Below are 60948 nucleotides of genomic sequence, written 5' to 3' on the forward strand. Positions count from 1 at the left end.
GGTGGGGCCCACAAAAAATGAAGTATGACTTAAGAGTCGCATTTAAATGCCTAGTTGCAAGCGGTATAAAAGGCATGACCGCATTGGTCAGATCATGTCAAGAGGAAGGGCACTACTGCGTACTAATCAATACGATCACGCATTGCAAATCCAGTACGCGATGGCATTTTATAAGTGCAACTCTAAGTCATACTTAATCTTTGTGAAACACCCCCAAGCTGTTATTTCTATTGAGCTCAAATTCAGTGTTGGAGCTAGTCTCAATAGCACATATTACATTTTAAACACCTACACCATTATGTCAATACAAGGCAAACACCACACTTGAAACCAACAAAATGATTGAGGGAACCTATGGTTCCTACATTAAGTATAAAGCATACAAGCTTAGTATTAAATGGAGTAACGGTAATAAAAAGAAATAGAAAAATATTCCTACAGGAAAACTTAGGGAATGTAGTTGAACGTTGCAATATGTTGAGGAAAAAGAAATAAAATTAGTCTGAAATAAGTATGACACATCATGACTGAAACCCCATGGGCCAAATATGAAAGATAAATTGTAAATTCTAGCTATGAATTCCAATTGACAGCTCAGTAGGTGAAGCGGTGGTCTCCACCTGACCTATGTTTGAAACCCATGTCAGGTGTGTTGATGTCTTTTGGTCCCTCAGAGAGGATGTTAAGCCATCAGTCCTCCAGTTGATCACAGTAAGCATTAACCCTAAAATGACTGGGGGGGCTGATTCAGCCCCCCCTCAACATTTTTCGCAGTAAATCCGCTGCGCGAAACTTTTTGACCGCGTCGCTCACCGACTTTTTACTTTCAAGTCTCGCGCAACTTTTGAGACCATAATTGTGACCCCCGGGTACGCGGTTCCAAAATTACGCAACATTTCGTAAGTGCATGCAGACCCAAAATTACTCAAAAACGTAAATTTGTGAACAAATCCAATGCAAATAGTGTTCTTAGCCAAAATTCATAAATGTTTCATTATTTTTCCTTTTACTGCTTATAATCAATAAATTTTATCTTGTTTATGGTCAAAATAAAGTCCCTGACAATTTCCATTGAAAAAAAAAGTCGAAAAACAAAGAAATACATAAGAAATTTAGAAAACAATAGAATACATAAGAAAATAAATTTGATTTTTAAAAATTTTTTGCCTATCTAGAGTATGTGGAACAAATTTTAGCATTTCAGGGGCATTATTTTATTTATTATAGCAAACTTATGATTTTACGCATAAATTAGCATAATTAATGAGACATGAGATTTTTTGCCGAATTTGATGTTATAATTTTGTAGATAATGCCATGGGTAACGCGTGTGCCAATTTTTGTCGCGATCGCGCGATCAACGGCCGAGATCATAAAGGGGGGCTGAATCAGCCCCCCCCAGTCTTTTTAGGCGTCGAAATAGCCCAGTCTATTTAGGGTTAAAGCTTACTTATGTGAAACGATCACCCCTAATAAACCACATAGAAAAATGTATTAATGTGCTTGTGACTAGGCTATTTATAATGCACCTAAACACTGGCATTTGCGCATATAAAGCAAAGGAATCATCAGGATGATATAAGACAAAATGACTGAATTCTTCCACAAGTCACATACACTACACACAAATATAAATATATGGGACTATATCCATCTTGCCAGTCTTTGAATTTCAGCTTTCACTTGCTTGATTTTCAATGTGATGCATTTTACCATATTTTCAAGACATATCAATAAAAGAATTTGACAGCTCAAAGTAATTATTTCCATGTTTACCAAAACTTCCATTTACTGTCTTGCCACTAACATTTGAGAATTCACGAATCAACAAGATACATGTAAGTACAAAAAAGATAGGCAATGAGCAGAGTATTTCAGATAGTGATAATGCTCATAATATGGGGCGCCATCCATCCGTTGCAGCGAACAGGCCAAATTTCTTACATTGGGGTGGACATCAGGCACAGGCACAAGCAGCGCAAAGTGCTTCAAAAACGAAAACCATATGGCAAGAATTCACCAAAAACGGTCTAAATGTGTCAAAAAAATATGCAGGCAAATTTCTCTCCTCCCTCCTGGGCCTTAGTAAACAGCATATCTGGTCGAGCCGCGTCGGTCAGCGCTGAATAATTGCATGCAGGCATTCACTACAGTACTAGCATGCGCAATAGATGTTGACTTTTCCCATGATGCATTGCGAATTTCGGCCTTTCTGCTGCAACCAATGGACGGCGCACTGTATTGCGAATCCACCGAATAGTACATGTAAGAGAGGAAACAAAGAATCACCCCACATGTGAAATCCTATGGGGCAGTGGTCCCTTTACATTCCTGTATGCATGATGATGTTTTACACCATTCTTTAAAGGCATATATACATATAATTCAATATTACTGAAGTCAAGTAACTTAGAGGAAAATAAGAAACTACTTTACAGCATGTTACCTACTGAAACAAAGTGTTCTCTGTACAAAGAATGGGGAAAGTCCAGAATTCAGACAAAGAAAAAAAAGAGTTGGTTCTAAAATACATGTACATGTCGAATTTCTCCCACATATGCCATAGAATCACTTGATTTTTTTTAATAAAGTATATATTTTTCTTTCTGATTATGTGAAAATATTTGTGTGTTTTTTTTTCAACAGTATTGTCTTTACTTATTGATTCAAGCATAGAGAATCAGAAGGTCAAGTCCAAACAAATAATAATACACTAGAGGAAATTCAATCTGGCTCAACGCCAAACTTTCATCACAATTGGATGAAAAATGTGTAGAAAAACATATCCCTGGATAATTTTTCTTTATATTAAATTCCCATAAATTTTCATACACTATTGTCTTTTCTTATTGCTTCAAGCATAAATAATCACAAGGTCAAGTCCACCCAAATAATAATACAGTACTTAGGGAAAAATCAAATAGACTCAACACCAAACTTTCATCACAATGGGATAAAAAAAATGAGTAGAAAACTATATCCCTGGATAAATTTTCTTTATATTAAATTCCCATCAAATACATGTCTGGGTGGACTTTGATTAAAAGCTCTTGATTTTTCCCCCATGGGGGGGGGTTCTGATTTTTGAGTTATTAAAATCAAATGTGTTCTCTGATGTTTTGCAATGCTTGCAAGCTTCATTCAGTGCAATGCTTGATTTAGCTACATTCAAAAGTGATATCTTACATTATCTGCATTTTGGCATACATACATTTAATATTTATATAGCGCTTTTCCATGTAAACATGCTCAAAGCACTTTACAATATCATATTATAATTATGTTGAATATTCTGCGCTCCAAGTGCTAACAATATTAATCAAATGGATATTACAAAGAAAATAAATAGGTCTTTAGTTTGTTTTTGAATAATTGCAGTGAAGGACATGAGCGGATGTTGATAGGGAGATTATTCCAAATACTGGGACCTGTGAAACCTATGCATTGTTGACCTTTCTTGGAGTTCATTCTTGGGACTTGTAAAAGAAAAGGGTCTGTTCTAGAACGTAATGAATATTGACTTTGTTGAACTGGAGAAAACAGACATGATATGTATTGTGGTGTTAGGTTATTCATGGACATGTAAACAAGCAATGCAATCTTATATGTAATTCTCTTTCTTACCGGTAACCAATGAAGTTTTTTGAACAAAGGAGACACATGATCATATTTTCTAGCCATTGAAATAATACGAGCTGCACGATTCTGAATTCGTTGTAGTCTATCTAAGTATTATGGAAATAAATCAAATCAAATAAGCAATCAATCCTTGGTTGCATTTGCTGGAACTTTCATTTGCACTCGAGATTCATTTCTAAGATAAACATAATCAAAAAATGGTGATTTATCTTGGCATGGGTGAACATGCTGATCAGTGGGTAAGGCTGGAACTTACATTACAGTCATACCAATGAAACCGACTCCAAACCGATCGATGGTATGCCATTTAAAATAACACAATACCTAAGATCGCACTGGCATCAATTTCGTTGGTGAGACCTGCCCCATAAGATACATATATACTCAAGTGATAAGCTGATCTTGGTCAGTGTTCTGTGCCATCACGTAGTCGTACGAAGGCAGCTCTGGCTGGGCTGGGGCGGGGGCTCCCAACGGCTGGCTGTAGCTGGGTGGGGCTTGGGGGTGGGCCATGGTAGGGGGTGCGATCGCCACGCCTGCTGGTCCTGGTGGTAGTGGGGTCGGTCCCATGGGGTTGACAGGCATAGGTCCACCGGGAGGGGGCAGGGTTTGCCCGTATCCATAGGGAGCTACTGGCCGCTCCACGTGGCCGCTTTCATGCACTTGAGGTGGTGCGTCTGGGGAGAGTGATAATATGTTGTCACAGGGTTAGGATAGTACAATCAGTATGATTTAGAGGTAACATTGAAGCGATGCAAAATACCTGTCTTTGATCAGTAGACAGGACAGGCGTAATATAACATTAGAGATAGCGGCTGTCAAGGGTCAAAGATGTTGTGAGAAATTGGTGCAAAGGTCTAGTAGCTCACAGTTGGTAAACCAGTCTTCTAGTGACATTCTGAACACATTTATCATTATTATTAATAATAATAATAATATGGACATTTATAATGCACCAGTATCCCTCCAAAAAAGATGCTCATGGCGCAGTAAAGAAAAGACGAAGAAGACGAGAATAAAATGGAAACCTAATTAAAAAGGGGGAAGAATTATAATTACTCAAAAGCTTTTTTTTAAATATTGTGGATGTCTTTTGAAAGTTAAGTCCATAGAAATGGCCCTGAATATTGCAATGACTGCAATTGCTTTTTATCTGAGATATTACAAATATATAAGAGGTCAGGGAGACATGGGAGCTGTGTCCTTAAAGGTAAATGCTAGTTGTGGTAACGATGTCAAAATGAGTTCGTACGGAATCCAATGAAATGACCACCAAAGTGTTTTTTAGTATAAATAAAAAGCATGTGCCAAAGGATTCTGGAAGAAATTGTGTAATTGCTGAAAAATCAGCAAATAAGCACAGGATTCGGGTAGAGCGTCGTGCCCGACGCCCTAAGCAATAATTATACATTGTCCCACGTGCGCTTATCTGTTGGGGATTTTCGGTGTGAACATTTTTCAGCGTAGATTTCAAGATTTCACAAAGTTCATGTAACTGTACCAGATCTAGATCCTCGATGATATACTGACAATTAAGCCTTATTTTACAGACTTTTTCATGAAATCAGTGTTTACTGCAACTACTGGAATTTCTCTTTAACAGTCAAGTTGGGTTTACTCCCACTTAGCAACAAAACTAAAGACAATACCCCAAACATTATTCTGACCACAAATTCCTTACATAACTCAGCTTTCACAGACACGCTATACTCACATGGATGGAACATCTCTGCAGGATGCTGTTGGAACCCGCTCCCGGGAGGAGGTGGTGGCCCCGGCCTTGGGATTGCTGCCCCTCCCCTCCCGCCGGGTTGCCTGGTGACGTCTGCCACACCCAGATACGGTTGTTCCCTATTCTGCCTGCTACCTTGCTCCATCATCTGCTGCACCAGGTACTGACGGAACATGTCCAGGAGTTCGTCCTGCGCGGAACGTTGCTCTCGTTTAAAGGTCAGGTAGGAGACGTCGCCACGGACGTCAGTGTCGCGGTCAACGGTGGTAAGGCAACGGGCAATCTGATCATAAAACAGGAAAGGCAGTTTAAATGAGTCAGAATATTACTCAAAATATTTATGCAGTGGGCAACTGAAAAAAATGATACGACATCTTTAGTGCGCCAGACCTAGTCCATCACGCGAGAATCTGCACAAAATCAGACTTTGTAAGGGCATTCCTTCAATATAGGCCGATCATTGATTTTGGGGCAGCCGTAGATAAGGTTGACTCCTTCTTGGCTGTTTAGTGCTACTCTCTATGTTGTATACTTTATTCACTGTTTATATTGTATTGCATGTTTTTATGCTAAGAAAGATGAATTGAATATTGAAAATGAAATTTGCCCAAACAAGCCAATTAAATGTCAAGTCCAACCAAGAAAAATGTTGATCAAGATAAAGAGAAAAAATCAAACAAGCATATTAAAACACTGAAAATTTCATCAAAAAATCAGATCTAAAATGAGAAAGTTATTACATTTTTAAGTTTCACTTATTATTCAAAAAACAGTTATATAATTATGCACAACTCAGTGATATGCAAATGAGAGAGTTGATGATGTCCCTCACTCACTATTTCTTTTTTATTGTTTGAATTATACAATATTTCAATTTGTACAGATTTGACAATAAGGACCCTCTTCTTTGAACCACAAAATGTTAAAACAATGATAACTATGCATGTTCAGGGAGGGATAAAACTTTGTTTCACATGACAATGAGAAGAAAATTTGAATATTTCATATTCCATGTAATGAAAAACAACAGAAATAGTGAGTTGATGATTTCATCATCTGCGTACCGACCAGGATGTGAATGAAACTATTTAGTGAACTTGAGCTAAACTTTCAAATGTCATGACTCTATTTTACATCCGATTTTGATGAAATTTTTGGTGTCACGCTTGTTTGATTTTTCTCTTTTTATTGAAACCAACTTTTTTGTTGGGGTGGACTTGTCCTTTAATGATTGGTGAAATGCCTCAACAGTGAGTCTTTCTTTCCAGTTTCTCATCATCAGAAGACTTCATTACTCACCCTATATGCTGGACACATGAAGATACAGCAAGGCAGGCACATGAGGAACAAACAGACACCCTCGGGTGAACAAGAATACATGCTGTTAAATTCGGTCGAGTTGGTCACCACGAAGTCAGCGTAGGTACAGTCGTAGGTCGTGTCAAAGATTCCGTCTTGTCCCTGATGTACAGTACTGAACCAGGATTTGAGAATGCTGTTGAAGTTGAACTGTATATCGAGAGGACCACGAAAGGGTAAAATATAATGATAATAATAATATAGAGTATTTCTAAAGCACCAAATCCACATTGATTATGTGTTCAACGCATTGTAATATGCTTGGCATATTATTATTACCCCGCCTGTAGCTGAGCGGCCATATAGGCGCTAAAGCATTCAAGGAATAAATCCTACCGGGTACCCATTCACCTCACCTGGGTCCAGTGCAGCACAATGTGGATAAATTTCTTGCTGAAGGGAATTACTGTACCCAACGGCTGGGATTCGAACCCACGACCCTCTGTTTCAAAGTCCGAAGACTAATCCACTGGGCCACAACGCTCCACATATGCGCTTCTAATCTCAACATAATAATATAAAAATGATAATAATAATACCAACAATAACAACAATAATGATAATCCTGAAAATATTATTATTAATGATTAGACTTATATCCTAACCAAATCCACTCTGTAGAGTGCTCAATGTGCTTTTTAAGAAATTTAAAAGGAAATTAAACAAAGGATTTTGATTAGCAAACTAAACATGGAATAAAAGAAGCATGATTGTACTTTTGGGGGTACTCCAGGCTGATATAATGATAATATCTTAGTAATAATATGTAAAGTTAAATCAACAAGCAACACAATGAAAATGTCATCAAAGGTTAATGAAGATATTGAATTTTAAATTCATTCTATGGTAATATGTTGTGAAAAGAAAACAGTCCATATGCATACCTTCATTATCAATAACAGGAAATGAATGGACTGATAGTGTTATGACCCAGCATTCCCTTTTCTCATTTTATGACATACTGTAAAATAACATCAAATTCATATTCTCATACAAGAGTGTAAAAACATGCCATTATGCCTGCAACATGAAAGAGTCCCCTTTATTACCTCGAGAGCAAAGTTCCGTTCATTGACGATGTCTTCCCTTCCTCCGCTAAAGATTTGTTGCATTTGATTCTTAATGACAGGATGTGATGTGTTCACTGTCACGATAATATCACCTATCAAACAAAGAGATACATTGTCATGATTAGTCATGATTTTTTATAGCCTTACAATTAATTTGGCTTCATTTTCATAATTAATAGCTCATATATAGCATACATGTAAATGAGGCGCCAATTACCTTGTAGTTTTTTTTTATTCAATGGCAAACTGTATTACCCAAACTTTCGCTCTTGACAGCTGCTTGGTGAGTTTAAGGAATTAATCCTCCTTATTTACAGTACCTCACCTGGGTCGAGTGCAGCACAATGTGGATTGCTTTAGTTGTAATCATGTCTAGAATGAATGCATGGCAGGTCAATCACAAACATAACATACATGTACATTAACATTATCATAATCATGTTACACAAATACTGTATATAACACATTCAAATACAGTCAAAATGGGAATGTTGGAATAAAGTAAAATAGCAAGGTACAGTTATGCATATGGTTAACGGGAGGAAATAACACCATGTCTCGGGTTTGAACCCACACTCTATTTCATAGTCTGGACCAGGACTAATCCACATTGATTGATTGTCTCTGAATTTTCAGGGCAACAGTTTCATAATTTCACTGGTTCTCGTCATGTGAACATATGAATCATAAACATCATTAAATTTATTTTAACCCATCTCAACCTAACTATGTTAGGCCTAAATTTGAAAAAGGAGAAAGTGTCAATCAACTACAGAATGATATCAATGATAATGATCAATATCCAAGAAGCATGTGTGTTTGCATTTTTGGCGTAAAAGAAATACAAGTGGAATGCCTCTGGCCGTCTCACCTGCATCACGCGGTTCAATATAGCAGCAGTGCTGACTTTGAATACTACTCTAACTCGCACAAGATGTTCAGTGATACATGGTTACTCTTATGTCCACTTTTTATGAACTAGACCAATAAACTTACAGAGATATGATGGTTATTCAACAAAAAACCCCAACATGGCCAAAGTTCATTGACCTTACATGACCTTTGACCTTGATCATGTGACCTGAAACTCGAACAGGATGTTCAGTGATACTTGATTACTCTTATGTACAAGTTTCATGAATCAGATCCATAAACTTTCAAAGTTATGATGGTAATTCAACAGATACACCCAATTCGGCCAAAGTTCATTGACCTTTGACCTTGGTCATGTGACCTGAAACGCGCACAGGATGTTCAGTGATACTTGATTACTCTAATGTCCAAGTTTAATGAACTAGACCAATAAACTTTCAAAGTTATGATGGTAATTCAACAGATACCCCCGATTCGGCCAAAGTTCATTGACCCTAAATGACCTTTGACATTCATCATGAGACCTGAAACTTGCACAAAATGTTCAGTGATGCTTGATTACTATCATGTCCAAGTTTCATGAATCAGATCCATAAACTTTCAAAGTTATGATGGGAATTCAACAGATATCCCCAATTCGGCCAAAGTTCATTGACCCTAAATGACCTTTGACCTTGGTCATGTGACGTGAAACTCATGCAAATGTTCAGTGATACTTGATTAACCTTATGTCCAAGTTTCATGAACTAGGTCCATATATTTTCTAAGTTATGATGACATTTCAAAAACTTAACCTCAGGTTAAGATTTCAATGTTGATTCCTCCAACATGGTCTAAGTTCATTGACCCTAAATGACCTTTGACCTTGGTCATGTGACATGAAACTCTACTAGGATGTTCAGTAATACTTGATTAACCTTATGGCCCAGTTTTATTAACTAGGTCCATATACTTTCTAAGTTATGACGTCATTTCAAAAACTTAACCTCAGGTTAAGATTTGATGTTGACGCCGTCGCCGCCGTCGGAAAAGCGGCGCCTATAGTCTCACTCTGCTTCGCAGGTGAGACAAAAATGAAAATATGGATGACATGTGACCTGCCACACCAAAACCTATAATAAGTCTACCAAAATTAATATTGAGATTTTTATTGAGCTTGAAAATTCATTTCCTAAGCTTTAAAATGATACTTTTGCTGGAGCTTCTTGAGATATATTGCATACATGTGTAAAATTCATACTCTTCTATAACATGTGCTTCATATAATTATAAATTCATAGTTTGGGAGAATTGGATGGCTTTAATTCAGATCTAAATGCATTGTGGTATATTATTTTCCTAAGCTGTATGATGCTGGCACATTGTAATGTTGGAATTAACTGCATCAGGGCCGATGTCAACATTGTAAATAATCCTCAAGCATAAACAAAGATGTACATTTAGGTCCGTATACTCTAGTCTATGCTAAATTTATGGTGAGCCAAAAATTCAAAATTTCAGTTTATATTGTATATATCTTACGTTACCTATTTTTTTTCCATTTGCTTTCATAATGAAGAAATATATTTCAAAATACTTCAGTTTTTATTCCCAGACAATTTGGGTGTCATATGAGTTAATGAATCAGATGTGTACTATTATGGATTAAATAATAGATAATAATGATTTCATATACCGCAAATTCGCAAAGTGCCTCTAAGTGGTTAAGAAAACGGAAATATATGCCCCATTGGCTGTCTATAGTTAAACCACAACTTTAAACCCGGGATTAATTTAAACCCGAGTTCAGAATACGGGCCGTAATGAATGAGATCACCAGACAGCAAGCACTTACATTTCAAGATATAGCGGATCCTTCCTGACTTGTGCCTTCTCTCCAACTTGACGTCAAACACCAGAGGGCGGCTCAACAATCTCTCCACAAGCTGATCATACTGGGCAACTGTTGAAACTTTTAAAACTCTGTATTAAGAGGAATATAAACATGAAGAGCAACATTTAATGTTGTTTCTTAAAAGGACGAGCAAAATATTTACTTACTTACTTGATTTACTTGAATGTAGAGACATAAAGCTGGAAGCTTATTTGTCCCTCGTCACATTTGGTTGTCTCTGGTATGGTGAATATTTTAATGGATGGGATTTCTAGTGCCTCTCGATTGCAGATTTAAATGCACTTACACTAGTTGCAAAAACTGCTTCCTCTGGCAAAGCATTACAATTATTAATGCTTCTAGCTGTAAAAGCATATAGCTGTGTCTGTAATCATCTGTATTTCCTAAATTTCATAGCATATATATATTGTGGACCTAGCAAATTTTGAATTTTGCCAAGATTCATAAAAAGGTTGCAAGAAAGTTTTTCAAAAGATTTTAAAGTCCAAAACTTTTTTTGAAGCATGTCCAATTATTTTTTAAACATGTCCATTTTCGGGGCACAAAAATGTCACCGTCAATTGGACTTGCACATAAACCATTTTTTCTTCCGTTGCAAGGTTCATGTACACGTAGCCTGGGATAATCCTACCGCTACGGAACAGTAAAATAAGGCTTTAAACATCACACATATCTTTCTGCACATATGACTGTCAAGTTTCACTATGACTGGACCTGTTCACATCAGAAACTTACCTTCCCATGGAATCTGGAAACCAGGCTTCGTGTGATTTGTCATGGGCACAGAGATTGACCTGTTCAGGTATGGGTCTTATGACAGGATGCCGAACACAGTGCTGAACCTACATACATATATTTTGAAAGAAAAGGGATATGCACAAGGAAACATTAAACAAAATATGTGGTCAGGGAGCGATTCTGAGTTATATGTATTATGTACAGATAATTCCACATTTTTTCATTATATTTTGAAGAGGTGTTGCTATAAAAGCGAATTTAACTTAAAATATTTAGTAGAAGAGATGATGTTTGGCTATTCAACACATCAAACACGGTTTGGGTTCCAAACAATTTGCATTTCTCATAGATCCCAACCCGAGTTATCGAGGGCATTTTTATTTTGATTGCACGGTACACTCTGCAGTCACTTTCACAAATACTGATAGGGACAGTGATTTTCCGTTTCTAAAAATTGCCTTTTCCGTTTCAGAAAATCTCAAATTCCGTTTCAGCATGTCTGAAAACGGAAATTCCGTTTCCCCATAGACTTTGTGTAGAAGAAAAATTGACAATTCCGTATTATTACATAGAAAACCAATATGCAACGGGTGGCGATGTCAAAATGCTAGCGCTGCTCAAAATTTGCATCTACCGATGTACTAACATCGTTTTAAAATCCATATTAATCGAAGAGCTCATAAAATATTTAGGGAAACATAATCAACATGAATATATTCTCACCTTTCATAGTATTACTATTAGCATTGTTTTATTGTTAAATGGGATTTTATCGCTGATTTGGGGACTTTTCGGACATCGTTTTGAGCAGTCGACGACTTCCGAATATCCGCCATTTTGGATTTGATGAATCACCGTGATCATTATATTATGACCGAACGTAGAGGGCAGCAACACACGGCCGGATTCTGCCTTCTATGCGGACGTAAGTGTAAACTTATTTGGATACGATCGAGTGATGGAGAGGCTCGAGTGTAGTTACGATGTGTTGATTGTCATGATTGTTGTTGCAAAGTGAGATCGTGTTTTTTTCAGTTGATATTCGTATTTTGTTGAGGATTTGGGATTAATTTCTGTTGCTTTTTTGTGCATTTTGAGAAAAAACATGTTTTCCGTGATTTTCCGTTTGAAAAGCCACTTTCCGTTTCAAACAGCCGATTCTGTGAATTCCGTCCGTTTTCCGCAATCGCGGAAAATCACTGTCCCTATACTGATATACATGTAGTTCTGTATGTAATACTATTTCTTTTTAGCATTTATTTCCAAGTCATTGAAATACATGTACATGTAAATCAATGTAATCTATTAATATATGTAACATTTATATTTTCTGTAATTAATGTTTTGAAGATACATGGAAATAAAGATTCATCCATTCAAACAAACAATAAAACATTCAAGAGAAAATCAGATACAAGGATGTATGCATACCTGGAAATACGGTGGAGGATTCTTGACGAAGTCTTCCACCAGGGTCACCCCTATCATGGGGAGGACTTGTCGGGTGTTGATCATGACCACAAACTTCTAACTGCAACAAAAAGGAAAAGACAAAAGGAAAAATTGGGTAAGACTTCAGAAACAGAGGTTGACCTTTCATTAAATTTGCTTGTTAATGCTACATGTAGTCATATTGACTCCCTATTTGACCAGACAGCCATTTTTTTTATTTGCCCTATCCACTTATAAATCAGAGACTTTAATTGTTATTCTTTTGGTGATATCTGATTTTTAGTTTAACGCTCATGCACTGGATGAATATCTCTAACATGCGGCATCCACAACATTGCGTCAGATGCATAACAAGTAGCAATTCCTTTTAAAGGGGAAGTTCACCCTGAAGAAAACTTTGTTGTAAAAATAGCAGAAAAAATAGTAAAAAATATTGGTGAAGGTTTGAGGAAAATCTGTTAAAGAGTAAGAAAGTTATTAGGGTTCAAAATTTGGGATTTGTGACGTCATAAACGAGCAGCTGCCCCATGTGTTGTTTTCTTTTCATGATCAGGTGTGAAATGATTTGTCTATTGATATACAAAAGTTACAGTGAAAACCATTTTCAATTTTCTGAGAAAATGACATTTCATTGATTTTTTACCAATCGCTATGTAGAAATGCTGCTCGCATATGACGTCATAAATCAAATAATTGAAATTCTAATAACTTTTTAATTATTTGATGAATTTTTCTCAAACCTTCGGCAATATTTTTTATTATTTTTTCTGCTATTTTTACAATAAACTTTTTGTCAGGGTGAACTTCCCCTTTAAGTGGCTTTTGCTTGGCATTTGCATGAGTTGACGCTTTGCTAGAATGCTCAAGCAATAGCTAACTGCTTGCAATCATTTGCTTGTTGATTAAGCAATTGTGTAAATGCGTATGCACAAAGTGAAATTTCTGTTTGTGCATTTAAGCATTTGCTTGGGTTTTTTATTGATCAAGAAGTTCATGTTTATAATCATATGCATGTGTGAGAGAAACTCAAGGTGTAGGCCTGCACTAGACTCAATGTTTATTTTACTTATTAGAATTTATTTATTCAAATTTCTTCAAATACTAAATATTTAATATGTGATTATAATTATAATAATTATTTCTAATCGCGAATTAAATTTTAGTATTTGTTAAATAATAATTTGTATCCATAAATCGTTCTTCAAAACGGCATTTTGTAACATCGCTAATTGAATGTACGTCATGACAAAGCGGGTCAAGGGTCAGACCTATTGTATTTGCTTTGTTGACAAACCGAATCATGTGATCTACACAAGATCAGTCTGGTAAGAAACCTTGAAATTTACACCTTTTATTTAACCAATTTTTGGAACCTTTATACGCATTTAGGCGTTCAAAGGTTCAAATATCAATAAAATTCACACTTATAAACCGACTCCATCCTGTAAATATGGATTTCCTAGGTAAATCCATCCGGGTGTGGAGGTTTCGCTTAAGCATATATGGCAGGTGGTTCGAGGCTTCATGATGAAGAAATATATGTATATCAAAAAAACATCATCATGGAGTCCTCAAGGCTAGGCTATGGCCATGCCTATTTATGTTGAATAATTCATTCATCTGAAGTTTGGACCAAAGGACACATTACACTACATGAAAGAATTGTGAAAAGGAGAATAAAACACTGCATGTGATAGCATAATGAAAGTGTCTTTGGGGTTTTTTTTAACCTTCATTAGTCCAGTGTCACACTCATTCAGTTACATCTCCATGTGTGGCAAAATAAGGGTGGCAACGTTTGGCTTATTTTCTCTTTTTCCATGGGACAAATGCTTGATTTTCTATTACATTTTCAGTTTTCATTACAGCTATTCATCATATAACTTGGCTCTTATGTAAATTCGATTATTTAAATTATTTTTTCTTAATTGAAATAGAAATTGAAAAATGAAAATTTTCTTGCCATATTACTTTCCACCAATAGACGGCAAACACACAAATATGCCCAAAATTCAAGTTCTTGAGCGCTATGGTGAATACAAAAATTATTCCCAAGTTAAAATGAAAAATAAATTGCAACTGTATGGAATTTGGAAATTAGTAATAGTACTTTTGGTCACAAAAGTGATATTTTATTTTTAATGATTTTTAAAGTGTGTGCAATGAGCAGCATTGGTATACCATATAGTCCTTCCAATAGATTCCCCAGAGGCAGGGTGTTAGCATTATTTGAACAAGTGCAGTGCAGTGTCAGATGAAAATAATTTATATTTTACAGTTAACACATTCCACAAAAGTCAAAAGTTGCTCATCCTGATCGAGTCAGTGTTCAGTCATGTTGAAATACTCCACTAGACTGGTCATAAAATAGACCCAAAACATCAACAAAACGTGAAAAATCACTCTCAAAATACTACGGTACATATAAATTCAGGGGAATATTTTTAGTGCCTGCTTTTTACTGTATACCCAGTTGTTGTGTATCCGGACGGGTTGTGTGTCTGGACAATCAAGTTTAGAATGTCATTTGGAAAAATTTACAAGCGAAGTTTCATCAATTTTTAGTACAAAATGTTAGGAAATATTATAAAGAACAAAATCGATAATGATTACAAGTAATGAATTCATATTTTTAGTGTAATCCACAGACAAAAAAGAAGTTCAAAAAGATAAAGTGTCCGGACACCCGACCCCCCATCCTATAGCAGTCATCTACACCACACAAAAGTGAATATGTGGGACAACATATTTAATATAGGCGCAGTCAACTCAAAGTTAAAACTGATATATATCATGCACATTTATTTGATTTAAAACACATTGGGGAGTACCTTTAGAATCCAATGTCATGAATCGATTACAAGAGCAACGTCCTATTCCTAATAATGTTGCCTCCGTTGTGCAATGATAGCAATTTGTCGCCCTCTATGTTCGTGAACGAATTAATCGGGAGATGGATAAAGGATAGAGGGGGGGGGGGGGGTAGCCCCGTAAGGAGTAAGGTACACGACTTGTCCAATATGGTTGATGCCCGGGGGTTGATGTGTAAGAGAGAGTGGCAGCAATATTAGATGTAAAATGAGAGGACTTATAAAGGGAAGATATGAAGGGTCAATGAGGGGGAGCGTGATGGAGGACATGTGGGAAGGTATATAATCATGTTCATGATGTTTATATTTTGTAAAGGAATGATATACGTTGATATGTATACAGGGATAACGGGAGATTTTTATGTCATGTATATGAATACTTATACTTGAATACTATTGGATACATGGATACTTGGATACGTGGATACTTGGATACTATTGGATACGTGGATACGTGGATACTTGGATACTATTGGATACATGGATACTTGGATACGTGGATACGTGGATACGCGGATACGTGGATACGTGGATACATGGATACTTGGATACTTGGATACTATTGGATACATGGATACTTGGATACGTGGATACGTGGATACGCGGATACGTGGATACTTGGATACTATTGGATACATGGATACATGGATACTTGGATACGTGGATACGTGGATACGCGGATACGTGGATACATGGATACTTGGATACTATTGGATACATGGATACGTGGATACGTGGATACGTGGATACGTGGATACGTGGATACGCGGATACGTGGATACGTGGATACTTGGATACTATTGGATACATGGATACATGGATACTTGGATACGTGGATACGTGGATACTTGGATACTATTGGATACATGGATACATGGATACTTGGATACGTGGATACGTGGATACGCGGATACTTGGATACTATTGGATACTTGGATACGTGGATACGTGGATACGTGGATACGCGGATACGTGGATACATGGATACTTGGATACTTGGATACTATTGGATACATGGATACATGGATACTTGGATACGTGGATACGTGGATACGTGGATACTTGGATACTATTGGATACTTGGATACGTGGATACTTGGATACGTGGATACGTGGATACTTGGATACTATTGGATACATGGATACGTGGATACGTGGATACGTGGATACGTGGATACGCGGATACGTGGATACGTGGATACTTGGATACTATTGGATACATGGATACATGGATACTTGGATACGTGGATACTTGGATACTATTGGATACATGGATACATGGATACTTGGATACGTGGATACGTGGATACGCGGATACTTGGATACTATTGGATACGTGGATACGTGGATACGTGGATACGTGGATACATGGATACTTGGATACTTGGATACTATTGGATACATGGATACTTGGATACGCGGATACGTGGATACGTGGATACGTGGATACTTGGATACTATTGGATACATGGATACGTGGATACGTGGATACGCGGATACGTGGATACGTGGATACGCGGATACGTGGATACGTGGATACTTGGATACTATTGGATACATGAATACTTGGATACGTGGATACGTGGATACGCGGATACGTGGATACTATTGGATACATGGATACGTGGATACGCGGATAAGCTGATATGTGGATAGTTTGGTACTATGAAGGAACATCAAGGAGTTCCTGATACTCTAGAACATGGAAACCACATAAAGAAGTACATGATACTAAAAGAACTTTTAGAACGAAGCATCACGCACCCTAATTACCCTTTCTGCCAGATAATTTACATCGTTTTTAATTTGTATTTTTCTTGAGAGAAAGATAGAAAAGGCTACTTTAATAAGTTAATTGTTCCAAATTGGCTGCTCTCTTTATAGCGAAACATGTATCAATTGCCTATGCCCATATAATTACAATTTTAGCTATAAATTTTAATCCTTTTTAGAATTGATTTTATTTAATTAAGTTGATTTCAGTAAACAAAACATAAATAAACTGTTTGGATTATTATAGATTTTTTAGTAAAGGCTAATATAATAACATGTACGAATATGCAGCTTATAAAAGGTGAACTCTATACCCAAAAAATTATTGATTTGAATAAGTAGAAAAATGAGTAACAAGCTATTTCATCAAAAAAGGTAAAATAGGAAAGTTATGCCTTTTCAAGTTTTTTTAAACAAATTAATTTCATTCAGGGCTATGTCTTGTTGCGCTTTTATCTCGTTGTTTATAAAGCGCTAAAGAACCAATTTTACTTAAACACCTACAGATTCGGTCATCGGATTTAAGCAGTCATTCCTACTCCCTGGGTGTAACTTAGCCATTCGTCAATGTGATTGTCTCGTTTTGATTATGAATTATCTAATATGAGTCGTTCTATTTATCATTTTTAACTTAAAACTAGAGATTTAATAGTTCAAAAATGACCTGATAATTAAATTTTTTGTCCGATTTTTTAAGAAAGATGTGAATAAGAAGTAAAGGAGTGAATAAAAAGTTTTGTTAATGAGTTATTGCATGAATGGCATATAATTTATTTTTTTCAAAAATTATAGAAAGAATGAACTTGATGATGTGAAAGGGATAGGAATAAGAAGTAAGGAGTGCAATATTGGCATATAAATTACTTATTTAAAAACAATTATCTTCCTACTTAACATCCAGATGACTTTCAAAAGAGCATGGAGTACTAGAACTGCATTTGTAACAGAACATCGGCATGCAATGACGCGTTTGATATAATATTTCGTTTTGAGCACAAATTGGATTTGACTTTCATTGGTTGGTTATTATGTGAATGTCTCGTTCTGATTATAAATACGAATAAGTATTAGTCCTATATGACTCGTTTTATTCTTAATTCTTTATTATGAAATGTAATTTATAATATGTCATGAATTTATGCCTAGATAAGTATTGAATAAAGTGACCGGATTATGAAAAGGCTGATTTTCTTACCGCTATTTGAAGTGGTGAAGAGGAATGTAAACTTAGTGATTCGAGTGCAAAGCGCGAATAAAAATATGTTATGGGCCTATTGCGATCAGAAATTTCTTATATTTTAATCACGTTTTGTATATACACAATCAGTCCGGAGCGCGTTTTTGTGTGGAAATTTAAATCTAAAACTAAAAACGGACATTCCTGACTCTTTTTGTAGTGGGTGTTGTACGTTGTATGCATTTTTATTTCTTTAGTAATTTGTGTTAAATAATGTGCTTAATTGTCATTAATTATTTTTACTACGATTATGCTGTACACAATGTATACACGACATACCTATAATTAGATCATCACCAATTAATAAACTGGTAATTAGATACTGTCTTGTTGGAATGCAGTATGTGATATGTGTCGTACGCCCCTCCTTATAGGACAATTTGACGCCCCATTCGGTCCAACATCAATTTGGTGCCCCTTCTAGTTTAAGGTTAGTCTGGAGCCTCCTCGCCATGTTAAGGTCATTTTTTCCCCCTCTCCTTATATTGTCTCCCTCCATCCAAATTTGAAGGTCAGCTTTGCGCCTCCCGTTACAGGTGAATTTGGTGCCCCTCCTTTCGGGACAAATCGGTACCCCCATATTTATTGCACTTTGGGGTCCCCTTTAAGTTGAAGGTAAATTTGTCGCACTCCCTAGGATGAAGATCAACTTGGTGACCTCTTTTGTTTAAAGGGGAATGGAACATTTGGAACAAATAGGCTTGTGTAGAAAAAGAAAAATAAAAAAATAAGAAGAAAGAAAGTTTGAGAAAAAAAAGGACAAAGTGAGAAAGTTTATATAAGCATTTGAATATTACAATTACTAATGCTATGGAGATCCTCCAATTGGCAATGGGACAAGGATGTGTGATGTCACTGATGAACACCTTTTTCTTTGGTGGACTATTAAATACCCTCAAAATGTCTCTTTTTGGTTTTTCTTATGATGATCTTATTCCGATGGTTTCATTCTCCTCAGTTTTGCGCCCCCTCCTTACACGGAAAATTGCCTGGGTGCCCGCCCCTTAAGTTGAAATTATTTTGACGCTTTTCAAGTTTAAATTATGGTTTGCGCCTACTCAAACATAAATTTGGCGCCAGTTTGGCGCCCGCCGTTACAGGTCAATTACTGTAGGTGCCACTCATTCTTGGAAATATTATTTTGCTCCACCTTTACGCGAACATCTTTTTAGCGCCCCTTTTAAGGTCAGTTTGGTGTCGCCTAAGAATTTAAGGTCAATTTGGGTCTCACTGGGTAAAAGATAAACCTGGTGCCCCCATGTTTAAGGTCACTTTGTCACCCTTTCCTTATAACACAATTTGATTCCCCCGTTGGTCATGTTGGTCTAACATCAATTTGGAGCCCCTTCTAGCGGATAACGTCAGTCTGTAGCCCCCTCATTACGAGCAACTAGGCGCCCCCTTGTTTATTGTCAATTTGGTGCCTTTGTTATGTCTTTTTCTGTTTTCCTTTTCCCTCTTTTTCTCTCTATCCCCCTTATTTCTCTTTCTCTTCATGCTTCCTCCTTTTTATTCATCTTTTCCTGTTTTGTTTTTCCTCTTCTCTCTTTCTCTCTCTTTCCCCTTAGTTCTCTTTCTCTTCATGCTTCCTCCTTTTTATTCATCTTTTCTTTCCACCCGCTGCTTCCCCTTTTCAGCGCCCCCTTTTTTGCCTACCCTGGGAGCAAGGGCAACGACCCCTCCCAGAATACGTGCATGTTACTTAGAATACATAACTCTTAAAGGAGAATGAAATCTTTGGAACAATATCGCTTGTGTGAAAACAGAAAATTCAAAGAAACAGATCAACGAAAGTTTGAGAAAAATCGGACACAGATCAACGAAAGTTTGAGAAAAATCGGACAAATAATGAGAAAGTTATGAGCAAGTAAAAATCAATCCACAATTAAAGAAGAAAAAGTATTTTATATGAATTTTTAGAAATATGCATAAATTAATTTCGCATATATTAGCATAAAAATAGTTCTTGTCGCAATTATAAAGCAGAAAAAAGGAAAATGTGAAGAAAAAACTTGCGTTTAAACGATTAAGGACGGATAATAAAGAATGTATTCTCAATCCTGACTAGACAAGTACCTTGGTAGGTCCATGATTAAACCAAGAAAAGAATTATAAACCAACCAGTTTCTACTTTTAGTTAACGACCGACAGAAATGGATGGAAATTTTTCAGACTCTCCCTTCCTTTCCCCCTTGTAGCGAAAGCTGGATCCTCCCCCTGTAAACATCCTCGTATCCACGTATCCGCGTATCCTCGTATCCACGTATCCGTTAACCACATGTATCTACTTAGTATATTTCCACGTACGTATCCCAGTATCCCCGTATCCGCGTATCCACGTATCCGTTAACCACATGTATCCACTGAGTATATTTCCACGTACGTATCCACGTATCCTCGTATCCACGTATCCGCGTATCCACGTATCATCGTATCCATGTATCCACTTATCCTACGTATCCACGTACGTATCCCAGTATCCACGTATCCTCGTATCCATGTGTATCCACGTATCTTAGTATCCATGTATCCACTTCTGTGTCAAAGACTTATTATTAGTTCAGTTCTGAAAAAGTACAACGTATCCGTTGTTTTCTCGTTTTAAAATCTAGAGATTTTTGTAATCGATTCATGACATTGGATTCTAAAGGTAAGCCACTAGTTGCACTTTTTCACATTGGATATGCCAAAACGCGATCCTTAGAAAGGGCGAATGGATCTACTTACCTAATGCAATTTGCTGGAACCTTTTATCACTAATATGTCTCGGTAAAAATGCGTTCACTCACTCGGGACTCAAGTTCGGACTAGTCTCGCTACGCTGGCTGGCTAGCTTGCCGTGCAAATTATGATGCGATGATCTTTATTTTGATATGACGTCATAAGTCAAGGTTTGTTGAAAAAGAACGCCCGGGGAGCGGGGGGGGGGGGGGGTGGATTCAACAAACAAACGTGCTAGATGCATGAGACTGAAGAAGCTCTGTTTCATTTTTAGTGGCTCAAAAACATTATTGTTTAATTTGCCTCACAAATATATGGTCCCATCTGCATGGTGTAGGCCAGGGTTTAGGAAAATCTATAAAGATTCAGGAAGTTATTAAAGGGGAATGAAACCTTTGGAACAAATAGGCTTGTGTAGAAACAGAAAAATCAAAGAATAAGAACAAAGAAAGTTTGAGAAAAATCGGACAAATAATGAGAAAGTTATGAGCATTTCAAAAGTAACAAGTTATCATTAAATGTAAAAAAGACAAATTATATATACTTTAAAAATCAACGCTCCATTATTAATATTCGGTCCTTTGATATTTTTATTGATAATATGAAAATCGATCAGAAAGAAACAACAAAGTTTCTAGGTGTAACTGTCGATGATAAATTAAACTGGAATACACATATAGCTAATATTGTTACTTCGGTTTCACGTGGAGTCGGTGTATTATATAAGGTCAGATGGTTTATTCCTCGCCAAACATTATTTACTATATATAATTCTATCATACTGCCTTATATTTCATATTGTAATGTTGTATGGGCTTGTCAAAAAACAAAAATCAACTCTTTATTTCTTCTTCAGAAAAAAGTTGTTCGTATTTGTACAAACTCAGACTATCGAGCTCATTCAAACCCATTGTTCCACAAACTTAGAACCCTAACCATACATGACATTCATTACCTTCAAATTGCTCTTTTCATATACAGATTCCAAATCCGCGAACTTCCTGACAACCTTTTAAAAATGTTCCGTTTCAATACATCTATTCGTAATTACCCAACCCGAACCTCCACAAATATTCATTTAGAAAACCCAAGAACAGCTCTTGCCCATAGATCTATTCGACATACTGGCCCCGACATTTGTAATTCCCTTTCTATTTATATTCGTTCATGCCCAATAAAAAATTCCTTCAAGAGGCAAGTTAAAAATGTCCTTATTTCAAAATATGAAACGCAAGGCTGATAATAATGTCATGTATGTTTATTACCACTGCATGGTTACATAATGTACCACCACACATATAAAATTCATTTTTTTTTAATATTGTTTATATTTATTGTGCAAACAAAATACCTCACGAACGAGTCTTCGTTATCAAACATGTCTTGTTATGTAGTGTTAAAAATTCTCCTCATATTTCTCTCTTTCTATTCAGTTCTTTCTTTCCCACTCTGTTCTTTTCACCCCTCACTCTATCTCTCTTGCTCTTCTTTTTACTCTTTGTTGATGTTCGCATCATTAAATATATTATTTTAGCCAATGTATAATTATGTATCTTTGTATAATTATGTATCTTTGTATTCTTTTTTCTCATGGAACATCATTTTCAAGCTCTTAGAGCTTAAGATGCTCCATTCATGTATATAATTATGTACATAAAAATAAAAAAATGATTATACTAATATGAATATAATGTAATGTTTAAAATGATATATATATATATGAATACAATCAATCAATCAATCAATCAAATCAATCAAATCAATTTGAATATTGCAATCACTAATGCTATATCGAGATTCTCCCATTGGCAATGCGACAAGGATGTGTGATGTCGATGAACAACTTTCCCTTTGGTGGACTATAAAATACCCTCAAAATGTCTCTTTTTGCTTTTTATTATGATGATACAAACTCTCTATCCATGATGTATTCTTAAAAATATGTATTACATGCCCTCTTGTAGAAAGAACACAAGATCTATGGATAGATGTGATAAAAGAGGCAATTCAAGTGAAATATATATACTAAATTAATGGGGAGAGTTGTTCACAAGTGACATCACACATCTTCGTCTCATTGCCAATTTGCTATCTCCATAGCATTAGTGATCGCAATATTCAAATGCTCATAACTTTCTCATTATTTGTCCGATTTTTCTCAAACTTTTGTTGATCTGTTTCTTTGATTTTTCTGTTCTAACACAAGCTGTCTTGTTCCAATGGTTTCATTCTCCTTTAAAGGTCAAGTCCACCTCAGAAAAATGTTGATTTGAATCAATAGAGAAAAATCAGACAAGCACAATGCTGAAGATTTCATCAAAATCGGATGTAAAATAAGAAAGTTATGACATTTCAAAGTTTCGCTTATTTTTAACAAAATTGTTATATGAACGAGCCAGTTACATTCAAATGAGAGAGTTGATGATGTCATTCACTCACTATTTCTTTTGTTTTTTTTATTGTTTTAATTATACGATAATTCAATTTTTACGAATTTGACGATTAGGACCATCTTGCCTGAAGCACAAAATGTTAAAATAATGGAATTCCACGTGTTCAGGGAGGAATGAAACTTCATTTCACATGACAATGACGAGAAAATCAAAATATTTCATATTTCAAACAATAAAAAACAAAAGAAATAGTGAGTGAATGACATCATCGACTCTCTCATTTGGATGTAGCTGGCTCGTCCATATAACTGTCTTTGTGAAATGAAGCGAAATTTTGCAATGTCATAACTTTCTTATTTTACATCCGATTTTGATGAAATTTTCAGTGTTATGCTTGTTGAATTTTTCTCTTTTTATTCAAATCAAGTTTTTGTTGGGGTGGATCTGTCCTTTAATATTAGAATTTATTATTTTCTTTAGCTGCCCCATATCTCACGTATTATAAAATGCATAAGTTTCAATTTAATAATGGTTTACTTATTTTCATTTTCTTTTTACAAACGGGTATAACATGATTTATCTTTTAATATAATACTGAAGGTAAGAAGTAGTACATGTGGTACAGTAAAAACCATTTTCAATTGCCTGAGAATATGTCATTTCGTTGATTTTTTTAAAAATAAGATATGTCTGAAACATGGAGATACTAATAACTCAAACTAGTCATATATCTCTATGGGAGGAAAGCTGCTCCCACATGACGTCACAAATCAAATAATTAGAATTCTAATAATTTCTTTATCATTATCTATTGGATTTTTTTCTCAAAACTTCAGCAATAATTTTTAACATTTTTCTCTGCTCGAACAACCAAACACATATGATAAGCCAGCTTATATAGCCAAGTCGATGCCGCAGCAAAGGGGGAATATGTCAGGCATAAGTTTTTTTTATTGCAGATATAGGAGATACAAACTTACAAGTTAGGGCCTCATAGGAAATGTGCTATTTTGTCATGACAATCACTTTTGGCTGCCTTTGTGTGGACATATGATGAGCAGACACGTTGCTAAATTTTACGGGAGAAAGCAGAAGTAAAAGCGCAATATTTATTGAAATATGATTAACTTATACTTGATTGGCCGTAATTAATTAACTGTCATTCAGGGCCCGCCTAGGAACAATTTAATTTTGATAAGCATAAAGTGGTTTCACTACATAAATGAGGAGATTTTGGTCCAATATTTGACAAGCAAAAAACTTGAAAATTAAGGTTTTACGACAAATTAATGAAGGTCATTTGGGGAACCGTCATTTCTCCATATTTTGCCACACCTACCAGAATTCTAGGGGGTGCGGCTGCCTATGGTACCGGAGATCTAACGCATGCGCAACACTCCCCAGGAAAACCACCATCAGCACCTCCGCTTCACAGGCCCATGCACATAACATCACAGATATCTTCCATCAAAATCATTTAATTTATTGTAATGTTGAGGTGTGTGAAAATTTGTAAAATGTGTAAAAATTTGTAAAAACTTTTCAAATTCTGAGGGTTTTTCACATACAATATTTCACCCAATAAATAATCTTAGTCAGGACATAATATTATAGCATATAATAATGCTATGAGAGATGTTCAATATACATACCTTTTTATTAAACAAAATTAGAGATATTCACAAACATCTATTTTAAACCACAACCTCTTTTCAATTTTCCATGAATTCAAACTGGCGACATCACATGCAGGTCGCCGCCAAAGTGAATCTGTGTATGTTTGTACTTAGAAATTTGAATTAATCTTTACATAAATGAATATGCATTTTATTGTCACTCCTTGCTCCACACGTCGACCACCCATGCATGCACTTCCTATTATGTTTCCCTATACACGAGGGCTGCGGAACGGGGGGGGGGGCATTTGAGGGGCTTCAGTCCTCCATGCATGTAGGGATCCCCTACTTTTTGAATAAAAATGCACAAAACGTTAAAACAATACTAGCTGATTTAATGATCAGCCCAGCCCCCCTCTCCCTCTCTCCTCCCCCTCTGTCTGTCCCTTTCTATCTCCATCCCTCCCTCTCATTTCCCTTCTCTCTGCCCATTCATGCTTTTCCATTCTCCTCCTGCAAACAAATTACAATTGTCACTCACCATTATAGTAATACTCGTTGTTACCTAAATTACAGAACCAATTCTACTTTTTTTCGCGTGGCGTGGGGGGGGGGGCAAGTCATACAAGGTTTTGTTTTATTTTTTATTATATTTTTTCTTCTCCCATTTGGATGGCCCACAGTCGCTACATGCTATTCTTCCGAGGGGTACATGCAATTTTAAACATTTACAATAGTATAAACAAATATGTAAAAAGAAAAAAATCAACAAAAAAGTATTGATGGACATCATTTTTTTTTTCAATTTGTTTCCCCTCCACAGGGATTTTATTATTATTCAAACATAACAAGATATCTTTTCAATGACAAATCAAATTAATAACAACGAAATACAGTACAACAGTAATTGCAACAAATATATAAATTGAACTGTCAGGTTCACATAATAGTAAACAATTTAAGAAACAAGCGAGGAGTAAATGAACAACAATATTCATATGTATAATTGTACATGGAAAGGGAACTGAACAGATCACCTCATGTAAACATGGCACGTAATTGAAACCATTTCTTTGTAAACTTTACCATTTTACAATTTGACTCTGCGATATATTTTTCATTCTTGAAATAATTCTGAAGTGCAAATTTGATATTATCAAAAACAGGTAATTGATGTTTTACTCTGGAAGTGTAAATCATTAGCCGTATCACTATCAATAAACAATTTAATGCATGATTACTTGAACCTCTTAAGCCAAATAATTTTTCTTTATTAGAGAAAAATATTCTACATCATGCTCGTCCATTTGGACTTCCAATTATACCCTTAAGTATTTTGTCACGTTTTCTCCTCCTTAAATAATATCTCAAATACTATATTTTTCAGGATAGGGTGAAACAGTTAAACCTTCCACTTTTCCATGCACCATATTATACGCACTAGGCTCTTGAAAAGCATGCACCCCGACCCCCTGATTTTGACAATTCATTCCATTTTCCTATATTAAGCGCGTACATCACCCGATCGATTTTTTCCACCCGATTAATTTGTTCATCTATATTTCTAATTTATTCATCTTTTTCTTCACAATATTATCCCATTTTTCTTTTAAATACATTCACATTAGCTGCCAGCATATCATATTTAACCATCACATTGTCTGTCAAAAATATGACACAGTTTGGGTTACACGATATGACATAAAAGAAAAAAAAACATTTTCGAACAAACTAAACAAGGGCGGAATCCGAATATTTTGATGGGACAAATAAATTTGACGTCATATGCTAAAGGCGATTTCATGTTTTTTTCCTCGATTTATTGAAAATAGGGTATTATCAATTATACAAGGCACAGACTCCCAATTTTTATATAATATCTACATTTTCTCCTCTCGTTTTTTTATACTTGAAAATCAAAGTCACTACAAAAATAAGTGGAAAGCCTCTGGCAATCTCGCATGCATTACGCGATACAATAGAGCTGCAGTGCTAACTTTGAAACGACTATTGAACAATTATCCACAAAAACACCATTAACACTATTTTAATTGAAATGAACTTTGAAATGTAATTTGACCTTGATGATGCAAAACAAAAAGGAATATATCCTTAGATACTCATTTTATGAACATAAACTTTCGAAGTCATGATGGCAATTCAACAATACCCACAGCATGGCCAAAGTTCATTGACCTTGGTCATGTTACCTAAAACTCAGTCAGGATACTCTTATGTCTCAGTGTCATTATCTACAGTAGATCCATAAACTTTCAAGGTGATAGCAATGCAACATATACTCGATCCCAACATGACCAAAGTTCAATGACCCTATATTACCTTTGACCTATATCATGTGACCTGAAACTCGCACATGACATTCTGTATTACATGATTGCTCTTATTTCCAAGTTCCATGGACTATATCCACTGAAATTTTATGAAGACAATTCAACAAACCACTAACTCGGTCGATGACCTTCGACCTTGGTCATGTGACTTGAAACTCAGGCAGGAAGTTCATTAATACTTGATTACCCTTATGTACAAGTTTCATGAACTATATAAGTTCATATACAAAGTCTTGGAAATTTACGACATACGATTCGATGTCCTTCAAACAATTCTCTGGGCTTTAGCGACATTCGGACTCTTAACTTGGTTATTTTGTGCAATTCTCTTCCATTTCTTGAATCAGAGGTTTCAGTTGCCGCTCAAGTTAAAGATCTTATCACACCCGAGATGTCTTTTTCAATCCCGCAATTCAAGATTTAACCCACAGAATACCGGATCCTGTCATTCACACAAGGATTTTGTATAGAGATCATCCAGTTTCAGTAGGCAATGGTTAACAGAAAGAAAAAAAATGTTCAGTACAACGATGGGATGAAGGGGGCTTTGGCTTCGAATTGCATCACCAGTCCAGTACCTGCCATTTTCTTCTCGTACAGCTCGTCGAATTTTCTGTTTTGATCAGCAGTGAAGTAATTCTTCCAGTCTCCGATTATCCCTTTAAAACAAAAGAGGTACAAAAGGATATTTCGTGGAAATGTGTATTCTATCATTATCACCGGCAATAACACAAAGTTCCTTATCACCATCATTATCAGCATCACCACCACCACCACCATCATTATCATCATCACCACCACAACGTTCCTTATCACCATCATTATCAGCATCACCACCATCACCACCGTCATCATTATCAGCATCACCACACCACCATCATTATTAGCAACATCACCACCATCACCACCAACACCATCAGTATCATCATCACCACCACAACAGTCATTATCAGCATCACCACCACCACCATCATCATTATCACCACCACCATTATTATCAGCATCACCACACCACCATCATCATTATCAGCATCACCGCCATTAACACTACCATCACGTACCACCACCTGCGCCACCGTCACCCTCACCATCACCACCCACCATCACCATCATCGTCATCAGCATCACGACCACCACCATCACGTACCACCATCTGCACCACCATTCGCCTTCACCACCACCACCGTCATAGAATCATAAGCATCACCACCACCACATTCGTTACCACCATTACTATCATCACCATCATCATTATCATCATTATCATCATCACCACCATCACCACCACCACCAACATCAGTATCAGCATCACCACACCACCATCATCATTATCACCATCATCACCACCACCACCACCATCATCATCATCATCATCATCATCACCACCATCACCACCTTCACCATCATCATCATCATAATCATCACCATCACTATCATCACAACCATCATCAACATCATCATCATCATCACCACCACCACCATCATCAGCATCATCGTCGTCATCATCATTACCTTTCCTCATAAAAGATTGGTTATTTCCCCTACTTATGGCTGGTGAGATGATACTGTCAGGGTTTGAGGATGGGTTATTCTTCATGGCCTTGAACGTCGATGCTCTCGAGATTCGTTTGATGACGTCATCCGAAAGGGACTTCCCCATAAAATGGGCTATCTGCCTCACTGCAGTTGGCAAGTCCTGAAAAAATGTGGTATTAATTACAACCATTTACCTACTACGGCTTATAGGACATTCTATATTCCTTTACAATATACGGGGTGTCTAGTTGTTCGGACTCTCCCCTAGTTTTCCTTCAGAGGGTTGTGGGATCGAAATCCAGCCGTAGCGTTATTTACTTCAACAATGAATTTGCCCATAATATATGCGATCCACCTGTAGAAAATAGCTAATACGGGACAAGGACATTAATTAATTAAAATGCTTGTGAACCAGCCGGTGTAGCGGCGATGTGGTTCCACCGGCGGATACGGTATCCGCCGGCAGATATCGTTCTTTACTCGGATCCATATCTGCCAGGTTGACGCGGGTTAATTTTCTTATCATTCATTTTCCTATCAAAATAGATAAATGAAAGTGGTAGGTCCTTTATAATTTTGAAGGAAATAGACACCGTATGCATGCAGATCGAGAAACGATAGCAAGAACGATATCTGCCGAAGAGAAATTGGTTTTGAATCCGCCGAAGGCGGAACACGGTCCGTCGGCAGATAGTGTTCCTAGAACTGTATCTGCCTAGCACTGGATCCGCCGCTAGACCGGCAACTACAGCGTAGGTAATTATGACAATTATCGCCTTGAATTTCTCGGGCACTGTGCAGATCTTTGTATTGTTGCATTGTCATCATCATAGTCCCATCATAATTATAAGCAATAAAGCAACACAAAAATGTAAATGTTTTTATACTAACCTTGATCATATCTTCATACTTGAGAAACAATACATTAGGATGGTTTCTTCTCCTCCACCATGGTAACACGTTATCAAACCAAGAGCCTTGGGGAGCTGAAATAAAGGTTTTAAATGTATATTGTAATTGATCCTTATTACATTTCGAACTTGAAGATAATGGAAAATAAGTATTATATAAACGACCAATTTTACAGAGTCAGCCGCAGTAGCGTACCTAGGATTTTCCACAGGGGGGGGGGGCAAAACCGTCCGCCAAAAAAATGACAAGCAAAAAATAAAAATAAACAAAAACAAAACAAAAAAAGGTCTTCAATCACAAATAAAGGATATTTAACAGAAAAAAAAGTGACAAGCCAAAAAAAAGAGAAAAAAAGGTATTCAAGCTCGTCGGGGGGGGGGGGGCAAAAAAGGTGTTCCGTGCTCGTCAGGGGGCAGGGATACGTCCTTCGCATGGGTTGTGACTCGTCATGGGGGGACAGACTGCCCCCCGTAGGTACGCTAGTGGTCAGCCGACAAATTAATTACAAGCCGGGATGTTCTTAAATTGAGTATAGTCAGGACGATACACTTTTGTCTTGCTCATCAGAGGCAATGGTTATTAGTTTCATCTTCAGGCCAGAATAAAAGAGGATGTTATGTTTTGATATGAAATTTGAGATTGATTACGGCATGGAGATGACAAAGCTCGGAGAACAATCTGGCAGAAAATGAAATGAAATTTGACGACTCAGCCATCATGGTCAGGCGTGCATCAACGGGAGCACATGCACAGGAATAAATATGCGCCCTCTTTTTTCTGCTTATCTTATTAAGGGAAGGGGGGGGGGGTCAATCTATTCCCCCATTTAGAGAGACAGAGAGAAGTGTTAACTTTATTATTGTTTTTGATTTTGCCCATTTTCGGAGGCAATTGCGTTTTGACAGCGAGATTCATTTTTACAAAAAAAAATAAAAAATCTAAAGGACTTGTCTCCCCACCCACCCCCCTCTCTCTCTCCCTCTCTCTGTCAACGCCCCGTCATTTATAAAAAAAAAAAAAACTTAATCTGCTCCTGATTATAACTTACTTCTGCCTGCGAGATATTCTTCAAAGAAAACATCCCAGGATTCGTAGGAAGGCATCGGACCAACATAGTGACAGAAATGGTATAATGAAACAGCCGTATCCTTGGGGTTCCGAGCTACGTAGAGCACCTAAAATCAAATCCGTAAAAAGAACTAAATCACAAGGTAATTATCAATCTATGATTAATATCATATCACAAAAGTTATGATAGAAACATTTTGTTTGATATGTTATGATTCCAGTTTCAATTTCATCTGTAAGCCAGTAATTATTCTAATCAACGGGCAAAAATTTTCTGAATTTCAATAGCAACTAGACAAATCAATCATTAAAAAGTTCATTAAAACGCTCATAGCGTTTCATTCCATATTTATGAATAAGCACCATACCATTGCCATGAAGAATTTGTGCGATATTTTTAAATCAATTTGTTCAGATATCTATTTCATATGAGAAAAAAATAATAAAAATAAATTACAGTTAACCCCTTTCAAGGTACATGTAGTTGTATCTTTTCCAACCAATGTATACGGGAGCATTGCTGTCTTGCAGCTCCGAAGACAATGAAACAAAATCAAACCAACCCAATCAAATAACACTTCTGTGAGGGCGAAAACACTACCACATTTCGGTTTATTTCTTTTATGACATTATCCAAATGAAATAACGAAGGTTCTGTTTAACCTTGTGTTTAACATCCTGTGTCGATGTGCACGAAATTATTTCTTGAAGGCATGCCTATGATATTGTTTTGTATTAGCTTTGATATAATTATCAAGCATTATCCGGGCATTATGGAGGAAGGGACCAGTTGCCCCCCCCCCCCCCCTAGAAAAGGACAAAAATACATATTTACTTGAAAATTCACAAAATTCACCAAAAGAGTGCATAAAATCCTTCATTTCAATTTAAAAAAAATGCAAAAAAGCTTAGTCGCTTCGCTCCATCACATTCGATTTTGTACGCATCCTACCCCCCCCCCCCAACAAAAAAATCTACATACGGCCATGCGGGCACATGCTCGATTTGTCTACTTGGTTAATTTCTGCCGTTGCCCTATCCGTGTAAGAGGTGTTCAAGTCCCGTTTCGTGAAGCCTCTTGTAAAATGGGGTACCCACCTTGGCTTTGGGGTCGTCGGTGCTTATATCTAGTGGCAAGAAGGGCGGGTGGCAGTGAGACTTAAGTATCCTCGGTGATTTCAATCGTTCAGCACGGTCGATCTGTAATGCCGATGTCTGTAGAGGAGGATAGCATCACCGTGATTACAAGGTGGTTTTGAGATTGAGATTGGGGATTTGAGATTTAGTAATAATTTGTCTGCCCACAGAATACAAAGTATCATAGTCAAAATATTACAAAGGTTTCAACAATAATACATACAACAGATCAAAGGATAGATGGGGACTGAGATAAACCTATTTGACTTAGGCTGATAAGTAATGAAAATAGTCATAGAGCGGAGGCCTGGTCGGGGCTTGCCAAAAAAAATCATACTTGTATGCAGGGGCCAGGTGCCGATTTTTTTTTTAAATGCCAACCAAAAAAAGGCGATTTCAGTCGAAAATATAGATGACTTAGATCAAATTTCTGTACATTTTACTAGGTCAACCTGATTTCCAAGGGATGCTGCCTATAATATATAACATACGGAGCACCCTTAGAAAAAAAATCTTGGTGGTGCTTCAGAGGGCAGTGCTTGTATGAGAAGCAAGCCCCTTGTGACTTAATTCTGAATTTCAGTATGAAAGAAATCATTGTACAATGACAGAGATGGGAAGAAACCAATTTAATATATAAAAGCACCATACAAAATATCTTATGTTGGATCAAATGATTAACAAAAATTTCATTAAAAAAAGCTTTGTGTTTGTTTAAACGAAAATCCTGGACTGGAGGGTTATATTTCATATTATTCATTCATTCATATCAAGAGAATTTTTGAATGAAGATTTTCTTTGAAATCAAATAGATTTCTAAAAGGAAGCTGAAATAACAGTTTTCTTTCAGCAAAAAATTAAGGATATAAACATAACTTCTCGAGAAAGGGAAGGTTAATTGGGCCAAGGATACTTCCCCCAAGTGTGCCCCCTTCTAAAAAAATACAAATACGCAAATGTACTTACGGATGGGTTTGCGAGGTCTTTTACGTGTTCAAGAAATGGGATCAGTTTCAAGACATGTTTTCCTTCTAGTTTGTTCAAATTTCCATTAAATCTTATCAGCATCATCAGATGCTCGGCCCAGGTTGTTCCTGTTGATAAATGAAATAAATAGACATTTGCTATAGAAAACATGATAATAACCACATTCGTTTTCTAGAGCGTTTTCTGTGGCAAACAGATGGTCCGTTGCAGAAAGAGTTGCGTTTAAGTGCAAGTCAAAAAATCAATCGCAAGTCCCAAACGCGCGCTGTTAATTGGTTGAAAAACAAGTTGTGCATGACTTTTAGAGTTGCGATTGATTGCAACTCTTTCTGTAACGGATGATGGTCTTGGGGGCATGGGCCCTCAGAAATTACACGATAAAGAAAAAGGATGTAGCATTTAAATATTATACGATTTTCTGAATATTATGTAAAGGTTTATCACGAGGTTTTGTATTAAAGCGATCATTTTTTAACAAGCTTGCTCTGCTCGCTCGCTGATTTTTAGAGATCCCCTTTATGCCATGTCTTGTCCCCTCGAAATTGATGCTTCTTTTATACGCCACTGCGCTCAAGAGAAATCAAAAGTTGTTTCACAGAGTTTGGCATATAAAGATTAACAGCATAATAAAGAGTGGAAGGTGCTTTCGAGTTGATAATTAAATAAAATATTGTTTAAACAGAAGAGTCTTGAAATAATGTTTCTTGAACACTTCCAAAAACAGAGTGAAATCTAGTAAGATGTAAAAAAGGGAATATTTTAGCGGTGAAGGAATTATTTTGTACTTTTTAAATCACACATTTTTGCTTAAAGGTATTGTTTAACTTTGTGAGCAGCCGATTTAAAAATTTCTCAAACCATGATGAAACATGTGTACAAGTGCATGTATTAGAACTAATAAACCCTGAAAACAACCATTATTGAGAATGAAAAGCTAAAACTACAAGGCAAACCCCGATTTTGTAAATAGGCGTCTTATAGACACCTAAATAGTACACATAAGTGTATGGGATGAAATTAAGATGGTGTTTCTGGTCACTCTATATTTCAATTTTTGAAGCACTTAATCATTTTCGAACGTAATTTTTTCTGGGCTTCATTTTTGTAACATATCACAGACACAGGTGACAAGTGTGATCTTCTAGCTCAGATTTTTAAAAGTCAATCAAATGTTAACCAATCACTTTAACATCTTTTGAGGTATATAACAAAGTAATGTAGATCTCACTTAATGCTAAACAAATAAAACGATCGAGTGGGTAGTTTCGTGTGATAAACCATGGGCTGTGCCTGCGACACGGGATCAGGAGGTATATAGCCAATATAGGCCCTACCCCCCATCATCAATTAGAGAAGAAAAAAAGAGGACAAAGACATTAAAAGGTAAAGAGAGAGAGAGAGAGAAAAAAAGAAAAGACAATTGTTTTAAAACGGTGGTCTGTGTCTGGTATAACTTTATAATCACTGTAAACTAATTGAGAAAGAGCTAATGTAATACTGTATGAAGGTTGTCTCGCCCCCCCCCCCCCCCCCCGCCAATCAAAATAACCCTGAGTCCTCCTATCGTAGAGAATGCATTGATTTGCCCCAAACAGTCAGATGACAAAATAAATTGCTTGGTGAAATGTTTTATGACTCCATAATCGACAGGGTAGCATACGTGTATCGGGATAGTCAGTAATTGAAATATGATTTTGAAAGTAGGCCCTACCTGATTTGGGATACGTCACGACAAACAGGTCATCGGGTCGGACAGCGAAGTTCCTCAGTCGTTTGAGGGCCCTCAGAGGCATGATGTTTGGTACGATGACGCCTTCATGCTCGTAACATGTCTCTGCGACGCAGGCAGGAACCTTGGCAGAAAATCCAGCATTCATTGCTCCAATCTTCTAACTTATCTACAAAATAAATAAATTAAAAATGCAACATGAAACCTTCTTTTCGTCTAAGAGCCTTGTATCAGAGGCACGACGTTTTGTACGATGACTCCCCCATGCTCGTGACATGTCATCACGACGCAAAACGGGACTTTGACAGAAAATTAATCACTCATTGCTCTTCTTTTTACTATCCATTATAGTATAATAAATTGCAAAGACGTCAAGCAAAATAAAGATTATTATCAATCTTTTATAAACGCAAAAAATGCTACAAATACTACCGAAAAAATACCATAAACAGATAACAATAAAAATGCATCTGAAAAAATACTTTAATTGGTCAACTCATCTACCCTTTCGTCATTTTATCTTTAAGAGGCTCCGTTAAAGTTCAAGAAGTACATGCGAACGAAATATCAAAGTCAATGCAAGCTCAAAGGGCATAAGACCGATTTACACGAAATTTATCTCGCGGTTTTTTTTAATAATAATAATCATCATCATCATCATAACTTAGTCTTATAGCGCTTTTCGTGAGATCCATATCAAAGCGCTCTAAAATGTTGAGAAAATTTGAAATACAATAACAAAATTTAGAAATTATATAATAAAAGTTTTAAATATCAAGGTCACTGTTGGATATGCTTTGTTTCATGAGGTTAGTCATTGCTTAATGTTTCATAATGCACCATTTGCACTACCCCCCCCCCACACACACACCTTTACACCATACCCCTAAACACTGGATTAGTCAACTTCTTTGGATAACATGAGCGAGATTTTTTTTCTGGGGGGGGATAGGCTTAATCATTTTTCGGTAATTTCGATAGGGTAATATTTTGAAAAAACAGTAATACCTGCGGCTGAAGAGGGCCATGAAGTCCACGAATGGATAATAAATAAATGGAAAAATAAATAAATAAATGAATATATAGACATGTAGATAGAGGATTGGCTGACATACGTGGAAGTTACAAGGGGGGGGGGGTGGGTTCTCAAACAATAATATTGTAAATATGCCTCACAGTATAGACCTATTAATGATTAATCATCAAAGTACTCTGAACCCGTGAAGCAGTTTGTAAAGTGGACATGTCACATCTATCTATAAACAAACAGTATTAGGACCCATGATTAGGACTAAAACACTAAAATATATGCACTATAAATTCCAAGGATTCAAAATGAATCCAGATCGACTGTGAATAGTGACCAGCCGAATATTAGATTTACATTTGAACCTCGTTGATTTAAATATAAATCTAAAATAATTGAATTCAAATCTTTTCAGATTTAAAAGTTAATCTTTAAGATTTGAAATAAATTCAAGATTCGGCTGGTCACTATTCACAGTCGATCTGGATTTATTTCAAATCCTTGGAATTAAAGAGTGTGGCGATCCGAAATTAAAGATACTGCGAATTACAAAAAAAAGCTTCATCTTAATCCATAACTAATTCATTAATTTGGGGAATTTCCACATGTTTTGTGTTCTTTTCTGTTTTCGGGTACATAAAATCTATTTATGCCTACATGAAAAGTAAAAGATGATTGGACGTTGATTTGCTATCATTTCGGATCAATTTTCATCATTTTCCTGTAGAAATCATTTTTTTTTACTATAAGGATGAGCTACAAAATAAACGATGTTTGATATAATAATAAGAAGCCAGTTTTTAGTTCCTTCCTGCGCTTGATCAAATGATTCTGCGCATGATCAGAGGAAGGTCATTCGTACCAAAGTGACCTGGTGGTTTAAAATCTAATGAGATAAGCACCAACTTTGATGTCTTGATTATTCATATATTCTTTCGGATTGTGTTTTTCATTTACGTCCAAAAAAATAACAATTCAACAAATACCTTCATAAAGTGTTCATTGGTGTGCTATTCTAGCTACTATTCAATTTCTTCATCCTGCTATGTAAGGCAAGCTTTCGTAACATCTTGCTTTGAAATCTGCCCATCATAATGAAAAGAAATGAAAGGTCATTGCCCAAATTTGTACATGAAGTAACTACGAACTGTTACTGGTCAATAATAATCCGCTTTTATACGACGTGTCTAAACGCTTTACAGATTATATTGTTATCACGGTAGGGGTATCGGATTCAATCAGACATTTCCGCACTCAATTTGTATGCACATCCTCCACTCCCTGGTGGGTGTTTCATAAAGCTGTTTGTAAGTTAAGAACGACTGGGATTTATTTTAAAATTGAGCAACCGTTGGAAAAAATATGGAAAAGGAATTTTTTGTAAAGGACTATTAAGATAAACAACCGCAATGTGGGATTGATTCGAAATCGCATCTTTTTGTAAGACATGTCCCAGATAGAAGATTGACGAGTCTTTGGGATCGTTGAAGCAATCGACGGGTTTTCCTCTATAAAGAATAAAGGTTTTTGTGCTGCTTTTTACTTCATGGTTGACATGGTTGAAGTACCCAATACAAAAGAGCTACACAATTGAGTCAAGAAAAGTAGACTATAGTGTAATAGAGACTTTAGTAGACTATATGAAGGCTTAAATAGTCAAAGTTGACGGAAAAGCGGGTAACAAAATGAAAAGGTTGGCTTATACAGGGGATACAGATTCTTCCTACCTATAGCCTGGAATACATGTAGGCTTGTGCCCAACAACTAAGTCACAATCATGTTCACTGACGCCTCATTGTACATGCTGTACCAGGGGAGTGTTTCATGAAACATATAGTATGTGCTTTTAACTGACTATTGTTATAAGCCACTGAAATCCTCGCATCTGATTGACTCAGAACAAATTAGTCAGTGAAAAATCACTGACAAGGTACCTCATGAAAGAAACTTGTCCAGATAGATTCTACGTCAGAGCGTTTAACCTTCCGCGGCCGAAGGAAAATAAGGATAAAATCAATGTCAACATGGTCAATGGGTTGAATAAATAACAATGTATGACATGACGTTATAAATCTTGTCTTGTCTTTCCGTTAATGCCCACAATCATTATATTGATTTTTATGGCATATGAACGTCAGGATTGACTTGACTTACCAGGACCGGCAGGTGCAATACACCGGGTGAACACCCTACTCTTTGACGAATAGTGTATTGGTTTTAACGTGCATAGGTTGTGACTCTCCTATACATGGGACCAACATTTGCGTCCTTTCCGATGGACGGAGTGTTTTCCAACTACATTCACACCTGCACTGAATACAGCAGTGAGGCACGATAACACACAACGCTATAGGATCAGATTTTTTGTTAGACGCGTTTCGGCATGAGCGGGACTCGAACCCCTCACGATGAGATCTACGATCTTATCCGAAACATGCGCTCTAACCGACTGAGCTACGCTGCCTACGATATACGTTAGAATGTATGTTTATCATTCGTGCGTATGCGAGGTAAGAATGGGTAAGCTATATATTTTCTAGAACACATTTTAATGAGAGCTAGAAATCACTTACCACATGATAACGGTGAATACGCTCGATACTTTTAGTTCTCAATACAAGTACAGTGAAGATTTCCCTCAAAAGTGGCTAAATCGTGTATTTATATCGCAACTGTTTTGGTCGCGCTTGGTCGAGACAACAAGGGAAGCAAAATCAATTATTAACACGGATCAACGCATCAAAACGAACAGATCGTGGTCTTTGCACTGCTCTATATTTTATGCAGAGGGATTCATCTGGTCTATCTATCGGTCGAGGGCTGGGTACATGGCCCTGCATGGGAAGAAGCGGGGTTGCTGAAGCACCCCCCCGCCCGTTATTCTAGGGGTGCTGCGTATGTTATTCACCCCCATAATATGCCAGAATATATAGTTTGCCCCCAAATCACATTCATTTTGGAGCGACCCCTCCCTTTTTATTGGGAGTGGGGGCTTGTCAAAAAGTGATCGTTTTTTTCTCTCGATCGTTTTGAAACATTTTGTTTCTTGTGTGACAATAAATAATTACTGTATAAGAATAAAAAAACACGCGTACCACTTTTAATACATATTTGTTTTATTTTTTTTCAAAAATCAATAACAGAAAAAACAAATCAGGTATACAAAATATGATTAACACGGCAACAGGCACAAACAATGACACGGTTTCATTTTAAATGAACATGAATGGTTGTTTTAAAATAATCAGAGTACGAATAGAATTGCAAACTGTAAATTATCTATGTTAAAACAAACTACCACAGCAAAGGTGTAGAAAAATGAAATACTGATCACTGTGTATTGAATACGTAATTCTAATCATTTTCATTATTTTGTCTGTGATATTAAAGGAAACCAAAACCCAAGAAGAGAAGCAATCTTATTGGAAAAAGTAAAATGAGAGGAACAATTTAAAAAAGTTTCATCAAAATCGGTTATAAAATAAGCAAGTTATGGCTGATTAAAAAGTCTTGTTGTACTCAGTATGTGGATCCTCAAATTGGCAAACATGCTTAAAAATGGCTGATTTTGTGGACAACTCTCCATTTGTTTTGTACACATATTTTCAGATTTTCCCCTTTGTTTTATATATGTCACATTTTCTCCTCCTGACCTTGACATATATGGTGTGAATTATATTTTCCAACGACATATGTTGTGCTCAGAAGGAGGCAAGATGCGATTTGAAAGATAATAAGGAAAATCTGAAAATTTGTGTACAAAACAAATGGAGAGTTGTCCACAAAATCAGCCATTTTGAAGCACGTTTGCCAATTTGAGGATGCCCATAGAAAGTAAAACAAGAGTTTTCAAACTCCCATAACTTGCTTATTTCATAACCGATTTTGATGAAACTTTTTTTTAATTGTTCATCTCATTTTACTCTTTCCAATAAGATTACTTCTCTTCTTGGGTTTTGGTTTCCTTTAAAGTGCGTCCGCTTTCCGATCGTCACTCCGAAAAAATCCTTAAAATGTAAGTCGTACTTATTTTGGTTTATTTCCAATTCGTCTAATGCCAATTCGTCCAATTGCCAAATCGTCTATCATCACTTGGTCTACCATCAGTTCGTCCACTTACCACATGGTCTAATTGCCATTTAGTCTAATGCCATTCCGTCTAATAACCAGTTGGTACAATAACCATGAGTCCATATACCATTTGGTCTAATTGGATTAAATTGTGTAAAATGAATGAAAAAGGATATTAGACCAACTGGTTATGAGACGAAATGAAGATTAGACGAAGTGATGATTGGACAAAAATGGTTGTCAAACGAAATATTGATGGACAGAATGACAACCGAGTCTAAATGGAATTAGACCATATGGTGAGTGGACGAGTTGGCAGTAGACGAATTTGCAATTCACCCTTATTTTGGGCTATTATTTTTTTCCTTCCAGCTTCTAGCTGCCTAACACTGTTTAGTGTATTTCTTTCCTTGTTGACATAAATACATGCAGCCATGCAGGTATTCGTTACTGAGGCACGGAAAACTTGACATAACAAAACATCTGATTTGGTTGAAGAAAGATTATGGTCCACTTTGAAAGCCGATGTATGAATATGAAGTTCAAGTGATTGAAAATTACATAATGCCTATATAATTAGAAACATGTTTGGCCTAAAAAAAATCGTGTCTCAAACAAGTGTTTAATAATTCAAAAATTAATGACTTTGTTAAATGTCATTTGATTTCATGATGGTCCATGGTATCTGCTTTTCGTGTGCAAAATTCGTTCACGCGACACCGGCAACTTACATGTATGTACATTACGACTAATGGTCATCATCGAACATTATATGCCCCCTGAGCCGGCGTCGAGTCTCTACTATGACAGCTGGCTGGAGATATTCGAAATGCAGGGCCTACAATAGATTATGACATGCATGGATAAGAAAGTGGTTTTTTTTTCAAACAAATCGAGAACATATTGAGTGAGGAAAAAACATACTGAATTAAGGCTTAGATATAGATCATTACAGTCCATCGAATCGATATTGCATTTACTGTTTAATGTGGATTATTGGTGGATCACTGGCAATTGATTCCATGGATCAGATCACCGGCCTCTCCAGCCGAAACCATTTTTCAGACGTATTGCATATACACAGCATATGCAATACGTCTGAACTTGCGGGGGAGGGGGGTTTTCCTTTGTTTGCTCCTTCTACACAAACGATATGCCTCTAGCACACAATGTAATGGGCATTATGTTTTACTTTCCCCAGAAATTGGGATTAGATTCAAATTCCCGGGGGACCACTTCCATTGATGAGTGGATACCAGGCACGACCATGGGGTTTCGAAAAGCACCCTAAACAAGGGAAGCAAGTCTTTTCCAGATTATAAAAAATGCATCTCTTAACAAGTATTTGGCTTGTGAAACCCTACAAGTATTGGAAATATATCCCTTTTTTCAGTATTTCAAACATCGTTTTTGATAACGTTACATAGGCCTATATGTAACGTACTTGCCCTCTCCGTGCCCTTTTACGCGTGGTCGCGCCTGGTATCCACTCAACAATGGAAGTGCCCCCCCCCGGCGGCCTCTTGAACTCTGGGAGGAACCAAATATGGCTCTGGAAAGTCGTCCTAAGTCGGATATATCGCTGTTACCATAGAATGAACCAGAATTTTGCACACGAAACGCATATGGAATGTTTCCGTTGCAGATGCCAAACGAAAAAAAATCTCATGTCACAAAATTTGCATTGCAGAACAGAGTTTTACGACCATGACGACGGGCCAAAAAGTCTCTTCCAAAATCAACTACCGTTGTACATAAGCGTTCGCGTTCTCCAACGAAAGGTCGGGAATATTGAGACATTAAAAACTGAACTAAGACCTTTCATTCCCAGCAAGCATAAGTATGTGAATAATGTGTGACACGTTAGGGGGTCGGTGCGCCACAATATGGCGCTATATACAAAATGATAATAATAATAATAATAATATTCATAATGCTGTATTCATAAAGCGCCTTTTGCCTGAGGATACAAAGCGCTGCGGTTATTACTCTGGCTTTAGCTCGAGCAACTATCACCGGCGCTCAGTGCATACAAGGAATTAATCCTGCCGGGTACCCATTCACCTCACCTGGATCGAGTGCAGCACAGTGTGAATAAATTTCTTGCTGAAGGAAAACACACCATGGTTAGGATTCGAACCCACGACCCTTTGTTTGAAAGGCGAGAGTCAGAACCACTAGACCACGACGCGCCGGCATGATATTCATCATCATCATCGTCGTCACAAGTACTTCTCTTATTACTTTCATAGATAGGCGTACAAATATGCCAAGTTTAGGAGGTGCCTGAATCTAAACGTTATTTTTTTTATATTGTACTCATATTCAAATATACGATCTTGCTGCTGCAAGACTCAATTACACATTGTCAAACTACTTTGTTTTCATCTGATATTATGCTCTTCATGAATCATTTTCTCGATCCATATTATTCTTTATGGCTTAAACAGAAAAATGTTGCGGGAATCTAAGGCTCAAATTAATGAAGGCCATTTACTTAAAAAAATACATTACTTCTTCATAAGAATTCTAAAATTTATTTTATGTACAAATAGACAAATATGAGTAAAGTCATAACGTTTCTCGATAAAAATTGACATTCTTACGCTGGTCTGAAACTGTATACATATATATATATATATATATATATATATATATATATACATATATATATATATATATATATATATATATATTATACATATATGTATTATTTTGAGGAGAAAATATTATTGATTAAGTACTGATGGGAAACGTACATTAAAACGACACTATTTTATAGATAGAAATTAATACTTCAATATGATCTATCGCTCATGTCACAGATAAAACCAATAAAATCTTTCTGCCTAAACATCAATCCTAAAACTCGAATTCAAGTCCAGATCCGGCCATTTCCTTCTCATACAGTTCGTCAAATCGTTTATTTTGGTCATCAGTAAAATAATTCTTCCAATCTCCAACCACACCTGGTGAAGAAATAAAAGAAGAAAAAGAAAAAAGATCGTGAAGATTGAACAATTGTGACTATTTTATTTTTGCTTATTATCATTTTTGTAGTCGTTTATTGTTGTAAAAGGGGAATTCATTGATTGTTCCGAGGAGTGGCCTCGGAACGATTTTGAAGGGAAAGGGAGCTGAACCAAAAGGCAGGGGGGGGGAGGGCTAAGAATGCCCCAAATCCTAAAATGATGGTCCTTGTCACAATTGTGAAGTCATGCTCATGTCAACGTAGTCATGGTAGCAAACGGGAGCGGTGTCCCATAGGCAGGGTGGACCCCCCCCCCTTCCGATTTCTTTTTCGAATAGTGAAGAAAACAGGAGAAAAAAGAAAGAAAGAAGCGACAAAATGAAGACAGAAGTAAAGAAATATATATATGTATACGCACAAAAAAGCGTAACTCCTTTTCTTCTTTTCTTTTCTTTGTAGTGGATTTTATGCATTGCCTACAAAATATTCAGAGATCTACGCCTTCCTCTATAAAAACAGAGCTTGTAATATGACTAAATGATTTTGTGTGAATGTTTACTAAAATGAATAAATTTGTGAAACGGAAGAACATAAATGTATGAAATGAAAAATAAATCAACTGAAACAAAGTTATCGCCTTTACGCCGTCACCCATCCCCCCCCCACAACAAAAATACCCTCTTACCGCGCTGGTAGCTCTTACCTTTTCTCATAAATGATTTGTCTTTTGGTTTCTCCATCCCAGCCTGCTCTATACCCTTCATTATCACAGTATCTGGGTTTGATGAAGGGTTGTTCTTCATTGCTTTGAACGTCGAAGCTTCTGCGATTTTAGCGATGGCGTCATCAGAGAGGGACTTCCCCATGAATTTGGCTATCTGTCGTACGGATCCTGTAAGATCCTGAAATTCGTTTGAAATGATATTCTTATCTGACGTCATGCAGTTATTAGTGAATGCTGTAGTCACACACTTGAAATAACATTTAACTTTTTTTCGGTCTGATTCCCTTATAAAATAACGGTTAGCGATTGATCGTTTTCTTGATGTTTACGATTGATTGTACATAGACAATGAAATCACGGAATCGTTAAAGAAATGGTCTACGATTATTGCTAAGCCTTGTGTTACGGGCTCTTATAGTCTTGTGTGAATGATGCACTTATGGATAGCACTCTAAATGTTCACTGAATGACATGAATGATGGGTAAACGAAGATCATCTAATGATAATAATGATAATAATCCGCCCTTATAAAGCGCTTCATACATCGGAACGACGTGTCTTAGCACTTTACAGATATTATTACCCCGGTCATCGGATTCAATCGGTCATTCCCGCACACAATGTATGCACATCCCCCACTCCCTGGTGAGTATTCCAGTCAGTCGCCGGTGAGGCGCACACAGTACTGGATAAGCTACAATGACTTGCACATCCCACCGGGTACCCATTATAGTACCTAGGTCGAGAGGCAAAGTGTAAGTAAACGCCTTGTCACAGGACGCCAGGCCGCGATGGGATTCGAACACACGACCCTCTGTATGCAAGGCGAGAATTAGAACCATTACATCACGGCTCCCCCACCTAGCTGCAAATAATACTCATGTCTGACTATTCTCTTGTCCTAACGAGAACACAGTCATTTTATCGTAGATAAAATAGACCTTATGCATATGACATAATCTCAAAGCGCCCTCCTTCAGAGGATATTGGAATACGCGCAAGAGCAGCATATATAACCAACATATGCAAGTCAATGGCTTCAGCCTCTTAGATAGCAGTCCAATAACGTTAACGCATAAGGTCTATTAAAAACAAATTACCAGTGGCGTTCCTAGAGAACATCGTCAGAATGAGGCAACAAGAATGAAAAGAGACATATATATGATCAAATCAAGACTTTTCTCAATTCATGTCGTTTTTAAATTATAAGATAAAATCTACCTTCTTCATATCTTCGTATTTGAGAAAGAGAACATTAGGATGATCTCTCTTCTTCCACCATGGTAACACGTTTTCAAACCAGGATCCTTGGGGAGCTGTTGGGAGAAATGAGAACCAGTTTGAATAAACTATTATTTTCACATATTCATAATTTGAAGAAAATTATTAGGATTCAATTTAATTCAACTCTTTATTCCATTTCCATTCAAAACATAGTACAAAGTAATAAAAATCTAGTAAAATTTTACAGACGAGCATTCTTACTTCGTAAAAGAAAACAAAAACTGTATAATATTGAGCATAAATGGAAATGAGGCGGGTCCACTAAAAGCAAAGGTTGTAAAGTGTGGATCCCCTTGGAAATGAAGAAAATATAATCGACTTGTTCATATATGCGTATATATACGGGAAAGAAAAAATAGAGGGAACGAAAAGGTCAAAATCATATTGATGTAAACATAATTACTGAACAAATGCAAAGCTATTCAAACAAAGAGGTGTTCGCTATGAAAATTATGTTGTGCATTAGACAGAAGAAAAACAGAATGGAAATGAGAATAACATGACATAGAAGACAACACAAAACAAGAGACAGGACAGTACAAGACAATATAACATAATAAGTATTTTTTTTAAACGGAGGAAAAGTCAGGATGGGGAAAGGCTGACCACAAACCAGCTTGATCTGGTGAAATAATAAAAAAGATGATATAATATAAGGTGAAAAAGATAAAACAATAAAAATGAAGAATCATTTTCAAGACAATGAAGTGTTAGTTCCGTTGAGAAGGATAATAGGAATGAAGCAGGATAAGTTTAATTTTACGTTTGAATGAATTTAAAGAGACACTCTCTTTAACAGTATTCATGTAATTAGATAGGGAGCTCCAGAATTTATGACCGTTGAATAGGAATGTATTTTTGGCCAGTAAAGCTCTGTAAAGTGGTAAATGAAGTTCGTCAGACTGTCTTGTTGGGTAGTTATGATAAAATTGATTTTTAGGGAACATGGCATAACAAATTTGGGGAAGTGCATTATTATAATACATGAAGTGCCCCAACTGTAGTAAATACAGGTCTTTGACTTTCAATAATTTACTTTTTAGAAAATGTGGGTCCGTATGAGAAAGGAAAAATGCACTGTAAATAATACGAAGTGCTTTCTTTTGCAAAAGGAACAATTTATCTAATAAATGTTGATGGGTATCACCCCAAATAAGAATCCCGTAGTTTAAATAAGGCAAGACTAAGGATGAGTAAAGTATGATAAATGATGTGGAGAGAATCCAAAATGTTAGCCTATTAATAATACCTTATATTTTGTAAAATTATTTTCGAAATATTTTCATATAACGTTTCCAAGAAAGTTTACTGTCAATTGTTATTCCAAGAAATTTGGTGTACGGTACCATTTCTAATTGGGTATTTTCAAACATAATGTTCATCGGTAATATGGAATTACTAAATAACATGTGTTTTTTTAGGGTAAAAAAATAAACTATTTGCTCTTATCCATTCAGTAATAATAATAAGTTCAGAATTAATAACATCAACTAAATTTCATGGATTCTGTAGAGAAAAAATAAGGTCGAATCATCTGCAACTAATGATAAGGGACAAGATTTTAGATGATCTACAGAAATCATTTACATAATTGTGAAAAAGCGGGCCCAATATGCTACCCTGAGGGACTCCACAGTTAATATATTTCAAATTGGAGTTGTGATCTTTAACAAAAACGTATTGTTGTCTGTTGAATAAGCAGCTTCTGAACCACTCACTCCAAGGATGATTTCTTCTCCTCCACCATGGTAATATTTTTTCAAACCAGGATCCTTGAGGAGCTGAAATATTTTTTGAAAGTACGTAAACTCCGAAAATCTACTCCACCCCGCAAAGTTTACAATAAAGTGCATCAGCATTGGACTTTTTTTAATATACGCGGTAAATGAGCGTAATTTATACAGGAAATGTGCATATAGTATAGGTTCAACCGATCGTTTTAAAAACCACCTTTGTGAATTCGGGCCAATAATGGCTTGACATCCGTACGTCGGCATCAGCCGGCTAAAACGTCCAGGTGGGACCATTTATATGTATAAAATATTGCATAGAAACATGACACGATTATACGGTATATTAGCCATACTAGCACGTAAGACACCACGTGCACACGCATGAGAAAAAGTGTGGAACTTGTGCGCTCTTGATCTTTGGGGATATTGTTTGTCTTTTCGGTGCATTCAAAGAGCACCTTGTTGCTGTGCCAATTTTTTTTTAAATATGGATGGGTGTCACATCCCCCTTTTAAAGACTTACCCCTATTGGCAAGAAACTCCTCAAAGAAAACATCCCACGATTCATACTTCGGAAGTAACGGAATATATTGACAAAAGTGGTGGTAGGAGACAGCCGTATCCTTCGGGTTTCTGGCTACGTAAATCACCTGAAATTGAAGCATCTCAATCACGTTAGGAGAGAGATTTAGAGTGACTTCGTGACTGTTTGATAGTTTTTGTTTGTTTTTTCGTTTTTATTTTGTATTTTTCATTTTAGGAAATAATACAACATTTCAAGAACCTAAATCCTTGTTAATTTTCAACGGCTTCATTTATTTCCTCTCAGATAATAGTGAATGTATATTGTAATCATTGATGAAATATCTACATTTGAAAATGATTAATAATATATATATTTGATCAATGATTCATAATATAAATAAATAAATATATATATATATATGTATATATATATACATATATATATATATATATATATATATATATATATATATATATATATATATATATATACATATATATATATATATTCAATGTTCTGTTCTATATAGTGCATTCAGTGGACATCAGTTGTCACATTAATGACTGCTTTACTCACTTTATGTATTCATGTATCCAGTTAATGGCTCCTGGTACCTGTCCGCATGCTTGAGTACCCACCCTACATGTAGATTGCATTTGTTCCACTGTGGTGACACTTTGTCTCACACAGGGTTGGTGTTGTGTTGTGGGTACTCAAGCATGCAGACAGGGTATATATATTTATGCATATTTATTTCATTTATATATTTATACTACATGTATGTGTTATTTTGATGTATTTATAGTTTGTGAAATATTATTTTTTGTTTTAATGCACCTTTTGTTAAGAAGTGTCCGAGGACAATTTTTGTGTTTTTAAACATGACAATAAAATGAATTGAATTGAATTGAATACATACATATATTTACTGTTACGTAACAATTTGATAATAACAAGCAAGCGTTACTATATTTGTTTCTGTGAAGGGCGCGCATCCTCAGCCAGTCATCATAGCAACATCTGTCTGAGGATGTGCTCTCTGATTGATACCACACATTGTAAACTCCTGAAGAATATGGACCGTCGAAAATTCGAGTGAACAATAAAACTTTTATTGGCAATGAAAGCATTATATTCAGCATTATTTTGTTATATATATATATATATATATATATATATATATATATATATATATATATATATACATATACATATATATGTATATATATATAAATAAGTATCTTAATGTTTCACGTATTGGCTTCTGCAAGGTAACAAAATAGAAACTTTAACAATAACAAGTGGAATGCCTCTGGCCGTCTCACCTGCATCACGCAATTCAACATAGCAGCAGTGCTGATTTTAAATACTACTGTAACTCGCACAAGATGTTCAGTGATACTTGGTTACTCTTATTTCCATGTTTTATGAACTAGACCAATACACTTACAGAGATAGGATGGTAATTCAACAAATACCCCCAATGTGGCCAAAATTCATTGACCTCACATGACCTTTGACCTTGATCATGTGACCTGAAACTTGCACAGGATATTCAGTGATAATTGATTACTCTTATGTCCAAGTTTCAAAGTCAGATCAATAAACTTGCAAAGGTATGATGGTAATTCAACAGATACTCCCATTATGGCCAAAGTTCATTGACCTTTGACCTTGGTCATGTGTTGTAAAATGCGCACAGGATGTTCAGTGATATTTGATTACATTTATGTCTAATTTTTATGAACGAGACCAACATACTTTCAAAAATATGATGGTAATTCAACAAATACCCCCAATTCGGCCAAAGTTCATTGACCCTAAATGACCTTTGACCTTGATCATGTGACCTGAAACTTGCACAGGATGTTCAGTAATACTTGATTACTATTATGTCGAAATTTCTTGAATCAGATAAAAAAACTTTTAAAGTTTCGAATGTAATTCAGCAGATACCCACAAATCGGCCAAAGTTCATTGACCCTAAATGACCTTTGACCTTGGTCATGTGACGTGAAACTCATGCAGGATGTTTGGTGATACTTGATTAACCTTATGTCCAAGTTTAATGAACTAGGTCTATATATTTTTTAAGTTATGATGACATTTCAAAAACTTAACCTCAGGTTAAGATTTTGATGTTGATTCCCCCAACATGGTCTAAGTTCATTGACCCTAAATGACCTTTGACCTTAGCCATGTGACATGAAACTCTAATAGAATGTTTAGTAATACTTGATAAATTTCATGGCCAAGTTTCATGAACTAGGTTCATATACTTTCTAAGTTATGATGTCATTTCAAAAACTTAATCTTAAGATTTGATGTTGACGCCGCCGCCGCCGTCGGAAAAGCAGCTCCTATAGTCTCACTCTGCTATGCAGGTGAGACAAAAACTTTATTGGCAATGAAAGCATTATCTTCAGCATTATTTTGTTATATTATACAGATATTGCCTACCTAGAGTTTGAATATAACATTTCCTCTCCCCGATGGAGTTATATTTTTCCCAAGGGAATATATTTTGCCCGAAGCGCGCAGCGCTGAGGGAAAATATTATCCCGAGGGAAAATATAGCTTCGGAGGGGAGTTGAAATGTTATTTATTAAAACGATAGACCAGGCAATATCTGTTATATTATATAGTATATGTGGATTCGCCATCAGAAATTGCATTCATCATCTGGGTTAAGAGCGAAATTCTTGCTACAGCTCTGATCCGTCTACGTCATAATAGATTTTTTTTTTTTAAATACATCAAGTGCGTTCTTCATGCAATCGACGCGTTAACACTAGCGCGTACATCAAATAAACTATCTTGTTGCGCAACTTGTATGCAGCGAGTGACGTCACCTTAGTGGATATAACGCCGCAATTGAAAATACCACGCAGTATATTCCCTGAGGTGACGTCAAAACCTAGAATATAACTAATGCGATCCTCGCAGCTATGGTCACGTGATGGCGTATTGACCTATCACTGATTCGAATCTACATAGCCTATGTAATATAAATATTTATGCATCTTTACTTTACCTTTGCTTTCGGATCATCAGTTCGGATACCCGGGGGTAGAAAGGGGGTGTGACAGTGAGATTTGAGCATCCTTGGAGATGGCATCTTCTCGGCTAAATCAATAAATGGTGGCGATGTCTGAAATGACGACATAAAATGAATATTCATTATGATAGCGTCTTACTCAATATCGATCTTTAATTCCAAAACATTCACGAAAATGTTTGTTTCTCCTTACACGTAGGCCCAGGCATAACAGTTGCATTTTCAGTAATAGCCAAGAAATTATAACTACACTCATACAGTGATTCTTGCCGAGGAATTCTGAGCGCAACTTTCATTTCCCCGACTTTTAGCTCGAGCTACCCCTTCACCGGCAGCGCTCAGTCCATTCAAGGTATTAATCATACCCGTAATCTGTGAGAGTTTACCTCAATCGAGTCGAGGGTAGCTATTTCTTGCTGAAGGGAAACATGTCGTGTTGGCATTTTAATCCACGACAACTCCAACAATTTACCAAATTCAAAAAGGAAAATGTGAATATTTCTTTGAATGAGTTGTGTGAAAGATTGACCTTGATGTCTCCTCTCTAGGTATATTTGTCTGGATTCTTGAAAACGGTCACTTTCAACACACTTCTTTACAAAGAAACTATACAACAAATCAATAATACAGAGATTGCATCATACTGAAACAAAAAGGATTATAATTTTTCATGCTTGAAATACATGTTTTATATCAAAATTATTTTCGAAATATAATCATTAGAAACCTGATATGCTAAAAATTTAATTCATGAGACATTCTCATCATAAATTTGTCCCTCATAAAACATTTTATTAGCCATGCTGAACTGAACTCCCAGTTGAGTGTCGTATATAGCGCATCGCTGCGTTAGTCAAATTGAATTTAGTCATGGATATCATATCAAGTTTCCCATCTTAACACATTGTACACGATACGCTTCTTTATTTTATCATGTAACGTATTCCAATTAGGAATTCAGTCATCTCACTTATCGTTATGAACTTTAATTCATATATAATAGACTAAATAGGGCCGTCTGCACCATCCCGAGTTTTCAAATTAGCGCGGTATTTCGTAGGATTAATCTCGAGATTCAAGCCCAAGTCAGCCTGGGATAATTTGCAAAATAGCGCGCTAGTTTACGAATTATCGCACTAATTCGTCGGTGCAGACGCACTCGGGTTTATTTATTCACGGCGTCAGACCATAATGCATCGATGCCTCACTCGAGCAGGAATCGCTCTTCTTGCGATGGTGGAGACGGGGTTTCTTGAATCTCGAGATTAATCGCGAAGAGCATGAAAAGGGCCAATCGTGCTAAAATCTCGAGATTGAGCAAACTCGGTATGGTGCAGCACCGCCTAATGAATCGACGTCATCACACCGCCATCCTAGAGACTGAGATTGTGGCCTGTAGCTGGCGCATCTCTGACAACTCAATTTAAGCGTATTCCTCTATCTTGTGAGGGAGAGCGCTATGGTATTATGACGTCTGAGCTACAGAGTAAAAAAAAATATACAATGCTGTTTATATATGAACCCTACAGTAATTGTTTGAAAAGTTTAAACAAGTGTTTAAATCTTAAGCAACAAAGTTTAATTTTCATTATCTAATCTCCAATATATTAAACATGATTGTTTAAACGGTTAAACAAATACTGTAAGGTTCATATAGTAAACAGCGTTGTATAAACTCTTAAACAGCGTTTTTACTGTGTATAAGCTCTATACTTCGGCAATGTTGAGCCGGGTGCCGTTGCATAAAGCTGTTTGTAATATAAGAGCGGCTTTAAGAACGACTGGTGAACCTTTCTTACGCGCCAAACCATCGTCAATAAATATACCATTTACCACAAGAAAGGATCACCAGTCGTCCGTACAGTCGCTCTTAACTTACAAACAGCTTTATGAAACACTCACCTGGTCTTGAAAATACTCAAGAAATGGGATATTCATTATAAGATGGGAGCCTTCTTGCTGGCCGGCATCTCCGTCTTGTTTAATCAACATACACAGATGCTCTACCCACGTGGTACCTTAACAATTGGCAAAGAAATAAAAATAAAACTGAACGTAGAAAAGAAAATGATGTCCTCTTCTTCTTCTTCTGTTAACTTCCTCCCGTCTCGGAGAACTGCGAGATGCAGAGGTCCACATCAATGATTCTACTGCGGTTAGTTCAATACCTATTGATTTTATGTAAAGATTGATTCATCCAGGAAAAGTCAAATTACGATGGATTTTTTTTTCATCTGGACTTACTTTGATTGAAACAGAGAACAGTGAAACTGTAAGTCCAGACGAAAAAAATTATTTTCCATCGTAATACAACACATTTGGTTGTTACTTTTGCAATTATTGGCGATGTGCTTCCGAAGCTTATGACACTAGACACTTTTCGCACAAGAACCGGAATTTACCTCTACGACGCTAGTTGATTTTGGAAGAAACTTTTTGCCCCGTCGTTGAAAAAAACTGTCCCGCAACGCAAATTGTGTGACATGAGGAAATGTCAAATTTCGCAACCACAACGGGGACGTTAGATCTGCGGTTCGTGTGCAAAATTCTAGATGGTACCATGGTAACAAAGACATCTCCGATTTGGGACAATTCTTTGACAACTATCGAGAGGCACGTTGGCGTCGTCGTAGAGCTCGAAAGGGGCCTCTGTAATATGGAATCAACAGTCAATCAGCGCGCCTGTATATATATTCTTATATTTCTTACACTTTGTACAGGGAACCAATACCCTTTTCCTATAAAAACAAGATCTTTATCAAAATATAGATCTATAAAGGATTCAGGTTTTGAAAATGAATTAAAGTAATCAACAACACCTCGGAATAATTTCATGACAATGGAAGAATAGTTTGAAATCTTGTCCCCTATGGGGGGGGGAAGCATAAAGCCCATTGGGCATATGTTCTTAACATTGTGTGCGAGATGAATTGCCGTTCGTGTAGGAGGAGCCATAGTGGCAGCAATAATTTGGCACACGAACCGCATATCTAATGTCCCCGTTGTTAATGTTGTGGATGCGAAAAGTCCGAACCGCCTAATAGTGCCCCCTTTTCACTCAAATAAAATTTGGAAATACAAATGATATACATGAAAGTGACCTTATATCATTGCTTATTTTTCTAAAGGTAAATGAAATTGTTTAAAAGGTTTAGATGTAATTATCTTTAAGCATGATATGGGAGCTTTATCCGGAAAATACTCTGTAAGGAGCTGCTCTGCACGATCCTGTAATTCACATAGTTTACCAGAGCATGCCAAAGCAGGTGAGATGCCTTCTAAGCTACAGCAGAAACATGTGCATGGGTGTCATCCCGGGATGGGGGGAGATATTCCCACAATTTCACTTGGAAAATGGCCTTGGTTATCATGTCCCCCCCCCCCATTATTTACGGTCGAATATCATAGCATTTATTATGAATCATGTGACAAGTGATGATGATAAGGAGAAGAAAACCCTCTCTGCAACCATATCAAATTTGGTTACAATATTACAATTTGGTTACAAATTTTTATCTTCCCAGTCGTAACGTATTCCGATCTTTAAAGTCCATCCCAACAAAAACTTGATTTGAATAAAAGAAAGAGAACAATTCAACAAGCATAACACTGAAAATTTCATCAAAATCGGATGTATAATAAGAAAGTTCGCTTCATTTCACAAAACAGTTATATGCACATCTTAGTCGGTATGCAAATGGGGAACTGATGACATCACTCACTCACTATTTCTTTTGTATTTTATATGAAATATGAAATACTTATATTTTCTCGTAATTGTCATGTGAAATGAAGTTTCATTCCTCTCTGAACACGTGGAATTCCATTATTTTAACATTTTGTGCTTGAGGCAAGGAGGTCTTAATCGTCAAATTCGTAAAAATTGAAATATTGTATAATCTAAACAATAAAAAACAAAAGAAATAGTGAGTGAGTGACATCATCGACTCTCTCATTTGGATGTAGCTGGCTCGTTCATATAACTTTTTTTGTTAAAAATAAGCGAAACTTTGAAATGTCATAACTTTCTTATTTTACATCCGATTTGATGAAATTTTCAGCATTGTGCTTGTCTGCTTTTTCTCAATTGATTCAAATCAACATTTTTTTTCTGAGGTGAACTTGATCTTTAAAGGATCCTAGACGGGTCGTATGAAGTGTTCTGACTACACTCATTGGCGGTAGTAACCAACACTACGGAAACACAGCATGGCGTATGGGGCTTTTTTTAATTAAAGAACGACTGAAGCGAACGAGAAAAAAAAATAAAACGAAAAAGTAATTTTCAGATAGATTTTGAAATTGTATTCCAATAAAACGTCGCTATTCTTACAACCGTTTTATTGGTCAGCACCCCTCCCCCCTTTACCAACTCGTTGACAACAACATACCTGACTTGGGATAGGTTACTATGAAGAGATCATCGGGTCGACACTCAAACTTCCTGACACGATCTATCACATGCTTGGGCATGAAATTGGGATAAATGACGCCTTCATACTCGTAGCAATCCTTGACCACGCAAGCGGGAACTTCAGTTGAAAATCCTGAACTCATACTGATGCTGCCTGCAAAGCATGTAATGTCATAACAGGTTATGGAAGCTTAAAGATGCCACAATAACCAACATCACATGACAGCAAAATAATCAGGAAACAAGATGTTGGGTCTAGCCATGTCGAGTCCTTCAGGAGATATGATTAGATGACTGGATCTCAGATCTAGTCGTGTCAGCATCCTTTACAATATAGCTGATTAGACGACGAGATCTCGGACCTCATCATATCAGCATCCTTTAGAATAGCTGATCAGACAAGATCTTGGATCTCATCATTTCTACATCCTGTAGAATAAGTGATCAGATGACAGGATCTCAGATCGTGTCAACATCATGTATAAGAGATGAAAAGATGGCTCTATATTCAAGCGTTTCATGTCTACAATCATAGAATATAGACTAGATTCTAGAGCTCATCGTGTATACATCTTGTAAACTGATGATCTCCTCGAAAAGATGATGGAGACATGACGTGAACTAAGATCGTGTCATCCGATTATCTCTTCTACGGTGTATGGACAAAATAAGATTTAAGATTGAGTCATGGAGCCATTGCAGCTCCATGATTGTGTCTTCTGATCGCTCCTTCTAAGGGATACTGTCAGTCGGCAAGCCCTCAAAAAGTGGCTTCTTTTATCCAAGTGATATTCATGACTAGAGTGTTCTTTGCATTGTTAATGAGCTTGGTGCGAACCAAAACAACTCTTTTCATTCCGCCATTGCTGCTCTGAATATTAACCAAATTTCATATTTTTGGTATCCGCACAAGAAAGAAATATCATTCTTTTTAGGTCATGTGTTTTAAAAAAATATGTTGCAATATAGGGGAAACTTTTGATCAAAACATGAAAAAAAAATCATGCAACAAAAGTTGTTGATTTTATCCTTAATTTCTGTTTATATATAATTTTTAAAAGAAGAGGTATTTTAGATGGGTCAGCAGCCAGCTTTTCATTGCCAAGTACATTTAGCAGCTCAAAAACAAGAGTGCTGAGCTCTGATTGGTCATAGAGACTACACATCCACGCAAATTCCAATGTTCCTCACACTGGGCCTCTCCAAGGTCACACTCACCATGTTGTAATCTCTTCAAATTACCCGTGCCTGTTGTATTGAAGACATTATTCAGCCAATCAGAACTCTAGATTTTATGCTACTCAGAAATTTCAGAAATCTCGTCTTGCATCTTGGTGGAAAAGACTGGCTGCTGACCCATTTAATAAATGTCAAATATCAAGAATGACATTGTTTGAAAGTAGAAAGTTTGAGCTTTCTGATGATGTAAATAATGTTTGTGCCTTAAACACAAACTTTGCACAATTTGCAAGAGAATACAGAGGACGAAAACCTTGTTTGATGCCTCTTTTCAGGCCTGAAATTCACGTATTTATCAAAATATTTTATTCAAAAGAACTAACCAGTATAAAAGAGTAACGCTTACTCTTTCCAATGGTTTAAAAAAAAATTAATTTTACTCAAGGAAAAAAAATGGCTAAATTCTTTGAGAATAAAGTCTCACAATTCACGAGATTTTGTAGGGATATGGGTTCAGCCACGAGGGGACTTGGATAAATCCTGCTCATTTGCTCATTAATATAGTAGGGGCATAGAGCTATTATCTCTGTAATAGCTCCATGGTAGGGGCTTGCAGACTGACTGGATATGGACACGATAAGATCTAAGATCATGTCATCTGATCATCACTTCCCCAGGATGTGGACATGATCACGAGGATTATCCGGACATCTGGATTGATCAGCTTAAACAATTGTAGCGATTTTGAGAACTTCGTTTTACAAAGAGTTAAGTGTAACCTAGCGCTTAATAAATAAGCGCCGAGATCGCAAAAATAACGGCGATTTTCTGTTTCTTTTTTTTTTCATGAAAGTATATTAGTACATAATTCTTTATCCTCATGGCATCTGGTTCTGATTTTTCTTTATTTCATCAATATAAACCCAAACTGATCTGGATAAGTGTACTCTTTCACTCTGGATGGATATCTCTGTCTTTCAAATAATTTAAAGTTATCACTGGGTATACATTTGGGATAAGTACGAGTTTTAACCAATTGATATGATACAAAATGATAGATTGCACGTATGAAGCTCGCTGATTAACCTCGAAATTTATATCTTATTTGTTCGTCAAGCTCAATGCTTACATTATTTTGTAGAAGTAGAAGTGTAAATACAAGCGAATGGGTTTATCAAGTATTGTTTTGTCTCTTATTTTAGTCTGTTCAAAGGTTTCAAAGTCCGTCAGTATTCGATATTTGCATTGTGAATGTGGTGATTATGATATTAAAAAAAAAAATCTTGGTAACTGCTAGTCATCCTTCTCTCAGTAATGTTTGGTATCACACAATGCACGGATAATATCCACACCCACGTTCTCACTCATACTTACGCTCAAACCCCATCCATTCACACACACACACACACATATATGAAGAGCTCACTTGCAAAGGGGGTTAGTTCCATTTTTCGTCAAATTTGATTCTTATTTCTCAATGTATAGATTTTAGTAGCTCTGTAAGATGATACCAAAGAAATGTTGAAATTCCTATTAAAAAGAACTATAATGGCAAAGAAAAAAAATCACTTTTTTTTCAAAATGGGTTAGGTCCATTTCAGTTTAGTTGCAAAAGGGGTTAGGTCCACTCAGAGTAGGGTTTTGCAGACTGACTGGATATGGACACGATAAGATCTAAGATCATGTCATCTGATCATCACTTCTCCAGGATGTGGACATGATCACAAGGATTATTTGGACATCTAGATGGACTCAGCTTAAACAATTGTGGCGATTTTGAGAATGTTTCACCATGGAGAATAAATGTTACAACAAAAGGTGTTGTAATAACACCTACAGGTGCAAAACTAACACCACCAATTTAACACCGGTGTAAAATAACTGGTGTGGTCCTCTAAGTACACCGGTTTTTAATTTTGCTGTGTATGACCCTAAATAATAAATTGTACGTATGAAGTTCGCTGTTTAACCTCGAACTTTATATCTTATTTGTCCGTCAAGTTCAATGCTTACATTATTTTGTAGAAGTAGAAGTATAAGTACACGCTAATGGGTTATCAAGTATTGTTTTTTTCTCTTATTTTAGTCTGCCTAAAGGTTTCAAAGTCCGTCAGTATTCGATATTTGCATTGTGAATGTGGTGTGAATATGATGTAAAAAAAATCTAGGTAACTGCAAGTCATCCTTCCCTCAGTAATGTCTGATATCACACAATGCACTAATCTCCTCGTTTATCTTGTCAGAATATCCACACCCACATTCTCACTCACGCTCACACCCCCATCAATTCACACACATACACACATCGCTACACATACTCAAGTACTCAGTCATTCAAAGACACACACCACATACACCACACCCGCACCTCACGAGAAACGTGGCACCCACCCCACTTTCATCAACACATTGATCCCTTAACCATCTATTTAAAGAAGCACAAACATACACACCCACCCTTACACACACATCAACACACACACACCCTAACGCTTCCTAACCTAAATACCCTCACTTAAAGGACACTCCAGGCTGAAGACTTGAGATATAGTCGGAGAAAAATTCTATTATGCAGGGATTAAGATTCCAAAGATATTTCTCGTATCATTGCCAAGGTAAAGGCTGTTTTTTTTGGTAGGAGGAAGTTGTGCCCGTCTTCAAGAGTTACTCCGACTTTACTCCGACCAACTACTGGTTTCCAAGAGTATCTTGGTTGGAAGAAGGTCGGAGTAACTCTGTCCAGACGGACACTACTCCGACCTTTTCTTCGATTTGGTTTCCTCCTACCAACTACTGGTTTCCAAGAGTATCTTGGTTGGAGGAAGGTCGGAGTAACTCTGTCCAGACGGACACTACTCCGACCTTTTCTTCGATTTGGTTTCCTCCAACCCTTCTCCGACTAAACAACCTAAGTAAGTTGGTCGTGATATGAGAAATATCTTTAATACTTTTACATCTTTACTCCAATCATGATAGAACTTTACTCCGCCTATAACATCCTACACTGTTAAAAAACCCGTGATTTTACAGAGAAATAAAAGAAGATTTTGCAGAAAGCAATTACAGAATCATTCTGTAAATTCATAAAACATGATTTTTTCTGCAATTTAACAGAACAGGTCTGTTTAAAAAGGTGAAAAGACTGTTTTATTCAAGGAAATTTGTAAGATGCCATACACCAAATACCAATTTCCTGTAAGATTACGCAATCTGGTAAGATTACAGGTGTTCTCGAGACTCTGCTGCAGGAACTTCTTTTATTTTAAGGATAAATTTTCTCCGCCTATAACATTCTACGTCTGATCCAGGCTACACTGTTAGAAAATTTATCCTTAAAATAAAAGAAGTTCCTGCAGCAGAGGCTCGAGAACACCTGTAATCTTACCAGATTGCGTAATCTTACAGGAAATTGGTATTTGGTGTATGGAACCTTACAAATTTCTTATAAGAAAACACCGTTTTCCCCTCTTTAAACAGACCTGTTCTGTTAAAGTGCATAAAAAAATTCCTGTTTTATGAATTTACAGAATGATTCTGTTTTTGCTTTCTGCAAAATCTTCTTTCTTTTTTTTCTGTAAAATCAGGGTTTTTTTAACAGTGTAGACGACGAACAGATAGGAATGCGACAATGGTGTACTGCAAATCAAAAGACTAATATGGTATTACTTAAAATACTGACCTGATTCCTTTCCTTGATCGTAAGAATTAAAATGAGTTGGCCTGAAGGAGAATATGAAATGTGTATGAACTATCTCGCAAGGGCATACGGTCGAATAATCAAATCGTTTTTCAGGAGCAAAAGCTAGATACTAGAGATTGAAACCTAATAGTCTTGCTCAAGGCTCATTTAGTTTTCATTCTATCACAAACTAAAATTGGGTTTGTATAAACATGCAAAAGAGCAATTTATGTAAAAGTTACTTTGGAGGGAAATAATGTATTTCTTTTACAAAGTATTATGAGGTATATCAAAATATGTTACTTGATTTTCATATAGCTATCTTCATCGAACGGTCCTACTACATTTTTTTTTCATAAGTGTGATTTCTTAATTTACCATGTAGGGTGAGAGATCTAAATAGGTCCGTATATGGGGCGATGAACCTAAAATAGGGGCAAGAAACCTTTTTCCATCATTAGAATTGGCAGAAACTAAAATGTTTTGTTTTGTGCACCGTGAAATCACAAAGGGAAAACGTTCTGTTCAAAGACTAGACCTGTATTCATAATGCGAACGCACATTTCAACATTATTACGTGTAAATCATATCATGTGAATTATTGTGTAAATATTCAAGTAGTACGTGGTAGTTTGAAGGTCACATACTCACATATATTGTATATCTGTACCCATGGTACCGGTCGCACAGAAACACTGATTTGTTCGCGCTAGCTCAGTTTTAAAGGGATGGTCCGGGCTGAAAATGTTTATATCTGAGTAAATAGAGTAACATTCACAGAGCAAAATGCTGAAATTTAATCAAAATTTGATAATAGCGAAGCTATAGGCTTAGCAATATATTGTAAAAACACACATCATCATGAATATTCATTAGGTGGGATGATGATGTCACATTCCCACTTTCCTTTTTCTTATGTTATTACATGAAATCATAATGTTTAACATTTTTAACTAAAAGGTCTGAATGAAATGTCTCCCTTGTAATGAAATAAGTTGCAGCAATGAATATATAATGCACTTAATCAGTTGTTATTCAAATATGTTTAGTTTTTGAAGGAAAAACTTTGAATAATCCTAATTTTATATAACAAAATACAAAAGAAAAAGTGGGGATATGACATCAGTTTGCTAATTGAATATTCATGAAGACATGCCTAGAACTGTTCTGCCGGAATAATGCAAATCTTTAAAA

The 60948-nt window shown here is 36.4% G+C and overlaps 3 protein-coding genes across 5 annotated transcripts; all 3 read right to left on the reverse strand.

Moving 5' to 3' along the window:
* Positions 1–3303: 3303 nt before the first annotated feature.
* Positions 3304–21458, reverse strand: LOC121426349. Of its 2 annotated transcripts, none has more exons than XM_041622623.1 (8): positions 21365–21458; positions 12737–12836; positions 11303–11409; positions 10508–10635; positions 7780–7892; positions 6671–6880; positions 5354–5654; positions 3304–4316 (listed from the first exon to the last, which is right to left on the reverse strand). In XM_041622623.1, the coding sequence occupies exons 2-8, from the start codon at positions 12818–12820 to the stop codon at positions 4024–4026; spliced, it is 1236 nt and encodes a 411-aa protein (XP_041478557.1). In that variant the 5' UTR covers positions 12821–12836; positions 21365–21458; the 3' UTR covers positions 3304–4023. The 2 variants fall into 2 exon arrangements, with proteins under 2 accessions (XP_041478557.1, XP_041478558.1); XM_041622624.1 differs by having other exon boundaries at positions 12737–12829; positions 21365–21450.
* Positions 21459–26476: 5018 nt separating this feature from the next.
* On the reverse strand, positions 26477–38890 carry LOC121426775 (sulfotransferase 1C2A-like). Of its 2 annotated transcripts, none has more exons than XM_041623173.1 (8): positions 38688–38890; positions 35070–35251; positions 33338–33465; positions 32333–32449; positions 31215–31341; positions 30146–30240; positions 29231–29414; positions 26477–28377 (listed from the first exon to the last, which is right to left on the reverse strand). In XM_041623173.1, exons 2-8 carry the CDS (start codon positions 35233–35235, stop codon positions 28238–28240), a joined length of 957 nt encoding a protein of 318 aa, XP_041479107.1. In that variant the 5' UTR covers positions 35236–35251; positions 38688–38890; the 3' UTR covers positions 26477–28237. The 2 variants fall into 2 exon arrangements, with proteins under 2 accessions (XP_041479107.1, XP_041479106.1); XM_041623172.1 differs by having other exon boundaries at positions 35070–35256; positions 38688–38889.
* A 4051-nt stretch (positions 38891–42941) lies between these two features.
* LOC121426866 (sulfotransferase 1C2-like) lies at positions 42942–59825 on the reverse strand. Its single transcript, XM_041623270.1, has 8 exons — positions 59755–59825; positions 54874–55050; positions 52385–52500; positions 50459–50575; positions 47422–47548; positions 45103–45197; positions 43860–44058; positions 42942–43154 (listed from the first exon to the last, which is right to left on the reverse strand). Exons 2-8 carry the CDS (start codon positions 55037–55039, stop codon positions 43048–43050), a joined length of 927 nt encoding a protein of 308 aa, XP_041479204.1. The 5' UTR covers positions 55040–55050; positions 59755–59825; the 3' UTR covers positions 42942–43047.
* Between the last annotated feature and the right edge of the window lie 1123 nt (positions 59826–60948).

The sequence above is a fragment of the Lytechinus variegatus genome, chromosome 13, assembly GCF_018143015.1.
Source record: "Lytechinus variegatus isolate NC3 chromosome 13, Lvar_3.0, whole genome shotgun sequence".
NCBI lineage: Eukaryota > Metazoa > Echinodermata > Echinoidea > Temnopleuroida > Toxopneustidae > Lytechinus > Lytechinus variegatus.

Excerpts from the sequence above, each read along its gene's own strand:
- LOC121426866 (XM_041623270.1), bottom strand. The coding sequence starts at position 55,039 with ATGAGTTCAGGATTTTCAACTGAAGTTCCCGCTTGCGTGGTCAAGGAT. Across the intron at positions 52,501-54,873 it reads AGTAACCTATCCCAAGTCAG|GTACCACGTGGGTAGAGCAT; the intron begins GTATGTTGTTGT and ends CCAATTGTTAAG. Across the intron at positions 44,059-45,102 it reads AATACGAAGATATGAAGAAG|GATCTTACAGGATCCGTACG; the intron begins GTAGATTTTATC and ends AACGAATTTCAG.
- LOC121426775 (XM_041623173.1), bottom strand. The coding sequence starts at position 35,235 with ATGAATGCTGGATTTTCTGCCAAGGTTCCTGCCTGCGTCGCAGAGACA. Across the intron at positions 31,342-32,332 it reads CCGACGACCCCAAAGCCAAG|GTGCTCTACGTAGCTCGGAA; the intron begins GTGGGTACCCCA and ends ATTTGATTTTAG. Across the intron at positions 30,241-31,214 it reads AGAATATCTCGCAGGCAGAA|CTCCCCAAGGCTCTTGGTTT; the intron begins GTAAGTTATAAT and ends CCTTTATTTCAG.
- LOC121426349 (XM_041622623.1), bottom strand. The coding sequence starts at position 12,820 with ATGATCAACACCCGACAAGTCCTCCCCATGATAGGGGTGACCCTGGTG. Across the intron at positions 10,636-11,302 it reads TTTCCAGATTCCATGGGAAG|AGTTTTAAAAGTTTCAACAG; the intron begins GTAAGTTTCTGA and ends CTCTTAATACAG. Across the intron at positions 4,317-5,353 it reads TGCAGAGATGTTCCATCCAT|ACGCACCACCTCAAGTGCAT; the intron begins GTGAGTATAGCG and ends CACTCTCCCCAG.